The sequence below is a fragment of the Pan paniscus genome, chromosome 13, assembly GCF_029289425.2.
Source record: "Pan paniscus chromosome 13, NHGRI_mPanPan1-v2.0_pri, whole genome shotgun sequence".
NCBI lineage: Eukaryota > Metazoa > Chordata > Mammalia > Primates > Hominidae > Pan > Pan paniscus.
This window is the reverse complement of record NC_073262.2, coordinates 35,524,773-35,596,861: the sequence shown is the minus strand read 5'-3', so window position 1 is coordinate 35,596,861 and position 72,089 is coordinate 35,524,773. Positions and strand designations below refer to the sequence as shown.

The 72,089-nt window shown below is 36.9% G+C and overlaps 1 long non-coding RNA gene across 2 annotated transcripts; it reads left to right on the top strand.

The window, feature by feature from the left end:
* The first annotated feature begins 15,253 nt into the window (after positions 1 to 15,253).
* On the top strand, positions 15,254 to 51,899 carry LOC117979352 (uncharacterized). Of its 2 annotated transcripts, XR_004670110.3 has the most exons (4): positions 15,254 to 15,516; positions 39,705 to 39,794; positions 41,058 to 41,248; positions 51,695 to 51,899. It is a non-coding gene; the product is annotated as an uncharacterized LOC117979352 (long non-coding RNA). The 2 variants fall into 2 exon arrangements; XR_004670109.3 differs by lacking the exon at positions 15,254 to 15,516 and having other exon boundaries at positions 36,826 to 39,794.
* The last annotated feature ends 20,190 nt before the right edge of the window (positions 51,900 to 72,089 follow it).

Sequence of the window (72,089 nt, the reverse complement as noted above, 5' to 3'; positions counted from 1 at the left end):
CAGAAACCCTGAGTTTAATATGTTGACATTTTAACCTTCATTAAGGAGAAATAATTTTTTGCTTGAAATTTTTCTGTCCTTCTATTGACATTAACCACTGTGTTGGCACTTGTAGCCATGTGCTGATCTGTCAGTCAATCCATTCTTAGCATTTTCGTGTCCGAAGGTTGGCTGACCCAAAAAGTTAACAATAGTAATATATTCTGATGATGATGTTGTTTGAGATCTTGGTGATTTTTATTGCTCATTAAGGGACAGGACCTCATGTTTACTTGAATGTCCTGCTGTCATCTCAAATTTAAGAACTTTTTTTTTTTAAGCACCATTATTGACTGGGCATGGTGGCTCATGCCTGGAATCCCAGCACTTTGGGAGGCCGAGGCAGGTGGATCACGAGGTCGGAAGATCGAGACCATCCTGGCTAACACGGTGAAACCCCGTCTCTACTAAAAATACAAAAAATTAGCCAGGCGTGGTGGTGGGTGCCTGTAGTCCCAGCTACTCGGGAGGCTGAGGCAGGAGAATGGCGTGAACCTGGGAAGCAGAGCTTGCAGTGAGCGCCAAGATCACGCCACTGGGCTCCAGTCTGGGCAACAGACTGTATCTCATTTTAACAGTGAGATACAGTCAAAGAAAAAAAAAGCATCATTATTTCCTCTATAATCAATTATTCCTTCAACTAATGTTTCTTTAGTAAATTTGTACCTCTCAAACAAATAAACATTAAGCCATTATTATATGATACAAAATTTTCAATCTTGTTAACAAGCTACACTTGTTTTCAAAAATAAAATTTCTCCAAGGAAGCTAATGATGACAGCTATGTTGCAATGAATAAGAACACCTAGAATGATTTGATGAAAACCATACTCAGGTAGTCATGAGTTTGCTATTGAGTTTCATTTCAATATTATTGCCATGTTTTATTTAATGAATCCATATTTGTAAAACTATATGGAAAAATAGCTGACACATAAAAAGAGCTAGATGAATGTTTATTAAGTTAGTAAAAAATAAAGCCTCAAACATGAAAGGCTGAAAGGGAGGAGAAAGACATCTACAAATATTGATATAAAAGAACATTATGTTAAGACTATCTTTTTATTTCCTTACAGGTGGTCTGTTTAGAAAGATGACACAGCCTTTAAAAAAGTCCAGGCATAGGTATAGAGTGTCTAGACTATAAGAAAGGCAAAAGGACAAAAAGCTACCCTCTGGGAAAATAAAAAAAAATGTTACAAAGTTCATGTTTCACAATTAATGCATACACCAGCGGACATTATATATATGTTTGGATATGGTCTTTTTATCAGCAGTATATAGGCAATGATTAATGACTAAATTGCAGCAGAAATGCATGGCAAGTAAGATGGATGAAAAAATTCATGAATTTTTCTCTTCTTTAATGACAAATAATCTTTACTTAAAGATAAAGATGTTTATACCTTTTGGTTAATTAAGTTGTCTCAATCATAGAGGTAGTTTGATTGAATGTTAGTATACTATTTTAAAAAATAGGAGATCTTAGGCATAAGGACCTACTTTAATGAAAAAATAATTAGGCTTAAGAATGCAAGTGCAAATGGAAGCAGATTCACAATATTATTTTAATATTAAAAATTGTTTAGCTGCCTACCAGGTGCCTGCACTCATTCTACGACTCACGATACATTGCATATATAATACAACTCTGGCCCCATCCTATGAACTTTAAAGTCTTATGTAATCTGGCCTCTGTCTGCCTCTTTGACTTTGGCTGTTGACACTCTCCCACTTACTGACCATGCCTCAGCCTCACTTGGCTTCCTTCAGTTCTTTGAACATTTAGAGCATCTTTTCACCTTAGGCCATTGCATTGCCCATCTTGCTGCCTAGGGTACTCTTGTGTGTACTGTCTTGAAACATCCTTCTCTAACCATCCTAAATATACAGCCACCTTCCCCAACCGTGAAGACCCTTTTTGTCATATAATCCTATTTAGTATTCTTCATAGTATCTATTCCTAGCTGAAAATATTTTTATTACAATAAGCATAGAAATTAACATTCATGAGAGCAAAAACTTGTCTAGTTTGTTATACCACTGTATCTCTGGACCCTAATATTGTATCTGGCTCCAAGAGAGTGTCTAATTAATATTTTTAAGTAAATTGAAAAAGAAATGAGATACATTTCTTGTATTGAAAAAGTATGAAAATTATTTTTGCCCCTCTCCTAAATATTTTCTGTTGATCTTGCACAGATCCTAAAGCTACCAAATAAATAAAAATCCAGATTAATCACAATCAGATAAGATCTATGATCATTTTTGTAAGGGCAAGCAATTTGGAAAATTTTGCAAACTGATTTTCCTGGGAAAGCTGTTTTTTCTTCTCCTTAATCTATAAATCCATTGCATCTATATCCATGTAGGAATCCACGCATGTCTCTCTCCAAAGCACAAGAGAGAAAATACTTCCTCTTGGGATTCTCTATTTTCTGCTGATACCAATCTAACTTGGCGAGATCAGGAAAGTGTATTTCCTTCCCAGGCCATGTTTTTAGAAGGCTTCAGGCTAAAATGATAAAAAAAAAAAAAACAATAAAAATATATTATCTCTATGAAAAGATTTTTTAGGGAGCTTGTACAGTTTGCTTTATACTCCTTGTTCTCTGTTTTTTAAGGATAATGAGACTACGGAGTCCTCACCTCTAGACATATGAATACTTAGGAATATGATATTACTCTTGGGAGCTGGATAATTCTCCATGGTTCATCTTTATTTATCTCGATATCTCTAGAGATATTCTTCATAGTCATTCCTCGTTTTCAAAATTCAGCACACAAACTTGTCCTCCAGGGCTCCTGAAGTTTTTCAGAAACAAAGTATCTTCTTTTGTTGGGTAGATATGAGTGGTTTTTATTTCCTTGAAGGAAATCAAATACATTTAAAACAAAATACATCGCTCCTTTAGCATTATAGAAAACTTTCAATGCTGTAGGTCATATAAGTATTAATAATTACAAAATAATCACTGTCTTGACAATAGGATGGTTTTCAAATGTGTTTTTATATTACATCCTTCTATATGGAAATGTGTGAAGAATTACTACTCTTGTGGATTGCTTCAAAAACACTTTGCCAGGTCATTAATTGTCAGAAATCAGAATATTTAACTGTATATTGAAATTACCCAATATATGTATTCAGTGTATATGTATTTAATATACTTTTTAGTGCACATATGGGCACACATTATTTATATTTGAAAGGAACTGAGAAAGACAGAAATCTGAGTATTTTACAGAATTTATGCAAATAAAAGAGATGACTGCTGGAAGCCAAATTAGCATCTGACTTTTAAGAAGAAACCCTCTTAAAGACAGTTTGGGGACAATCTAGAGAGTCTATATTAATTATTGCTGCTGGCAAAAGCCTAAATATAAATGATAGCCTTTTGATGTGTATATTAAGTATTTGTGGGCACATGATATTCCTAAGACATGATAAGTAACGGGAAAACAGAGCACTGAATCCCATCTATAAGAAGTTTTGATAATATTTTTATCCCTGGTAGTCATAGTAGTAAAAGTTTTATTGAAAAGTGAAGAAGTGGATTTGAGATATTTTGCATAATGATAAACAAAGTATATCTTGAAAATGAGAGTTGAGTATTTGGAAAATGTTGTTAATTCTATCAATTCTTTCTGTCATAGGCTATTACTATAGGGAGCAAAATAAGTTTTGAAAGAATGTGAAATGTAAACATTGATGATAATGTTTTTTAGGTCACTTGTTTTGAAGAAAATCATCAGAAGAACTTTGAACTATAAGATATTGACTATTAAATCATGTTATTTTCTTCATTTGTCAAAATTATTGGCATGTAGCAAATACTTGAGACTTTGAATTGAGTAGATTTTGAGTAGATTTATGAATGAAATCAAAGGACACACAAAAACAGTGTAATTCACCCATCTGGAGACTCTACGTATGAGTTTGAAAACTTTTAGTATGTATGCCAATTAGTCCATCCAGCCAAATAGGCACAACAATTTTCTGATAATAAGAAAAATAAGACCAAGAAGCTAGCTGGAATACTAAGAAAAACAACAGAGGGAGTTAAATTCTTCATTAAAATTGACCACTTCTAGAGGCCTTGCAGGAAATATTAAAATAAGTTCTTTAATGAGAATGAAAATGATACAGGTCAGAAACTTGGATCTGCATGAAGATACACCTTAAAAAAGGAAGAGCATCAGAAAAATGAATAAGTGAAGGTAAAATAAAAATTTTTTTTTAGTTTTAATTGATCTAACAGGTAAACATGTATTTAAAATAACGATAACGTGCTTGACTATATATATAGTGTATGTGTGTGTGTGTGTATGTATATGCTTATGTATGAGATAAATGAATATTTGCATTCAATGCTATAATTTTTTTCTCTAATATTTGCTTTCACTGCCCCCTACAAATTTTGAAAGATTATAGCTCCATTTTCATGTGGTTCAAAATATTTTTTAATTTCTCTGGAAAGTTCTTCATTGATCCATGTGTTACTTCAAAGTGTGTTCTTTAATATCCAAGTATTTTGAGTTTATTCAATTATCTTTCTGTTACTGATTTCTAGTTTAATTTTATTGTGATCTGAGAATATACACTGTATGATTTATATTCTTTCTGAGTAAGGTGTGTTGTATAGCTCAGAATGTGGTCTATCTTGGTGAATATTCATTATGAGCTCATGTTCTGCTGTGGACTGAAGTAGTCAGTAAATATCAATTATGTATCATTGACTGATGGTGTTGAACTCAGCTGTGTTCTTACTGATTTGCTGTGTGCTGGATCTAACCATTTCTGATACGGTGTTGTTACAGCTCAAACCATAATAGTAAATTTACTTGTTTCTCCTTGCAATTCTATCAATTTTTACCCCAGGTACTTTCATGCTTTGCTGTTAAGTGCTATACATTAAAGATTGTTATGTCTTCTTGTGATATTGTCCCTTTTGTTTTTATGTAATACCTCTCTTTATCCCTGAAAAATTTTCTTTCTCTAAAGTCTTCTATGTCTGAAATTAATAAAATCATTTCAACTTTTTTTGCTTAATGTTAGCATGTTATATCTTTCTACACCCCTTTACTTCTAATTTACAAGTGTCTTTATATTTAAGGTGTTTTTTCTTGTTGAAGAAAAACACAGTTGACCTTTGAATAACATGAGGTTAGGGTCACTGAGACCATGCACAGTTGAAAATCCATGCATAACTTTGGTTCTCCCAAAACTTAAGTACTTACAGGATACTATTGACTGGCAGTCAATCAACACATATTTTCTATGCTATATGTGGTATATATTATATATTTACAATACAGTAAGCTATGGAAAAGGAAATATTATGAAGACAATTGTAAAGAAGGGAAAGCATATTACTATTCATTACATTGAAATGGATAATCGATAATCATAACAATTTGTATCCACATTGTTTTCATGTTGAGTAGGCTTAGAAGGAAAAGCAAGAGGATAAGTTGGTCTTTCTGTTGCAGGGGCAGCAGAGGCAGAAGAAAATTCACATGTAAGTAGACCTGTGCAGTTCAAACCCGTGTTGTTCAAAGGTCAACTGTAGTTCAATCATATTTTTTAATCCACTCTGATGATCTCTGTCTTTTAATTGGTATATTTAGAGCATTGATATTTAAGGTGATTATTGATATAGTTGAATTAATATTACTATATTTGCTACTGTTTTCTATTTGTTGTTTTTGATCTTTATTCCTGTTTCTGTCTTCCACACTTTTTCTGATTTGTGATATTAATTGAGCATTTTATATTATGTCATTGTTTCTTCTATCTTAGCATATTAGTTATACTACTTTTTAAATTTTTTATTTTTATGGTTTTCTCAGAGTAAGTAGTATACATTTACAACTAATTCAAGTTAACTTTAAAATAATGCTAAACCTCCTCACAGCTAGTTCAAGTAACTTATAATAACAGAATATTGCTAATTTCTTTCTCTCCTTCCTCGTATCATTGCTGTTATTCATTTCCAATCAAGAATTTCATATCCAGCCAAACTAAGCTTCATAAGCAAAGAAGAAATAAGATCTTTTTCAGACAAGCAAATGCTAAGGAAATTAATTACCAACAGACCAGTCTTACAAGAGTTCTTGAAGGGAGTACTAACTATGGAAAAGAAAGACATTACCAGCCACTAAAAAAAATGCACTTAAATACATAGACCAGTGACACTATAAAACAATGAAACAAACAAGGTTTCATCATAACCAGATAATAACATGATGGCAGAATTAAATCCATACTTATTATTACTAATTTTGGATGTAAGCAGACTAAATGCCCCAAATAAAAGACATAGAGTAACAAGTTGGATAAAGAAGCAAGACCTAAGCCTTACAGTCTTCAAGAGACTGAGCTCATATGTAGTGACACCCATAGGCTCAAAGTAAAGTAATAAAGAAAAATCTACCAAGCAAACAGAAAACAGAAAAAAGGCATGCGTTGCTATTCTAATTTAAGACAAAATAGGCTTTAAGCCAACAAAGATTAAAAAAGAGAAACAAGAGCACTACATAATGGTAAAGAGGTCAATTCAACAAGATCTAACCATTTTAAATGTGTATGCACCCAACACAGGAACACCCAGATTCATAATGCAATTTCTTAGGGATCTATGAAGAGACTTAGATAACCACACAATAATATCAAGAGTCTTCAACACCCAAATGGAATTATTAGACAGATCATGGAGTAAAAAAAATTAACAAATATATTCAGGATCTGAACTCAATAGTTGACCAAATGGACATAATAAACATCTATAGAACTCTCCACCTTGAAACTGACCACAGAATGAGACATAAAATAATACTCAGCAAATTCAAAAGACCAGAAGTCATACCAACCACACTCTCAAAACACAGCACAATCAAATAGAGCTATATACTAAGAAGATTGCTCAAGACCATACAATTACATGGAAAAACAACCTGCTCCTGAATGAGGTTTGGGCAAATAAATAAATCAAGGCAGAAATCAAGAAGTTCTTTGAAACTAATGAGAACAAAGATACAACATACCAGAATATCTAGGACATAGCTAAAGCAGTGCTGAGGAATGTTGATAGCAGTAAATGTCCATATCAAAAAGATAGAAATATCCCAAATTAACAGCCTAACATCACATATACAGCAACCAATAAAACAGAGCAAACTAACCCCAAAGTTAGCAGGAAAAAAGAAATAACCAAAATCAGAGGACAATTGAAAAAAATGGAAAAAATGTACAAAATATTAACAAATCCAAGATTTGATATTTTGAAAAAAATAAGATATACCATTAGCTAGATTAACAAAGAAAAAAGAAAGAGGATCCAAATAAACAGAATCACAAATGACAAAGGAGACATTACTACCAACCTCACAGAAATACAAGAAACCCTCAGAGTACTATGAATACCTTTGATCACACAAAATAAAAAAAAAATAGAAGAAATGGATAAATTCCTGGAAACATATAACCTCCCAAGATTGAGCCAAGAAGAAATTGAATCCCTGAACAGACCAATAACAAGCTCCTGATCTGAATCAATAATAAAAAGCCTACCAACTAGAAAAAGCCCAGCACCTGATGGATTCACAGCCAAACTCTACTAGAAGTATAAACAAGAGCTGGTATGATTCTAGCTCAATTTTGAAACTATTCAAAAAAAAATTGAAGAGGAGGGATTCTTGCCTATCTCATTATATAAGGCCAGCATCATCTGTTACCAAAACCTGGCAGAGGCACAACAAAGAATGAAAACTTCAGGTCAATATCCCTTCCTGAACAAAGACACCAAAACAAACAAACAAACAAAAACACAACAAACAAACAAACAAGCAAACAAAAACCCCTCAACAATCTACTGGCAAACCAAATCCAGCAGCACATCAAAACCTAATCAACCATGACCAAGTAGGTTTCATTTCTGGGATGCAAGGTTGGTTCAACAAATGTAAAACAATAAATGTGATTCATCACATAAACAAAACCAAAAACAAAAACCATATGGCCATCTCTTTCTTTCTTTCCCTTCCTTCCTTCCTTCCTTCCTTCCTTCCTTCCTTCCTTCCTTCCTTTCTCTCTCCCTTTCTTTCTTTCTTTCTTTCTTTCTTTTCTTTCTTTCTTTCTTTCTCTTTCTTTCTTTCTTTTTCTTTCTTTCTTTCTTTCCTTCTTTCTTTCTGTTTTGTTTCCTTGTAGTATATATTTATTCATAGAAAAAGAAAACAACTTAGTAAAATGCTATCAAAATTTTAACAGAAAATATCTTCTCCCAGGTCTAAAATTTCTTAAAGGAGATGTTTTTTCTTTCAAGGTACCACAGGTAACAATTTTACCAAAATTTTTGCCACTACAAAATATAAGTTGCCATTTATTCTATCCTTGCAATAATAGCTTTCTTGCCATGTTTCTTACTTCCCTTAACAGTTTCTTTGTCCCATGCTGTCTAATCTCAAAGCAAGTCCAAAGGGTTCTAGGTTTTGTTACAACAGCATTTCACTTCCAAGTAAAAATTTCTTTCTATAATGGAAATTCATTGCTCCAATAGAGCTGCTCAACAAATCACATCGAATTCAGTGGAATAAAACAATAAACTTTTATTTAGCTCACAAACTCATAGGTTAACTATTTTAGTTGGGCTCAGCTGGGCAATTCTACTGCTCTGAAGTGAGCTGGATTTACACACATGCATACTCTTCATTTGGCTGTTGGCTAAACGCGGAGGTCCCCAGTTGGAACAACTAGTACAACTCAGCTGTAATTCACATGTTTTTTGCTCCAGCAGACCACTCTGAGCATGTCTAGCATTGGCAGAGATTCAAGAATGGCAAAACATAAATGTCCAAGTGCTTTTTCCTACCTCAGCATGTGGCAAGTATCCTTACATTTGTGGCAAGTATGATTTGCCAGAGCAAGTTATATGGCTGAGACTAGAGTCACAGACAAATAGTACTACTGTGTTACAGTATAAAAGGCTTGGATACAGGGAGGGTAATTTGAACGTTTTTTTGCAATATATCATAGCTGCTATTCTAGAAATGACCTAAACAGTTAATAATATATGTCTGTAGAAACAATGATCTTTCAAAACATGAATGCAATGAAATGATAATTAAAATATATATTATGATGTTACTGATTATCCCTATGTAGTATAAATTGAGATACAGAGCCTCAAAAGCCTACAGGTATATGTAATAAACGTGCTAGATACAACAAAATCAATAACTCAAGTGAGATGATTAAGTTATATCTGATCCTTGGTTTTAAGATGAAAAAAATAGGGAGTATAGAAAAGCTAAATATCAACCAGTCATGGTGGCTCACACCTGTAATCCCAGCACTTTGGGAGGCCAAGGTGGGCGGATCACTTGAGGTCAGGAGTTTGATACCAGCCTGACCAACATGGTGAAACCCTGTCTCTACTAAAAATACAAAAATTAGCCGGCCGTGGTGGCAGGCACCTGTAATCGCAGCTAATTGGGAGGATGAGGCAGGAGAATCGCTTGAACCTGGGAAGTGGAAGTTACAGTAAGCTGATATTGCTCTGGTGTACTCCAGTCTGAGTGATGACAGAGTGAGACTCTACCAAAAAAAAAAAAAAAAGAAGAAAAGAGAAATATCTAGGTTTTAATGTGAATTTTCCTGATTTTTAAAGTGTTGGAATTTAAATGAAAGTACATGGGGCACAAAAACAAAAGCACAAATGCAGAGCAGGCAAATTACAACCACATTAAAATAGAATTGATCAGTAAGACTGAAATAATTCCTGAAAATTTCAATGTCTATTCTCGTGCAGCTTTCTCTGTGCTGGTATTGCTGGCCTACCAACTTAAAACCACTCAGCATTCTAAATTTGTCTTAAAACAGAAGATCTTCCCTAAAATGTAGCCTAGTTTGTAAGAGTTCTAACATATCACCTGTTTTTCTAGAAAAATTATCCAGGCTTCCCATATTTTTATCCACTGGCTTGGGTAATTGCCACTGGGTCATTAGGAACCACAGCTACTTGTCTTCAAAAGTTTTGTGCTTTTGTTGCCATATATCAGCCATCAGGTGCCACACTGATCCTTTCTGAATGAATCTCATACTATATTAAGCCCTAATTTGCTACATATCTTTGGACAATTTGTATGAAACTCCTGGCTACTCCTCTCTGAGGGCAGTTGTATGGTGCTGTCATTTTTTTAACAACTTATATTGTTCAATTAAAACTTTTTATTTTATTTTATTTCATTTTATTTTATTTTATTTTTGAGACGGAGTCTCCCTCTGTCACCCAGGCTGGAATGCAGTGGCCGATCTTGGCTCACTGCAGCCTCTGTTTCCTGAGTTCAAGCAATTCTCTTGCCTCACCCTCCTGAGTAGCTGGGATTACAGGAACACACCACCAAGCCTGGCTAATTTTTGTATTTTTAGTAGAGATGGGGTTTCACCATGTTGGTCAGGCTGGTTTTGAACTCCTGACCTCGTGATCTGTCCACCTTGGCCTCCCAAAGTGCTGGGATTACAGGTGTGAGCCACGGCGCCTGGTCCAACTAAAGCTTATTTTTGTATTTCATTGACTTACTCAATATATGAGACCTACATTTCTTATTTACAGAATTAGATAATTAAACTAAATCACATTCAAGATGCCTTCTAGCTATGCAATTTTGTAAGTATTTCAAACACTCAGTATTTTACTGTTATTCCTATTCTGCTCTTCTAATTTACCTGATTTGCTGCTTTGTCTTTGAGTCTGTTTCATAGGTTTGTACTCAATAACATGATACCTATCTCAGGAGAAGGAAGGTGGGGTAATCACCCACATCAGAATCTTCTACCTTTGAGCTGCTGCAGTTTTTGAGTAACTACATGACTGGTGGTGTTGTCAATGAGCAGGCAGGAGCAAGTGAGCCCATGCTGATAATTTGAAGTTGAAGTTTAGACACAATGTGACCTCTTTGAAATGAGGTCGGCCTTCAGAGAAATACTTCAAAATTGTTGAAAATATATAATATTTTATTAACTAACATAACATAAACAAAAACACATTTTTTCTGTGTGTTATCTTGACTGTTAGTGTAGGGCCCTCTTCTCAGAAACCCTGAAGAAAGAAGCATAACACAATAATCTAACATGCTCTATAAAATTTTCTAGCACAACCCAGAATATTTACATGAAAGATGCTCTAATCATGCAAAAGAAAAAAACTTTCTACTTAGTACTGATAGTTCACATTCAAATCCATTTATCAGTACATTCAAGCATACAGATAACATATGAGCCAAATGAGAAATAATACTGTGATTTCAAGCTTCACTGAACTAGGGTATAGAAATTCTGAACTAAACAATTGTTAAATGCCTGCCAGATAAATTACTGTGGATGAATTGTTTTTATTCACTGTCTCTTCTTAGAAGCAACAAATGAAAATATACATTTCTTTATGATGTAGTCACCATATTTAAACTCACATGATACTTGCTTTAGCCACCCTACTGACTTAGAAAAAGAAGAATCAATAAATGCCTTGTCCGAATATGTTCCAATTGGATAGCAAGAGTCTTTTAAATCACCCAGATCCTACCTAGTTCTTATGTGTGTGAGCTCACGATGATGACACAAAAGAAAGAAGGCATCTCTCACTGTTGCATAAAAGAAATCCAACAATGACCATTTCAATCACCTTTCTGTTGTTCTAAATGCTATTTTAATGGAGGTCGAATGTTCACAAATTTATGGGGAATAATGAATAAAAGATTAAGGAATAGTTGTAATGGGAAGCATATTTACAATGATCTGTAGAGACACAAACTGAAAATAACTCAATTATGGTTTTGCTTAACCTATTAGATAGTGTTATAAATAATAAGCTGTACATTTGGAGCCAGCTTCTTGGTGATGACTTGTTTGGCTTGATTTCTCACTTAGGTCAAGTGCTGTGCTGTACTGATTGATAGATTGTCTCCAGCAGGAAGTTTGACAATGGACAACCTAGAAGCAGATGTGCCTGGTACATATCAGGGGTGATGGAGGTTTCAAGATTATGCTGACTAAAATATGGAGGCTTTGTATCTGTATATAGGTATCTGTATATAGTCTCATTTTAACTCACTTGTATATTGAGAGAGAGAAAGATAGTCTTTTGCTGTAGCTCTTAGCCCCCCGAAGTCCTGGCATACCATTGAGGGAAATGCATAACAATACTCAAATTTCCAGTATCTGTGAAAAAATGTTCCTTTAAATCAGAGTACACCCAATTCCACATTTCCTCCAGCATATTGTTATCAAAGCCCAGTCATTTTGGGGGTGGCAGGAGAGAGAGATAGAGTGGGGGAGAGAGAGAGAGAGAGAGAGAGGAGAGTGGGGAGAGAGAGAGAGAAGAAAGAGAGGAGAGAAGGGAGAGGAGAGAGAGAGGAGTGGGGGGAGAGAGGAGAGAAGAGAGAGAGGAGAGAGAGGAGAGAGGGGGAGAGAGAAGAGGAGAAAGATAGCAGAGAGAAGGGGGGAGAGAGAGAGGAGAGAAAGAGGAGAGACAGAGGAGGGAGGAGAGAGAGAGAGGGAAGGGGGGAGAGAGAGAGGAGGTGAGAGAGAGAGAGGGAAGGGGGGAGAGAGAGGAGGTGAGAGAGAGAGAGGAGGGGACAGAGAGAGAGAGGAGAGGAGAGAGAGAGAGGAGGGGGGAGAGGAGAGAGGAGAGAGGAGAGAGAGAGAGAGAGAGAGAGATGATTTCCAGAGGCACTTTTATCAATTTTAAATTAAATCGATCAATTTACCTATATAGGGTCTGGTATATTTATGAGGTAAGTTGTCTTCTACTTCCTCTGTTAACCTGGTACACTGTTGCTTGCACTGATAAATTTGTCAAATAGAAGTGGCTTGATTCAAATGATGTATAAATCGATCTCTTCTTATATATATTTTGTCCTTTGTGCTGAGGTCATTATATTTGAATTGAAAGGCACTATGTAATGTATTAATGATATGTTGGGGTTTTCTTTGGGCCTTTGCAGATTTGTTTTTATGGGGTTTATAGCCCTCATGAATCTTCGTCTTCTTGACTTACAATAACATAACATTTTTTTTCTAAACAAGCTGTTTTTAAAATGGCACAGTATTTGAGAGGTACTTTAGTACTTTAAATTGTGAATAATAAAAATACATTTATGTACTTTGTATATCTGAGTATCCTCCCAGAACTGTTCATTAAACTTTGTCAAGCTACCATTAAAATCCACACATTCAGAGGATAAAACTTAGAGAGCTTTTAAAACTTAAGTATTTAATGCACTTGATTTGGTCTTTTAGGCCCAGGAGGGGGCTAGCTAAGTGCCTGAGATGTTCAAAGTTACCATCATAACAGCTAAGTCCCTTTCTCCCCTCCCTAGGGAGCTGGTAGGAGCTCGATCTTTGAAAAGGGATTTTTAATCTTTTATTCATTATTCTTCACAAAGCACTTGCCTGATAACAGGGTACAACCTGACAGTAGGATGTCCTTTTTCCCAACTTCAATAATCTGTTTTTTTCTCTACCTTCTGTCTTTTTCTCATTTAATGTGACCTCCTCTTTCTCAAACCCTGCACACTTTAATTTGGTCATTTTTTTTTTTTTTGTCTTCTACTGTGGGGATTCAGAGTGTTCAAAACCCTGCTTCCAACATCATTGTTTTTCCATTTGTTAGAGCTAAGGTAAACTGACATTACATCTTGAGGTGACCATGTCTACATCTTTTGCTCATAGAATTTACTGAAATTGATTAAGTTTTTTTCTGGGTTGGCCAGGCTGCCCAGACATGAGAAGGGCTAAGTGCTGAATGGTGTTTGCTGAGTATTTGCATTGTATGATTAGCAGAATCATAGAATCTTAGAATCGAAACAGAACTTATCTGTCTTTGGTCAGTTTCCTATCATGATTCCTTCTCCAATAATTCTATGGAAATGTTTAAATCTTTGCTTTAAGCCTTTCTAAGATTTTAGAGCTCAGTACTATCTACTGAAGCCTTTTACATTGTTGGACAATTATAATTTTATAAAGATCTTTCTCATATTAAGCAGAAATATCATGAGCTACATTTTCCTATTCCCATATTCAGGCAATTCTAATAAATCTAAATGCCTTTCTAAGGCATGACTTAAAAACTGTCCTCACATAACATTTTATTAATTGATGCATTTGTATAGTTTAATAGTATGAGCAATTCACAGTATGGATTAGGTATCTGTATATAGTCTCATTTTAACTCACTTTTATATTGAGAGAGAGAAACAGAAATACTTTATTAGTAATACAAATATAAGAAAATATTGAGGGGATAAATAGCCCCTATCATGTTGTAAGTAAATTAGTGCAAACCAAAATATTAGTGTTCTGTTGTAATTTTTAAATCTAGCTAGTTCCTGGAGTTTTTATAACTTATACAAATGAAAATGAACACAAAGATTGTTACAATCCAGAGTTTTGGTTTAATTTCATCTAAAATAAGTACTGTGATGTTGAATTTTAACAGCTTGCTAAGAGTGAAGAATTCTTTTTGTTGTAATTTAATCACCTCCAAATGTTATTTATTGAGTCCCTGAAAGTATTTTCTTACAGTATGTAGATTTTCCTCAGAGATCTCATTTGTGCACAACCCCTACTTGTCTCAGCTTATGAAAGCTGATACGATCTCATCTGAAATACTGCAGGGAGTCATTTGTTTCATAGAAATAAGCAATATCATCATAGAATACTGTGGGGCACAGGATGTGATTTTAGGGGAAAAAGCATTTTTCTGAGTACAAATAAAAAAATGAAATGCATTATCCATATAAAATATCAAATGTATTTAAAAATTTACATCTTGAAAATTAAACCAAATAAAATCTCAAAGAAGAGGGTAAATTACTAATAGATGAAATGTAGAATTTCATTTTTTTCACGTTTACTCATTTCATTTTCCACTGTTTATCTTTTATTCATTATCTTTCCATTTCTACTGTAACTTCAATTTTCATAGAAAAGCTCAGATGTGAAAAAAAAATAGAAATATTATAGTATTGATATTAGAAACTCTTGAGCTAAGCAGATCAGGGTCCAAATCTCAGAAGCACCACTTTCCAACTATATAATCTTGGCTTAGAGTCACAATTCTGTAACTCCAAATGCATGCAAGTGAAATCATTTTGACAGCTATTAGTGCTCTTTACCAAATATTTACAGTATCTGCTTTCTGGGCGGAGGGTACGATTGCATTGCCTTGCCACCTCATGTTTGGATGGGGGCAAATGATTAGTTCTGGTCAATTGCTTATGAACAGAAGTGACTTGCATCAATTTCAAATCAGAATATTTGTCTGCAAAGACTTCACAGAACACCCATTTTTTTTTCTCTCAAGATAAATGTAAATGGTAGCTTCTTTGTGGCCCTTCCACCAGAAGTGAAGAAGCCTGGTGCAGAGCTTCTACTTGACCTATGATAGATATGCTGCTGGAGAAGAAATCAACCTCCTGGTATGATATGCAATTTAGCTTTGGGGGCTGTTTCTTACTGAAGTATAATCTAGCCTACTAGTTATGAAATAGTCATTAGCATTGTATCTCATCCATAGCAAGAGCCTAGTAAATATAATATTGAAGCAGTGTGTCTAAAAAGCATACTTTTCATGGTTTTTGTTTTTGTTTTAGTTTTTTGAGATGGAGTCTCTCTCTGTAGCCAGGCTGGAGTGCAGTGGTGCAATTTCAGCTCATTGCAATCTCCGCCTCCCGGGTTCAAGCCATTCTCCATCCTCAGCCTCTCGAGTAGCTGGGATTATAGGCATGTGCCACCACACCCAGCTAATTTTTTTGTATTTTTAGTAGTGACAGGGTTTTACCATGTTGGCCAGGATGGTCTCGATCTCCTTACCTTGTTATCCGCCCGCCTTGGCATCCCAAAGTTCTGGGATTACAGGTGTGAGCCACTGTGCCCGACCATGGATTATTTTTTAATGCAACAAAGAGAAAAGACTTGCAGAAACCTCTCTGCCTTGGTTTAGGTCTGTTGAACATATTGAATCTTTAATATTGTCAACACCATGCAACGTCAAAAAAGGTCCTGATACATTTTAATAGGTCTAACTAGAGTTGAGTGTTCATTTTTATGCAATCTCAGGAGATTTTATGGAGTTCTTTAGGAAATCTGAGTCAAATTTAGATTGACAACTAGCCAGTTTTTAAAAGTTTTGTATATATTTTTGGTTTCTCAAAAGGTACCATTTATTCATTTGCAAGTCTGTATTTCAATAACTTCCTGTCTGCCAAAGATCTAGTTTAATGCTGTAAAATAATCCTACACATCACAACCCATCTGTGTTTCCCAGAGATACCATAACAAAGCATCACAAACTGAATGGCTTCAATGGCAGAAATTTATTGTCTCCAACTTCTGGAGATTATAAATTTGAAATGAAGGTGTCAGCAGGGCTGGTTCCTTCTGACAGCTTTGAGAGATGATCTGGCATGTGCCTCTCTTCTAGCTTCTGGTGGTTTGGTGGCAATCTTTGGTGCTCCTTTCTTTGTAGATGTGTCATTCCAATCTGCCTTCTCCTTCATATGATGTCCTCTCTGTGTGTCTTCACATTTTCTTGCCTCCGTGCATGTCTATCTTTAGTCCAAATTTTATCCTTTTTAAGGTATCAGCTATATTGGATTTGGCCCAATCCTAATGAGCTCATTTTTATTGAATTACTTATGTAAAGACTATTTTTAAATAAGATCACATTCAGTGGTACTAGGAGTTAAAACTTCAAAGTATCTTTTTTGGTGGGACAAAATTCAGCCCATAACACCACTATATTAATTGGCAATACTAGTCGAAGTGTTTACTGGATAGCTCTGTATGTGCATGCCAACAAACAGTGAGTGCGTAACACAAATGTAACTGAATTATTACTAAAGATAACTCCACAATATGCACCATGTGGATTATAATCTATGGTGCAAATCCACTTTCTCTTCCTCACTTTACTGAATCATCTGAGAGACAGAAACAGAGAAAGTGAAGTAGGTGGCTGGGATTTTCATAATTCTCAATATTGAGTGTGTGTGTATGTGTGTGTGGGTATGTGTGTGTGTGTGCATGCACACACCCACAGGGTTGTATTTCCTCACCACCTCATGTTTACATGACTTTATCTTGTCTTCATATTTGAATTAGGATGAATAAATACTTGCATTCTTTGAGAGAGTCACAGTATCAAATTACCTTTCGTTTTCTTAACAAAAATAGTTTTCTTAATGATAAAAGTTAAGGTCCATTTTCAAAATTAATTTGCTGAGCCACAGCAATCTTTCCATAAAAGATAACGTTGACCTGCAATTTTATTATCAACCACAAAAGTAATACCTTTTTTCATAGCTCTTCCTCAATGCCCAATAAACTGTGGGTTAAGAAAGTTTCAAGTAGGCCGGGTGAGGTGGCTCATGCCTGTAATCCCAGCACTTTGGGAGGCCAAGGTGGGTGGATCATTTGAGGTCAGGAGCTCAAGACCAGCCTGGCCAACATGGTGAAACCCTGTCTCTACTAAAAATACAAAAATTAGCCAGGTAGTAGTGGCATTACCTGTAATCCCAGCTACTCTGGAGGCTGAGGTGGGAGAATCCCTTGAGCCTGGGAGGCGGATGTTGTGGTGAGCTGAGATCAGGCCACTGTTCTCCAGTCTGGGCAAGAGAGTGAGACTCTGTCTCAAAAAAAAAAGTTTCAAGTAGAGAAAATGGGAGAGTAATAAGAAGTATTCTGCCTGCTGGTACAAGTAGATGATAACAGAGAAGAGATTTACCGTGACTGCAAGGTCAAAATGTCAGCTTTCCAGCTGGCTCCTAGAAAATTCCTGATGAGGTAGCATCCATATGCAACAGTCATGTTTGGCTACTTAGAGGATTTTCTTTTCTTTTTTTTTTTGTTTTTGTTTTTGTTTATTGAGACAGAGTCTTGCTCTGTCGCCCAGGCTGGAGTGCAGTGGTGCAATCTCAGCTCACTGCAACCTCTGCCCCTGGGTGCAAGCAATTCTGTGCCTCAGCCTGGCTGGAATTACAGTTGCCTGCCACCACGCCTGGCTTGGGGTTTCACAGTGTTGGCTAGGCTGGTCTCAAACTCCTGATCTCAAGTGATCCGCCCGTCTCAGCCTCCCATAGTGCTGGGATTACAGGCATGAGCCACCACACCCAGCCTACTTAGAGGATTTTCTAAAAGTTATAATTACATGAATATGGATTGATCGTCTTGAATGAATTTACTTTTTATTAGATAGTCTCCTCTCAGTATGACAAGAAGGTTGAGGTTCATTTTCTAATACAGTATACATAACACACCAATAAGAAGAAGTATTTCGATGCAAGAGTAAAGAGGTGAGTTTGGGCCATCTTTATTCACTTTGAAACATTTCTTATGCATGTAACCTTAAGCACTATGCTGGGAAATGGGGGCTTATAGAGGAAAACAGCATGCTAAACATGTTTAATGACACAAAATGGTACATTTGCAAATTTAATCCTAAATAGTAACACTTGATTGATGAGGTGATTATTTACCTAGAATTGAGTACTTCTCCAGTGAATGTTTAAAATAAGACAGCATACTCACCTTTTAAAGGAAATATTCAAGATTTTCTTGTGTTTAATATTAAAAGAATGTGTTTCAGAAGTACCTGAAAATATTTTTCTGCAGAGGATTTACAAATTATATGCACAAATTTATCCTAAAAGAATCAGAACTGAGAAAGTATGCTAAGAGTTCCATTTTAGGCTTATAAACTGACTAATGAATAAAAAGCATTTATTTCATCCGTGGTCTGAACTCATATTTACCAAGAATATTTATTTTTATCTACAATGCTTGGGAAATACTTTTTCTTAAAGCCAATAGTCTTGTGGAGTGTTCAGCTTAAATTGTTTTGTGTAAATGGAAGCTGAACTTACAACCTTTTCCCACCCCCTCAAGGAAAGGAAGAAATTGAAATCCATTATGTGAATACAGCTATTTAAAACAACACGGAGTTTCAAGCTAACACAGGTGATCCTAAGAATGCAGGGCTGGACCACAACTAAGAGGTCATGCAGTCTATTCCTTTTACTTTTGGAAAGAGTGTGCTTAATCCACACGAGAAAGCTAAAGAAACAATTCTGAAACTTTGAAGCAACGAAGATTCCATAAGTTCTACAATGTCTCATTTCTCAGTTCTTCTTTTTTTATATATACTTCAAGTTCTGGGATACATGTGCAGTACACGCAGGTTTGTTACATAGGTATACATGTGCCAGGGTGGTTTGCTGCACCCATCAACCCACCATCTATATTAGGTTTTTCTCCCAATGCTATCCCTCCCCTTGCCCCCCACCCCCTGACAGGCCCCTGTGTGTGATGTTCCCCTCCCTGTGCCCATATGTTCTCATTGTTCAACTCCAACTTATGAGTGAGAACATGCAGTGTTTGGTTTTCTGATCCTGTGTTAGTTTGCTGAGAATGATGGTTTCCAGCTTCATCCATGTCCCTGAAAAGGACATGAACTCATTCTTTTTTATGGCTGCATAGTATTCCATGGTGTATATGTGCCACATTTTCTTTATCCAGTCTAACAATGATGCACATTTGGGTTGGTTCCAAGTCCTTGCTATTGTGAATAGTGCTGCAATAAACATACGTGTGCATGTGTCTTTACAGTAGAATGATTTATAATCCTTTGGGTATATACCCAGTAATGCGATTACTGGATCAAATGGTATTTCTAGTTCTAGATCCTTGAGAATCACCACACTGTCTTCCAAAATGGTTGAACTAATTTACACTCCCACCAACAGTGTAAAAGCATTCCTATTTATCCACATCCCCTCCAGCAACTGTTGTTTCCTGACTTTTTAATGATCATCATTCTAACTGGCATGAGATGCTATCTCATTGTGGTTTTGATTGCACTTCTTTAATGATCAGTGATGATGAGCTTTTTTTTCATATGTTTGATGGTTGTATAAATGTCTTCTTTTGAAAAGTGTCTGTTCATATCCTTTGCCCACTTTTTGATAGGGTTGTTTGTTTTGTTCTTGTAAATTTGTTTAAGTTCTTTGTAGATTCTGGACAATAGCCCTTTGTCAGATGGATAGATTTCAAGCATTTTCTCCCATTCTGTAGGTTGCCTGTTCACTCTGATTATAGTTTATTTTGCTGTGCAAAAGCTCTTTAGTTTAATTAGATCCCATTTGTCAATTTTGGTTTTCGTTACCACTGCTTTTGGTGTTTTAGTCATTAAGTCTTTGCCCATGCCTATGTCCTGAATGGTATTGCCTAGGTTTTCTTCTAGGGTTTCTATGATTTTAGGGCTTATGTTTAAATCTTTAATCCATCTTGAGCTAATTTTTTATAAGGTGTAAGGAAGGGGTCCAGTTTCAGTTTTCTGCATATGGCTAGCCAGTTTTCCCGACACCGTTTACTAAATAGGGAATCCTTTCCCCATTGCTTGTTTTTGTCAGGTTTGTCAAAGATCAGATGGTTGTAGATGTGTGTGATTATTTCTGAGGCCTCTGTTCTGTTCCAATGGTCTATATATCTGTTTTGGTACCAGTACCATGCTGTTTTGGTTACTGTAGCATTGTAGTATAGTTTGAAGTCAGGTAGTGTCATGCCTCCAGCTTTGTTATTTTTGCTTAGGATTGTCTTGGCTATATGGGCTCTTTTTTGGTTCCATATGAAGTTTAAAGTAGTTTTTTTCTAATTATGTAAAGAAAGTCAATGGTAGCTTGATGGAAATAGCACTGAATCTATAAATTACTTTGGGCATTATATCCATTTTCATGATATTGATTCTTCCCATCTATGAGAATGGAATGTTTTTCCATTTGTTTGTATCCTATCTTATTTCCTCAATCAGGGGTTTGTAGTTCCCCTTGAAGAGGTCCTTCACCTCCCTTGTAAGTTGTATTCCTAGGTATTTTATTCTTTTTGTAGCAATTGTGAATGGGATTCCACTCATGATTTGGTTTTCTGTTTGTCTATTATTGGTGTATAGGAATGTTTGTGATTTTTGCACATAGATTTTGTATCCTAAGACTTTGTTGAAGTTGCTTATCAGCTTAAGGAGTTTTGGGGCTGAGATGATGGGGTTTTCTAGACATAGGATCATGTCATCTGCAAACAGAGATAATTTGACTGTCTCTCATCCAATTTGAATATGCTTTATTTCTTTCTCTTGCCTGAATGCCCTGCCCAGAACTTCCAATAATATGTTGAATAGGAGTGGTTAGAGAGGACATCCTTGTTTTGTGCCAGTTTTCAAAGGGAATACTTCCAGCTTTTTCCCATTCAATATGATATTGGCTGTGGGTTTGTCATAAATGGCTCTTGTTATTTTGAGATACATTCCAGCAATACCTAGTTTATTGAGTGTTTTTAGCATGAAGGGGTGTTGAATTTTATCAAAGGTCTTTTCTGCATCTATTGAGATAATCATGTGGTTTTTGTCATTGTTTCTGTTTATGTGATGGATTATATTTATTGATTTGCACATGTTGAACCAGCCTTGCATCCCAGGGATAAAACCGACTTGATCATGGTGGATAAGCTTTTTATTGTGCTGCTGGATTTGGTTTGCCAGTATTTTATTGAGGATTTTTACACTGATGTTCATCAGGGATATTGGCCTAAAATTTCCTTTTTTTGCTGTGTCTCTGCCAGGTTTTGGTATTAGGGTGATGCTGGAGTCAAAAAATGAGTTAGGAAGGAGTCCCTCTTTTTCTATTGTTGGTAATACTTTCAGAAGGAATGGTTTCAGCTCCAATTTGTAATTCTGGGATAATTCAGCTGTGACTGTGTCTGGCCCTGGACTTTTTTTGATTGCTAGGCAATTAATTACGACCTCAGTTTCAGAACTTGTTATTGGTCTATTCAGGGATTTGACTTCTTCATGGTTTAGTCTTGGGAGGGTGTATGTATCCAGGAATTTATCCATTTCTTCTAGATTTTCTCGTTTATTTGCATAGAGGTGTCCATAGTATTCTCTGAAGATAGTTTGTATTTCTGTGGGATCAGTGGTAATCTCCCCTTTATCATTTTTCATTGTGTTTATTTGATTCTTCTCTCTTTTCTTCTTTATTAGTCTGGCTAGTGGTCTATTTTGTTAATCTTTTCAAAAAACCAGCTCCTGAATTCATTGATTGTTTGAAGGGTTTTTGTGTGTGTGTGTCTCTATCTCCTTCAGTTCTGCGCTGATCTTACTTATTTATTGTCTTCTGCTAGCTTTTGAGTTTGTTTGCTCTTGCTTCTCTAGTTCTTTTAATTGTGATGTTAGGGTGTCAACTTTAGAGCTTTCCTGCTTTCTCCTGTGGACACTTAGTGCTATAAATTTCCCTCTTAATACTTCTTTAGCTGTGTCCCAGAGATTCTCGTATGTTGTGTCTTTGTTCTTATTGGTTTCAGAGAACTTATTTGTTTCTGCCTTAATTTTGTTATTTACCCAGTAGTCATTCAGGAGCAGGTTCTTCAGTTTCCATTTAGTTGTGCAGTTCTGAGTGAGTTTCTTAATCCTGAGTTCTAATTTGATTGCACTATGGTCTGAGAGACTGTTTGTTATGATTTCTGTTCTTTTGCATTTGCTGAGGAGTGTTCTTCTTCCAATTATGTGGTTGATTTTAGAATAAGTGCTATATGGTGCCATCATCACTATGAAGAAACTGCATCAACTAATGGGCCAAATAACCAGCTAGCATCATAAAGACAGGATCAAATTCACACATAACAATATTAACCCTAAATGTATACGGGCTAAATGCCCCAATTAAAAGGCACAGACTGGCAAATTTGATAAAGAGTCAAGACCCATCAGTGTGCTGTATTCAGGAGACCCATCTCACGTGCAAAGACACACATAGGCTCAAAATAAAGGGATGTAGGAATATTTACCAAGCAAATGAAAAGCAAAAAAAAAAAAAGCAAGAGTTGCAATCCTAGTCTCTGATAAAACGGACTTTAAACCACCAAAGATCAAATGACAAAGAGGGCATTACATAATGGCGAAGGGATCAATGCAACAAGAAGAGCTAACTATCCTAAACATATATGCACCCAATACAGGAGCACCCAGATACATAAAGCAAGTTCTTAGAGACCTACAAAGAGATTTACACTCCCACACAATAATAGTGGGAAACTTTAACACCCCTCTGTCAATATCAGACAGATCAACAAGACAGAAAATTAACAAGGATATTCAAGACTTGAACTCAGCTCTCGACCAAGCAGAGCTAATAGACATCTACAGAACTCTCCACCCCAAATCAACAGAATATACATTCTTCTCAATTCTTTATACAAATATGAAAAGATAATTTATTTCTCAGTAGGTTAACTCTAATTTCTTTTTTTCTTTTTTTTTCTTTTTGATGCAGAGTCTCAGTCTGTTGCCCAGGCTGGAGAGCAGTTGCACAATCTTGTCTCACTGCAACTTTTTCCTCCCAGGTTCAAGCGATTCTCATGCCTCAGCCTCCCAAGTAGCTTGTATTACAGGCTCCTGCCACCACGCCCGGCTAATTTGTGTATTTTTAGTGGAGATAGGGTTTTGCCATATTGGCCAGGCTGGTCTCAAACTGCTGACCTCAGGTGATCTGCACAACTTGGGCCTCACAAAATGCTGGTATTACAGTCATGAGCCACCATGCCTGGTCAAATCTAATTTTTATATCACATCTTTTAGTATAAGGCTTCTCAAATTTTAAAGATTCATAAAAATTACCTGAATATCTTGTTAAAATGCACTTTCTGAATCAGGTGGTCTATGGTGGCAGGTTTTTCAGGTTTCTCATTTCTAACAAGTTCCCAGTGATGATGCTGCTGCCTGGTCCAGGGACCACATTTGGGGGTGTGGTAGCAATGCTCTAGAAATGGGAAATGTAGATCTAGAAGTACACTAAGACGACGCTTAGCCTGACACATGTATTTTATTAAAGGATTTCAGCTACTTTGGTAGATAGCTTTCTTTTTCTGTTTCACGTATTCATTAAAACAATTGTAAAATATTCAATGGCAAACAGAATCCTAGTATTTTGTATTTTTGTATGTAGCACAGAGGCTGTACAACCACCAAACAAAATGTTACAGAGCAGTGCAAGGATTTGGCCAACAATGCATATGACAATGTCATATTGAATAATATTAGGCAAAACATATAGACTTGAATTAGCCAATAGCCATATCATTTGTTACATACAGCCATTATACACATTTATACGTTTCTGTCACTTGTTAACTATTGAGACACTGGAGTTTCAAATCCCTGTTGATGGCTGGACATTAAGTTGGTTGTTGGCAAGATAAGTTTAGATTCCTTTTTCAATTTTAACATTCTATCATGTGGCATGACAGTATTAAAGAACTTGCTCACATTCACGTAACTGTCTTGCCTTAAAGATGGGAACATAGCAGCTTTCAGTTTAAGTTAAGTGCATTATGTAGCCTCTAAACCTTCAGTCATTCAAATGGTCCTTTCCTTACCAAGAGACCATAAACATATATATAAAATTGGATCTTACATTTGATTTTTGAAAACATTGGAAGTACTTTTTACAATTTTCTTAGCTTGTGTCAAGTGGACCAAACACTTTGATAAATAATTAACATTTCACTTTGTGAATGTGTCATCATCTAGGCAGAACTATTAAAAATGCATTTTATCTAGGCAGGTTTTGGATAGTCACATTGTGGAAAATGTCCCTTAATACATGAGAATTTTTAAAGAAAAATGTGCTTTGTTGGTGTAAATCTCTTATCTAGTAGCAGGTTCTTGTATTTCCATTTGGATTTTTCTTAATGCCCATTTTCTCTATAGTATGAGACTTCTTACCACTATTTGTTACAAATCATATTATACATGCATGCTATTACAATCCCCACTTTTCAAACAGTTATTGTTTTCATTGGGGAAATTGGGTTTATATTCTCCTGGATTTTTTAATTACTTGAGTATGTCTTCAAGAAGTGGGGCATAGAATGTGGATATGTTCTAACACTGCCTGCTGCCTAATCCTTTCATTCACCTTACATTGGTATGTCCAGGAAATACGGATGCTATTTCCAGATCATGGAACTAAATGACTTAAATTAAATGTCCATTTTTTTCAAACAGATGTCACTACTGATACTCATCTGTATTTTGTTCTATTGAATATTGTCTATTCTCTTCTTTTACATCTTATAGATTAAATATACATAATAATAAAATCTGGTTAACAAAAAGGTACTTGATGATACTAAAATAATTAGAGGCTTTAAAAATCTATCATTTTTAATATGAATTACTTTTCTATTTAAAAGCACCAAGCTGATTATGCTATAGTGAATCTATTAGTCTGAAAGTGTACAGTCAATGGAAATTGAATATAAGAGAATATCAAATATATATCATAAGATTGAGAGGTTACATACTCAGTAATTGATATGGTTTAGCCGTGTCCTCAACCAAATCTCATCTTGAATTCCCATGTGTTGTGGGAGAGACCTGGTGGGAGGTAATTGAATCATGGGGGCAGGTCTTTCTTATGTTGTTCTCATGACAATGAATAAGTTTCATGAGATCTGATGGTTTTAAAAATGGGAGTTTCCCTGCACAATCTCTCTCTTTGCCTGCTATCATCCATGTAAGATGTGACTTGCTCCTCCTTGCCTTCCGCCATGGTTGCAAGGCCTCCCCAGCCATGTGGAACAGTAAGTCCATTAAACCTCTCTTCCTTTTGTATACTACCCAGTCATGGGTATGTATTAATCAGTAGCATGAAAGTGGACTAATAAATTGGTACCAGTAGAGTGGGGTGTTGCTGAAAAGATACCCCAAAATGTGAAAGTGACTTAGGAACTGGGTAAAGGCAGAATTTGGAGGGCTCAGAAGAAGACAGGAAAATGTGCAAAAGTTTGGAGCTCCCTAGAGACTTGTTGAATGGCTTTGACCAAAATGCTAATAATGATACAGACAATGAAATCCAGAGTGAGGTGGTATCAGACAGAAATGAGGAACTTTTTGGGAAATGGAATAAAGATGACTGTTGTTATGTTTTAGCAAAGAGACTGGTGGCATTTTGCCTCTGCCTTAGAGATCTGTGGAACTTTGAAACTGAGAGAGATGATTTAGAGTATCTCACAGAAGAAATTTCTAAGCAGCAAAACATTCAAGATGTGACCTGTTTGCTGTTAGAAGCATTCAGTTATTAGGGAAGGAAAGCATAAGAGTTTAGAAAATTTGCAGCCTGACAATGCGATAGAAAAGAAAATTCCATTTTCTGAGGAGAAATTCAAGTCGACTGCAGAAATTTGCATAAGTAATGAGAAGCCAAAAGTAAATCCCCAAGACAATAGAGGAAATATCTCTAGGGCATGTCAGAAGTCTTCACAGCAGCCCCTCCCATCACAGGCCTGGAGGCCTAGAGGGAAAAAATGGTTTTGTGGGCCAGGTCCAGGGTCCCCGTGCAGTGTGTGTGCAGCCTAAGGGCTCGGTGCCCTGCATCCCAGCAACTCCAGCTATGGCTAAAATTGGCCAAGGTACAGCTCGAGCCATGGCTTCAGAAGGTGCAAGCCCCAAGCCTTGGCAGCTCCCATGTGGTGTTGAGCCTGTGAGTATACAGAAGTCAAGAATTGAGGTTTGGGAACCTCCAACCAGATTTCAGAGGATGTATGGAAATGTCTGGATGCCCAGGCAAAGTTTGCTGCAGGGGTGGGTCCCTCATGAAAAACCTCTGCTAGGGCCATGTGAAAGGAAAATGTGGGGTTGGAGCCCCCACACAAAGTCTGTACTGGGGCACCACCTAGTGGAGTTGTGAGAAGAGGGACACTGTCCTCTAGACCCCAGAGGGTAGATCCACTGACAGATTGCTCTGTGTGTCTGGAAAAGCAGCAGACGCTCAATGTCTGCCTGGAATGCAGCCAGGAGGGAGGCTGTACCCTGCACAGCCACAGGGGCAGAGCTGCCCAAGACCATGGGAACCCATATCTTGCATGAGCGTGACCTGGACGTGAGACCTGGAGTCAAGGGATATCATTTTGGAGCCTTAAGATTTGACAGTCCCACTGGATTTCTGACTTGCATGGAGTCTGTAGCCCCATTGTTTTGGCCATTTTCTCCAATTTAAACCAGCTGTATTTACCCAATGCCTGTACCCCCTTTGTATCTAGGAAGTAACTAACTTGCTTTTGATTTTACAGGCTTATAGGCAGAAGAGACTTGCCTTGTCTTGGATGAGACTTTGGACTGTGGACTTTTGAATTAATACTGTAATGAGTTAAGACTTTGGGGGACCATTGGGAAGGCATGATTGGTTTTGAAATGTGTGGACATGAGATTTGAGAGGGGCCAGGGGCAGAATGATATGGAAGAGGTAAGGAACAGATTTTCCTCCTGAGTCTCTGTAGGGAGTGTGGCACTGCTGACACCTTGATTTTGGCTGGCCTCCAGAACTGTAAGAGGGTAAGTTTCTGTTGCTTTATGCTACAAGGTTTGTGGTTCTTTGTTATGAGAGCCCTAGGAAACTAATACAAATGGTATTCAAAGCAGTAAAGAAGTGCTTATGAGCATTAATAATGATCAGAAGGTGTCTAGGAAAGAGGGCGGGCAGAGAGTGGAGGAAACAGCATTGCCAAGCCCTGGAAGTGAGAAGGGATAATGGCACGTTTAAGGTAGAGCAGTGAGAGAAGTTCAGTACAGCAGATCCTGACGGTTCTGAAATGATTCTTTTTTCCTTCCTGGCCAGTGTTCCAGAAATTATACTTTACTCTTTACGTAATAAACAATATCAACAAACTATGCAACAGAAAGCTTCACAGACAGTTTTCTACACCAAGGAGAAGTATAAAAATTCACTGCTTTTTGATTGTTTTAGAACTTAGTCTCCAGCTCTTTCAGAAAAGAACAACGTAGGAGGCAACAGTGAAATCAGTAAGTATTGTATTTTTTCTGAAATTGAGCAAATTGAAAGCAAACTCAACCCAGTTCCTAGATCACAACTCCCAGAAAATAATTGACTGGGTAACTCGAACTCAGCCAAGGGGTCCTTCTCAGCCAATCAAAGGAGAGAGCTTCAGGGAGACTTATGACAGCCTCCAAATCCAGGTGGAACACAAAAGCCCCTGCAAGATACTCTTAGAAAACAAACTCAGAAATTCCAATCTTTGCTTTGGGAGCAGAATATCCTCAGAAGCAGGGGATGTACACCCACAGCACTTACAGCTGAAGGCCTACATTTTATTTTCACTTGAGGGCTTTCCTGGTTGGAACACTGCTGTCACATTATACCTGCCCCTTATGGATACCACTGTGCTTATAATACTCTCTACTATGAAAAAAATACTTGTTCATTCAGCATATTGAAGAGAGGGAAGGCATAAATATAAACACTTTGCAAAATATTAAGAAGGAAGTGAAGTGAATTTAAGAAGTTAATAACAACCTTGCTGATAAGGCACAACAAATGGGTTATAACTAGAGTTTGCAAGCCTATTAATATTCTATGGATGTTCAGGAAAGGGAGATAGCTGCAATGGGCTAGTTATATTTTTCAGGCATCTCACAGCAATTCCTTCTTTTTTAATATCTGGGATGCAAACCCACATGTACTGTACAAGACTTCATTTCTTGATCAAAAATAAGGTTGATTTCTGTTCCAAGATTATATTTGCTTACTGAATAATTGGTAGGGCTTTATTGATGATCTTTTAGAGACACTCATTCCACTTATTCTCTCTGTCCAGAATGTGGCTTATTTAATTTCTTAATAATATAGCAATAGCTGAACCATGCCAATTCGTATAACAATCACAAAGCAAAAACAACACACACACACACACACACACACACTGTATCCAATTATCAACTTTAAAGCAAAAACTATCCTCCCCACGATATCTTCACTATCTTCTTTCTCTTACAGTTTCAATTCCTAGCAGTAGATGTACTCATAAAGGAATCACTGAGAATAGAGTTTTAAAATGCATTACAATTTTTTCAAATCCTGAGATTTAGTTCTTTTCTAATTGTCACACATTATGAAATGAGAGAAAGAAGCTTTGAGCAAATGAAATAAGGGAAGGGCTAATTTTGATTAAGGAAAATTACATGATTCCTTAAATCTGTAATATGAGGCCTCCAGGGGATGTCACCTTGTAGAATTTTATAGCAAGCACTGGGTAATTTTACAGCAACCTGAACAAAGCTGAAAATAATGTTGAGTTGTTCACTAGGGTGCTGAAAAGATGAATAAGAAGCAAAAAATTAAATTAAACTTACGTAATTTACTAGGATGACATAGTTTTTATATACATCCAATGGATTAGTTTTTTTTACAAAGGTTTATCTACTTTGTGTTTGGAAAATCATGGGAAGAACCTTTTCAGTTTCTGGCTGAAAATCATGACTGAGTCTCTAAAAATATCACAGCTATATTAAGAAGTCACAATAGGAGAGGGAATTTATAGGCTAGTACGTAGAATACATTAAATGTAATTCTATGGCATTCTTATTTTTTACCAAAAATCACAAGTGAATATATTCTGAGTCCATGTAGTATCACAAATAACCTTAAGTTGCCATCATTTAACTTAGTGTCCCACATTTGTATTAGAGGCATCAACATGAACATTACCCTCTCTTTGTATATCATTAGTTCTAATTTGTCAAATTTCCCTTTGCGCTTTGATTTCTTGGTGGAGAAAAAAATATGACAAGATGATATTCTGTCCACTGTATAAAAACCTCCTGAGTAAAGGCTCAAATTAAGAAATTGAAAGGGAACTGGTTGAGGGAGGCATACAAAGGCCCATATCTTTTCTATGTAGTTAGCATACCATATACTTAGTTTGTGGAGAGTTGGTTTGTTGGTTTAATCATAGTGTCAAAGCATGCACAGCTGTTCTGTTTTGTTTTTCAGAAGCCTGGGGTTCTCTTTTATATTACCCTCTCTTATGACCCATGTTAAGTAAATATTTAAGTTATCAAAAGGGTTGTCTAAAATATAACTGGTCTCACCAGGCACGGTGGCTCACGCATGTAATTGCAGCACTTTGGGAGGCTGAGGTGGGAGGATCAGGAGGTCAGGAATTCAAGACCAGCCTGGCCAACACAGTGAAACCCCGTCTCTACTAAAAATACAAAAATTAGCTAGGTACGGTGGTGTGGACCTGTAACTCCAGCTACTCAGGAGGCTGAGGCAAGAGAATTGCTTGAACCCAGAAGGTGGTGGTTGCAGTGAGCCGAGATTGCACCACTGCACTCCAGCCTGAGTGACAGAACAATACTCTCCATCTCGGGGGGAAAAAAAGAAAAAAGAAAATATATATATATATAGTGATCTCTACACATCCATGTCACCAACTTTCCACATAGAGATAGTGATCTTTTTGAAAGTTAAATTTCACATTGCAAATGTTCTGTGTGGGATACTTCAATGTGTTTTCTCCTGCTCTTAGGGTCAAGTCCAAAATTTCTTACATAACTTATAAGCCCAAAAGAATATCAGCCCCAAATTCAACGTTATGTACTCCCTGCACTGTTCACAGTGATACCTGGGTAAACTGTTGTGGTCATTGGTTAGAAGATGGAACTATTACCAGAAGAATATTGGATGTGGAATTAGGTATGCTGGAACAAAAAGAGCATGAATGGTTACAAAGCCCAGGTGGTAGTTATAGGTCACATCAGTTTACATATATGTATTTAAGTGACATGAACCCAGTTCTTCTAACTTTGCCTGGCAAAAAGAGTTGGAAAGAAGGAAGCGTCTACAAAAAGAATTGAAGGTGCTTCCCTGAATTTTACGGTAACAAATGGAAATGAAGCATGATTCAATATAACATGTGGTTGGTAGTTCTTACCCTGGCGAGTTGTTGGTAATAGAGATTGGTTCTGTGCTCTGCCCCTCTCTGTGTGTTCCCTTGGGTAGTCATTCCAGATCAACTTGCTCATTTATAATGCTGTGGATAATAATGCTTGCTTTCACCAAGCCATTGTAGAAGATGAATGTTTACTGTGTGTTTAAGATTAGAAGGTAAAAGGTGGTATGCAATCAGAAATGGTGTGTTGAAAGGTTATTAATGATGCTCAAAGCTAAGAGGAGAGGGACAGGCAATTCTCTTTAGGGCTCAGTAGCGTTTAATGCCAGGCAGGAGCACACTTATTTTTAGATATACATTTCCCTGTTCATTGAAGACAGGATTCATAAAGAAAAACAATATTTTGACATGTAATAGGATTACAATTTTTTAGAAATTAGGTTAAAATCATCAAGAAAAAGAAACATCTGAATAAAGGTCAGATGTGAGGCTAACACCTATAATCCAAGCAATTTGGGAGGCTGAGGCGGGAGGATCTCTTGAGCCCAGGGGTTCAAGACCAGCACGAGAAATATGGCAGAACCCCATCTCTACAAAAATATATAAAAATCAGCCAGGGATGTTGGTGCATGCCTATAGTACCAACTACTGGGGAGGCTGAAATAAGAGAATTGATTGAATCTGGGCTGCAGTGAGCTCTGAGGCACTGTACTCCAGCCTGGATGACACAGTGAGACCCTGTCTCAAAAAAAAAAAAGAAAGAAACATATTCATTGAGCAATAAAAAGTTGTCTGTGTGATCATTTAAAAAGTATTTTAGTTAAAAGATGCATAACACATTTGAGTTATAAATAAATTATGTGTATGTGTTATACACACACATAAATTTACTTATTTCCATAAGAAAGAAGTATGCCAATTAGGTAACATTACCTTTTTTCGCCATCCCATTTTCCTAAATCATTTTTGTACAGATTCTTGGCTGATCAGTGTCCCCAAATCATTCTTATTGAATCTAAGTGGAATTATAACTGTGTAATTCCATGTAGCTTCACCTGTTTCAACCCTAGTTCATATTGCTGCACTGAGAGAACCAAGTCTGGCAAAAATCAGGGCTCACACTCTGGCTGCCATGTAAGAAGGCTCACGATTTTAGACATCTAGGATGCTGCTATTTAAAATGCTCACTTTGGTATCTTCAGGGCTTTGGAGGACTGTACTTGTCCAGCCTTCAGAGAACAGAATAGACTTAATCGCAATCTAAGAGAGAAGCAACAGGTCTGCCTTATTCCAAAGCTCTCAAACATAGATGATCAATTTTACACATTCCTATGAAACCCTGGACCCCATTCTCGTTGCTTCTCTTTTTGACTGTCCAGGTTCCCACCCATATCTTGCTCTGGTTAGTCACAATCAGAATCTTCACAACCACAATCAGAATCTTCCCACAGCCCTACCTGCAACACCTGCTTGTCTCTGCCATTACAATATAAGGTATGGTTTGATTCTCTTATGTACTGTGTTTGGTGCCCATGCAGTCCCTCATGAGTACCAGCTGATTTTCTTCCGTGTGTGTATAAATGATATCATGTTCCTTTAATTCAAATAATAAAAAGATATATAATCAGCACTGTATCTTTGAGTCACAAGGTTTAACATAGACTTATCTGAATTATTCTACATCCTTGTGACTTGGGAGGGGGACATGTTTATTACTTTTTCTTTTACAGCTTGAAAGTATTCTTTTCAAGTGTTCATTTTGTCCTGTGCAGCAATCTCTAATTCACTCCATACCCAAAGTTGACTAGAATACTTTAATCTATCATGATTAATATCAAGGATTCTATAATTAAAACACCTCATTTTGATGGGTGGTTTCCTCACTTCCTATCTGTGACATTGGGCAAGTTACTTAACCTCTCTAAGCTTATCTGAGCCTATTTTATAGCATGCACCAAAAAGCTATTACATTATGGCCATTGTTTTTACTCTAGCTCAGCATAGCTCTGAAGACTGTTAAACATTTCACTTTTTATAATACTGTTTCTTAGACTTTATTTGAATATAAATAGTTTATACCTTCATTAGAAACATTATTAGATCACTTTATCAGTCTGCTTGGGCTGCCATTAAAAACATACCATAGACTAGGTGGATTAAACAACAGAACTTTATTTCCTTACAGTTCTGGAGGCCGAAAGTCCAAGATTAGGATGTCAGCAGGATTGATTTATTCTCATGCCTCCCTCCTTAGCATGTAAAGACTGTCTTTTTGTGGTGTCTTCATGTGGTCTTTCCTGTGTCTGTGCCTTAATCTGCTCTTGTTATATGAAGACAAGCCATATTAGAAAAAGGCCGGTCCTAATTACCGCATTTAAGTGTAATTACCTCTTTTAGGGCCCTGTCTCCAAATACAGTCATATTCTGAGGTATTGGGGGTTAGGACTTCAACATATGAATTTTAGGGGGACACAATTTAGCCCAAAACAATCAGTATCTCTGAAATGTCTAAATTCAGGAATTTAAGATTTTTTTTTCATTGAATAGAAACAAAATAAAACTAAACATCAATGACAAAGAGAGGCAGAGAGAATAACTACTAATGTAAATGTAATTTTTTTTTCTGCATTGGCTTCCCTTGTCTCTTCTTTTCAGTGAAGTCAATGAAGCCGTTGCCCTACATTTACTTTTATTATACCACAGAAAACCTTCCCTTTGAAGCCCAGAGCTTATATCAAGGCTGGTTTAACTTGAATATGACTAATTTACCATGTCTGTTAACAGTAGCTTTTACAATCTGGCACCTGACCCAGAACCTATTTCTGGAAGATTTTAACCTATGTGTAAACAGCACATAACAGACACTTTCTCTAAGGCCTATGAAGGAATATATAAATTGTTCCATATTAATAATGATGATGATAATAGCAAATCCTTCTATAGTGCTTTCTCCATGCCAGTCACTATTCTAAGCACTTCACAGGTATCTGCTCTTTATTCCTTTTGTGGGCTTTAAAGTTCCTATTGTTGAGAAATGCAACATTAATTTTTGTACTGTCAAGAGATTCCAGGAAGAGAAATTTTAAAATGCTGTGGCTTTTGTTGACTGTATGACCAACCTCCTATCAACTTAAGAATATCTTGCGGAAAAATGTGAGGTTTTATAATTTATTCATGAGTTTTTAGTCATTTTTAATTGGAGACAATGAAGTGGTTATACCAAATAAAAGGCCTACAAATTAAATTTACATTTTTCTAGACATTATACTAATATATGCTTATCAAGTGCTAAACTTTTTATATCATCTGCAGTAAAATGCTTAGAGAGAGGAGGGTGATAGTGCTAAAACTGGTTGAAAATCTGACACATATTAGACATTGAGGTAACAGACCTGTCCAAGGTCACAGAACTAAAACATGGTGGAGCTCCCTAATTCCATGCTACAATTTTAAGCTATTGATAATATCCTGCAAGTTGTTTTATTACATATAAATCCAAGCGGAGACACTTAGAGAAATTGATTAAAAGAAAAACGGTTGAGCTTAATCAAACAGTACTGTTGAAAGGCTGTTTTATTTTATTTGCAGAGCATTTTATGTTAGCCACTATCCTGTTATAAGGACTTGTTCATTGTGAGTATGCGGCACTATAGTAATTGGTTATAAAGAAGAATGTAGAACAGCAGGTGTACAATAGAAATTGCTCTTTGTAGTTTAAATAAATTTCTAAGAGCTACCATATATTTAATTCTTATTCCATGATAGGTACAAGGATAGAACTTTACTTACTTAAATTTCTTAAATCTCATGCAAATAAGTACTTTTAAAACCAATTTTCAGGCTGGACACAGTGGCTCACACCTGTAATCCCAGCACTTTGGGAGACCTAAGTGGGAGGATCATCTGAGGTCAGGTGTTCAAGACCAGCCTGGCCAACATGGTGAAACCTTATCTCTACTAAAAATACAAAAATTAGCTGGGTGTGTTGGCATGCACCTGTAATCCCAGCTACTTGGGAGGCTGAGGCAGAAGAATTGCTTGAACCTGGGAGGCATAGATTGCAGTGAGCCAAGATTGTGCCACTGCACTCCAGCCTGGGCAACTGAGTAAGACTCTCATTCAAAAACAGAAACAAAAACCAAAGCAAACAAGAAAAAACAATTTTCTATGTCTATGTTGGATAAATTTAAATTTATTTACTTTCATATCAAAACAAACACCTTAATTTGGGACTAATGTAATAGTTTGTAATTGATTTTAACCTCCTCCAAAAGACACTATAAGAATAACTCATATATTAATCATCCTAAAATATAAAATGTGGTGTCATTTTCCAGTTTTTAAGATTTCATAGTCCTAGGAATTCAAGTCCAGGCAGCACTGAATGTCTCTTAACCTTAGTCCACTTATCTTTCATGCCTTGGGGCCCACTGTTTCACTTGGTTTCAAAAAAATACCCTGGCTCAGCGTATTATTGTAGATTCCCTAGTGAAATCCATCTGCTTTTTCCTCTCTTTTTTCTCACATGATTGTCTTGCCTCACAGACCCTTCCATCATCTTCCAAGTGAGGAAACCTATTGAGGTATCAAGGGCCAACTTCAATGAAAACTTCCCCGACTTCCTCTGAATGGATTTGAGCTCCTCTTCTAAATTCCTCTAGCTCTTAGTTGTTATATGCTAATAATATTGATCACATACTACATTTCAGTGCAGAAATAATCCTGCTTATTATCATATAGATCCTATCATAGAGATCTATAGATCATTAAGCACTGTGTCTGTCACACAAAGGAAATTTTTGATAAATATTTCTGGGGAAAAGGCAATCAGAAAATGGGAAGTAATAAAAGAATGACATTTGGTGCTGTGTCCTTCCTCTTATTTCTAAAATAAAATACATAAAAATTTGGTTTTTGCTAACATAATCATCTGAAGTGATATGACAGGCCTTTGGCTAACTATCTAATGATATACTAGCAATTCACAAAAATTTGGGGAAAATGAACATATATTCACTAATTCACAAGTAGTCACCCATGCTAGATTAGAAGATGAAGAATTGAGTAAAAAAGGGACCCTATTTTAATTATGTTACAGCCTACTGATAAATAAATAATCCCAGTATGGAGTGGTAAGTCCCATAATAAATATCTACAGAGAGGTCTCTGGAAGCACAGGGAAGGACCGTCTGGGTTTGACAGGGGATATTAGAAAAAGTTTCAAAGAACACATGACATTTGTTCAAAATCTTGAAGGATGGAGATGAGTTTGCCAAGTAGAAAAGAATAAAACATTATTTTATCACTTGAGAAAGGGCCTGCCCATAGTTGGTAAATTCAGGATGTGATATTTGGAGAGAGAGGATATTATGGGGTGAGAAAGGAAGGGAGTAGCCATGTTGGGGAGGAATCAGAGAGCCATGCTAACAAGTTTAACTTTTATTGCATGCAAGACGGACAGCCATTAAAAGGTTTTAGGCAGGAAAGTGATGTGATCAGATTTACAGTATGCTGAAGAATAAATTAATGTGATGAGCCAAAATCAGAGGCAGGGAGGTTAGGGGACTGCAGCAAAGCTTAAGGGAAAGGCAGTAGTAATAGGATGTGCAGGAAAAAGTAATGTAGATTGCAGAAACTTAAAATGGGTGAAAGAAAGAGAGAGAGGCAAAAGATTGACTGTGGCTTATAGTGTTTGATACATAATAATGCCAAAAATCAAGATTTGGATTAAGAGGGAGATCTAGTGTGAGGAAGAAAGAAAATCAGTTAGCATTGCTGGTTTTTATCTGATTCTGTAAAATCAACAACTGTCCAGTAAGCAGTTATAAATATTTTTCTGGCATGAGTTGAGACTCAGCTAAAGATATATATTCCAAAACCAATAGTTTAAGCATGGAGGTAAAAACCTCCATGCATAGAGGTATATGAAATTGGCTATGGACATTTCTGAGAGAGAAAAGGGCTAAGTATAGAGTCCACAAAGAAGACTAAAAGGAAGGTTTTGAACTCAGCTGAAAATTAAGGAAAAAATATTGTCATGAGAAAAAGAGTGAAGACAGTTTTAAAGAGAATGTGCTATGGTTTGGATGTGGATTGCCCTCATCAAAATTCATGTTGAAATTTGATCCCCAAAATGTCAGTGTTAGGAGGCAGGACCTAATGGGAGGTATTTGATTCATGTAGGTGGATCCCTCATGAATAGATTAATGCTTTCTCCCAGGAGTGAGTTCTTTCTTTCAAGGGAATGGATTAGTTTCCACAAGAGCAGGTTGTTAAAAAGAGTTTGCTTCATCTGTTTCTCTCTCTTGCTTTCTCTCTTGTCTTGTAATCTCTGCACATGCCTGCCCCTCTTCCATTATCTTCCATGAGTGGAATCAGCCTGAGGACCTCAACAAATGCACCTGCCCAATCTTAAACTTTCCAGCAATCTGAATTGTGAGCCAAATAATTTTTTTTATAAATTATCCAGCTTCAAGTATTATAGCAACAAAAAAAGGTAAGCAACAAAAAATCAAGTGAGACAAAAAGTCTCCATAGTTCTTGATACCATGAAACATACAAAGGAAGAATTAGGAAGATACAAAGGGAAGACAAGGGCTTCAAGGACACTTTTACAGGTGAAATATACATCTAGACTCTCGACTGTGATTATGATTTTACAGGTATATGCATATGCTCAAACTAATCTAATTGTATACATACATTTAGTTTTATATGTTTGATATGTGAAGTTCTGAATATCAATCACACATCGATAAAGCTGCTTAAAAAATAAAAATAAAAAATAGAAGCATACAACAAGTCAATTGGCACTTAAATTAGATAGTGGAATTCTGTGTGTCCCTTAATCTTTATCACTTATTTTAAATTTAAAGTCATATTATTGTCTGTATCTAGACCAAGAACTTTTCATAAGACAAGATGTTACTATTACATCTTGTATATATAAACGTATATATAAAAATTCAGCAGAGAACATTTATCATGTATCTATTTCCTATAGACTTCTGGACATTTGGAGATATTTTAGAAAAAATATAATAGTCACAAACTCGATTCAAAAGAAGTTATTATTCATTAAAAAACTCTCCTATTTTTTCCATGTGGCATGGTAATTTAGTTTGTATCAAGAAGCTCTGATATAGGGTCCATTTACTTCATCAAGCATCTAACTAGCATATAAAAATGGATGCTTTCTGTCCTTCACACAATTGAACTTATCTGTGGCAACCGTCAATCTTCCTAAGGTGGCTCCCAGGAGACTACCAATCGTCACACAAAGCAGAGCCCCAGAAGTCTTTGTGTGCTACTAACTGATCAGATTATGTTATTTATTCCTGTCATTCTCCATTCTTTCACTGCTACTGACCGTATAATAGGCTGGCAGACAGCTCTGCATTTATCACTCCTCCATCTATAAGAAAAAGGATCATAATTTAGAGTAACTCATGTAACTGGTACGATGAATGTCACAGGGGTTTGCTTGACTCCGTTTTACTGATTCTAACATTCATATTGGTCTGAACCACCCCTTTATTCCTAGGAACTTTTCAGTGTATGTGGAGGATCTTCATATTTTCTTATGCAACACAAGCCAAGTCTCCACAATGTACATGAAAAATTATAATATATCTCTATTTTTTTTGTGTGTGTTTACCTCAGTGAGCTATATAAATTTTTTCATTTGAAGATAATTTTCTATTTTTTTAAGCTGAAGAAACTTCAAACTACAACTTGTGAAATGTTATTACTTCAGTGAAACTCATTTATTCTTATTATTCCACTTTTTTTTTTTTTTTGAGACGGAGTCTAGCTCTGGCGCCAGGCTGGAGTGCAGTGGCATGATCTCGGCTCACTGCAACCTCCACCTCCTGGGTTCAAGTGATTCTCCTGCCTCAGCCTCACAAGTAGCTGGGATTTACAGGTGTGCACCACCACACCCAGCTAATTTTTGTATTATTAGTAGAGATGGGGTTTCACCATGTTGGCCAGGATGGTCTCAATCTCTTGACGTCGTGACCCACCTGCCTCATCCTCCAAAAGTGCTGAGATTATAGGCATGAGCCACGAGCCCAGCCGACATTGTTTTTTATATCGTAATTGCTCTCCAGAGCTTTATACAAGGTGTGCATAATTACCCACTATGTATACTTCTCCTGTTATAATTTTTATGGCCAACGTGATCAACATGTGCAAATTGCATGTACCAGTCTGATTCCTTAACTGTGATAATTGGATTCTCCATGTAATTAATTACAGGTAGCAATGACGTTTTGAGCAGCTTATACGGGTGCTGGAGAGTTTTGTTTTGTTTTAGTTTTGTTTTCTAAATATGAAATAGCATTAAGAAAGTCTAAGTTCTTGGAGCCACACCAGATTATAGGGGTGCCTTTCAACAGTAAATAGCAATTTTCATTGTCACACCAATCACCTCAGGACAAGGAAATCCCCAGAGGAGATTCAATGTTTTTAACTTTATAAGCCAAGAAATTAAACATCTCTTTATTACTAAGTAATGTTCATTGGTGTTGGATTAGAATGTAATACAGTTTGAGTAGTATATACACTCTGGGGTATCATGAACAGTGACTGCCCAACTGCAAAAAAAAAAAAAAAAAAAAAAAGGAAAAAGAAAAAAAAAAGGAGTTTAATCCATTCTACATGATCAGGTAATCAGGAATCAGACTCTGCATGCTTAAAGCCAAAACATGCCTTCCAAATATGTGCATGTGTGTGTGTGTGTGTGTGTTTGTGGGTGAGTGAGTGTGTGAGCCACTTCTGAGCAAAGTGGCGGACTGGATGGTTGATCTACTTATCCACTTATGGCCACATTAATTATACTTCAACCCCTTGTTTTGTTCATGTGTGCCAGGAAATGCAATGAGTCAATGTACTTACTGAGATTGCAGAAGAGACTGAACACTGCGCTAGACTCTGAAGAGAAAGATGAAAAAGAAGAAAGGTGTGATTTACCTTGATAAAGAATGGTGACAATTGTATAGGGTTTTTGTTAAAAATTAAATGGCAGAATACACGTACAGCACTAACATCATGTCTACCAAATACCAGGCAGTTGATAATGACAGGAGCTGGTGTTATTAAGGAAAATGACATCATAGAGGAGATAGACACAGATGTTGGTGTTTGCATACCAACCAAAAATAATGTGCAGCTTGATACTGTGAAAACAGGTATGTAATATAGTTAGGAAATGGCATAGAAAAAGACCAGCCACATGTATACATTGAGAATTTTTGATTTTTGTTGAGGGTGCTGTGACAAATGTGAAGGATACTCATTTAATTCATTTTTAACTTGGAATTCAGAGTGCAATTTTGGCTAGGCTCATTTCTTAAAGTAATGGGAAAATACACACCCAGCTTGTAATGCCCTTTCGCCTCATTACTCATGTATCTTTATCCCTCTGGTAAATGTCAGACAGTAAAATCAAAAATACAGTTCGTTTGGTGTGTAAGATACAGCCAGGCATGATTCTGTGTGTCTGAGGGAGGCACTGCTGTTCTTCAGTTCACTGTCCGCTTTTCACGCATTTTCAACGGGTCCAATTCCCAATGCAGGTAATATCGGCTGTCCTTGTCTGAGGGTGGTCATACAATCCCTTGACAGAAGTGAGATTAAGGAATATTTGACCTGCATGCCGGGGAACTGATGGTATTTCTGTCGACATACTCATCTTTTATGGGAGAACTTCAATTCCCCAATCAATGACTGTTCTTGTCTTATGCTTTTCATAACAAGAAAGGTTAGCAGAAAACGAGAGACCTGTGAGAGTTAGTCATTTTCACAGAGTTCCTATGATACAGTGGGTATAATAAAAGCAGATACAGAAGCAATACTAATTGTTGTTTTCTGCATTTCAACAAAGATTGAATTACAGCATCGAGACAATGATAAATTACTTGGTTTCATCTTTAAATGTTTCTGTCTTTTGAAAGACTGAGATTTCTGTTTCTGTTTTTCAGAGCATACTTGAAAGGTGATTATTAAAGCTGCAGGCATTGCTAGATATTAGTAGTCTACTCATCTACTAGTCTGCAGATGTCCTTAGTATTATCCTACACAAAAATGAGATCAGTGAGCAATAATAATTCTCTGGCTTAGAATTTGCAACATAAAGGTGACTTCTATACTTATTATTTTTGCCCAAATGAAACAAGTGGCCAAATAATTCATTGCAGTGTCTCTGGTCTTTTTCTTTCTACAGTGCTCCTGAGTATATGACTACTTGTACTTACTAGCACTGAGGCAAGTACAAACTCTAGGCATCAGGCTTTTGGTCTCACTCTTAGCGAATTTGAACACTGGCTTTTTTGTTGGGCTTCCATTCTTCTCTCAGTGCAAGAATACCAACGTTTATGACCCAGGAAGCACCAACTTGTACTTCACAGAGCTAAGGTAAGGATACGTTTAGTCAATATATTTCTCATATCTGCCAAATCAGTTAAAGTGTGTTCTGCAGGTGAAACTACCAATCCATTGTCTTTTGTACTTGTCTACTATGAAAACTTTTGTCATGTCAGTTAATTATCTTGTACAGCATGCTGTGGCCCTGATGACATACTGGACCCAGACACTACTCAATATGTGAAGCAGTGACATATAATGCAATTGATTAAGAAGTATCTATATTGTGCTTAGCTTCTTGCCAGACACTAGGAGGGTATGAGAAATATAAGACATGAATCTTGCCCCCCAAAAGTTTTTAATTTCATTAAGAACTCTGACCCTAATGAAGTAACTACAGATAATCCAGACTGCATTTTAAAAAGGTGGTTCATACACTAGAGTTACACGGGGTTAAAGTACTTTCAGAGTTCAAGGAATGAACAATTAATAGTCCATTGGGATAAAGTAATGATGTGAACAGATGAGCGCAGAAAATGAAGATTTGGAAGAATAAATAAGTACATCTTGATAGCAAAGATAGGGACCAATTATAGTGGTCTCTGAATGCTCTCCTGTGTCTTAGATTTAATACAGCACATAATCTGAGCTTGTGAAGACTTCTGAGCCAGAAAGTATAATGTTCAGATTGGTGTGCAGTGACTTTGAATATAGAGTATATTGTTGAAATGAGAAAAACTTCACTCCAATTTATGTTTGAAATCAGATAAATCAGGCTTGACCTCTACCTACAAAAGATAGCAATAAGTACTATCTCAGTCACAGTGATACTGGGGGAAAGGGTGCTTCGGACTCCCCTTGATTCACATAAAAATTTCTGAGTGGAGAGAGCGGTTCTAGTCTTTAGTCCATGATGGTGATTCCCTACTCACTCTTATTCAAGTTTGTGTGGTCCTTTTAAAGTAGCCTGCTACATTCCTGTTCTTCCAATATGATGACATGCTCTTTCTCCTTGGCTCCAAAACCATGGCCTTTTTGTGTTCTCTCACCTTGGTGAAGATCTGTATTCTATTACGGATCCTTTTGCCATTTGGGGCACTGTGTGGGAGGGGAGAACAGTTCAATTCACTCTAGAAAACTGTCAACTCTGATCCCTCCATCACCTTGCTAAATGATGTCTCCACTATAGAGCCAGCTCTGCTTTCTTCACCCTAAGTATTATCATTACCCCATTAGCTTATTTCTTACAAAAGCTTGGATAGGGAGCAGTATTTCCTGGATTTCTCCACATTTCTGCCTATGGCCTTGCTTCACAGCAATCATTGCTAACCTAACAGCCCAGGATTGGAACAAAAGACTTTTAGGGCTGAACATAAAAACTACCTTCAATTAATTCCCATCTTTAGTATCAAGCAGAATAGTGTAAAATTAACACCTCAATAATTACCCAGTCACAGGTGTTTAAGCGAGTTAATTCTTGTCAGCAGGATGCCCTGGATGAGGGGCTAGCAGGAAAGGAGAAAGGGAGTTTAAAGGCTGTGTCGTATCCATATCCACAGGTGTCTGCTGAGACACCCATCTAGGATGATGAGAAAGTGACTCTCTGAAACATAAATTGATGAGCTACAGTAATAGAAAGAGAGGGCCATATTGCAAGGCTGTAAAAGGTGTGGGTCAAACTTTTAACCTTCTACATTAGATAATAAATATCCTTATTAGGAGATCTCATATAAAAAAGAGTTTGACATCCAATCTCCTTGTTATTTCACTTTCCTACTCTCCCCACAGCGATTCCTGCTGTGAGATTGTCAAGCAAACATGTAAGACCTAGTGACGCACTTGTAGCCTGGAGCAGTAGAGAGCAGTTTCTAACAATCTTTGCAGTTTCCATATGGGAGTTGCAATGATTAGTTTTTTTTTCCTCCGACAAGCTGTATTTAGCATAGAAAAAAAAGTGGCACTATGTTGAAATAGCTGAGAGGAGACAACTTGGGTAACAGGGAGAATGGCATTAGGTTCGGGAGATGCAAGGAATGTAGATAATGTAAAAAATTGTAAGTATAACCAGCATCAGTTGAGTTTAGATGTGGGGGTGGGAGGAATCAGGAAGTTACTAACCACATGATTGCAGAAAATAATCAAAAGAAGTTCGGAGTAGATACCTCCAGGTGTGTAAAGCAAACGAGAAAATATGGTTTTTCTGCTTACCAAAATGTCTTGAATAGAATTATAAAATATACTTTTTGTTTTTGAGATGGGGTCTTGCCCTGTTGCCCAGGCTGGAGTGCAGTGGTGTGATCACAGCTTGCTGCAGCATTGAACTCCTGGGATCAAGTGATCCTCCCACCTCAGCCTCTCCAGTAGCTGGGACTACAGTCTCATGCCACCACACCTGGATAATTTTGTATTTTTAAAATTTTTGTAGATACAGGGTCTAGCTATGTTTCCCAGGCTGGTCTCGAACTTCTGTGCCCAAGCCATCCTCCTACCTTAGCCTCTCAAAGTGCTGGGATTACAGGTGTGAGCCATCACGACTAGCCTAAATATGCTTTATTTTTACCCCAGACCTATAAATGATAACTAATGAAAAATTAAACCATGATATAGAAACATAATATTTACTCTTTGATTAAGCTAATATACTTTAAATTCACACTGTGTTTGTAAATGAGTCTTAATATATACCTGTGATAATTATTATTTTCCTCTCTGTGGATAGCACTCAGCAGAAAGAGAAACCTGGAAAGTGCTACCATGGGTATTCTGAAGCATCGCTCTACTGAGAGCCAGATTGGGGAAGTGGAGTATTCCAAGGGGTGATAGCCATTAGCACTCTTCACAAACATTCTAATTCTCCTTTTTCTGAGCTCATGCAGTGTTGTACCTCCCCACCCACTTTGAAGTTAGCTGTGGCCTTACTTTGACCAACAAAATATGAGCAGAAGTGCTAGAAATTGCCTGCATCTCCCTCCAAGAAGCAGTATTTAATTGGCCCTGGGAGGCAATGTAGTGCTCTGTTCTCCCTACCCAGGTGATAGAAGTCTGTGTTAAGATGAAGCATTGTGCACATGTACCCTAAAACTTAAAGTATAATAATAATAAAATAAAACAAATAAATAAATAAATAAATAATAAAAAATTTAAAAAAAGATGAAGCCTATGTCAACCTGGGTCTACAATGAGCAGAGACCCATTGGCCCATATTGGATATACAATTAGAGTGAGAAGTAAATATTTTGTTTTTAGACATGGTAAGATTTGGGGGTTATACTGCAGCATGAAATACTCCATCTTGATTTTTATAGGTGGTCTGTAAAATTTGCCTTCACATTTGGAAGACTCAAAATCTAATTTTTGAAGGGGTAGAAATTTGAAATTGGAGCGAAACCAAAATGATATCAAAGCAAGGCAGGTCCAGAGTGTGTGGAGCAGTTCCAAGACAGCATCCTTGAAAGACCCAAACATCCCAATATGAACTCTCAGAGAAACAGAAGAGTTTTACCAAATATTTTGGCTCACTTTTAATGTTAAAAGCATCAGAATTTGTGTTAGGCTTCAAATATATACATCATTTATGCTTCATGTATGATCTGCAAGTTAGAAGCATTTCAGAGAAAAAAATAAGAACTTACCTTAACATTCTATTGGCCACACAACTTTTCTGAGAAGATTACATTGATTTGGGTATGACATCAAGATGGTGAGACATGAAAATTGGCTAGCCATATGTAGAGACCTGAAACTGGATCCCTTCCTTACACCTTACACAAAAATCAATTCAAGATGGATTAAAGACTTAAACGTTAGACCTAAAGCCATAAAAACGCTAGAAGAAAACCTAGGCATTACCATTCAGGACATAGGCATGGGCAAGGACTTCATGTCTAAAACACCAAAAGCAATGGCAACAAAAGCCAAAATTGACAAATGGGATTTAATTAAACTAAAGAGCTTCTGCACAGCAAAAGAAACTACCATCAGAGTGAACAGGGAACCTACAAAATGGGAGAAAATTTTCACAACCTACTCATCTGACAAAGGGCTAATATCCAGAATCTACAATGAACTCAAACAAATTTACAAGAAAAAAACAAACAACCCCATCAAAAAGTGGGCGAGGGACATGAACAGACACTTCTCAAAAGAAGACATTTATGGAGCCAAAAAACACATGAAAAAATGCTCACCATCACTGGCCATCAGAGAAATGCAAATCAAAACCACAATGAGATACCATCTCACACCAGTTAGAATGGCAATCATTAAAAAGTCAGGAAACAACAGGTGCTGGAGAGGATGTGGAGAAATAGGAACACTTTTACACTGTTGGTGGGACTGGAAACTAGTTCAACCCTTGTGGAAGTCAGTGTGGCGATTCCTCAGGGATCTAGAACTAGAAATACCATTTGACCCAGCCATCCCATTACTGGGTATATACCCAAAGGTCTATAAATCATGCTGCTATAAAGACACATGCACATGTATGTTTATTGCGGCACTATTCACAATAGCAAAGACTTGGAACCAACCCAAATGTCCAACAACGATAGACTGGATTAAGAAAATGTGGCACATATACACCATGGAATACTATGCAGCCATAAAAAATGATGAGTTCATGTCCTTTGTAGGGACATGGATGAAATTGGAAATCATCATTCTCAGTAAACTATCGCAAGAACAAAAAAACAAACACCGCATATTCTCACTCATAGGTGGGAATTGAACAATGAGAACACATGGACACAGGAAGGGGAACATCACACTCTGGGGACTGTTGTGGGGTGGGGGGAGAGGGGAGGGATAGCACTGGGAGATATACCTAATGCTAGATGACAAGTTAGTGGGTACAGCGCGCCAGCATGGCACATGTATACATATGTAACTAACCTGCACATTGTGCACATGTACCCTAAAACTTAAAGTATAATAATAAATAAATAAATAAATAAAAAGTTGGTGAGAGATAATGAGAAACTATCTAGATGTTACTGAGTTTATTATCCCTCATAGAATCAAACAGAAAACTGAATTCTAATGTAACTTTTTTCAATGTTTTAATGAACTTTACTATATGCTGTGAGAATTGTAATAAGAAAATTAGAAATATATTTCTCCCAGAATTGTGAGTGTCTGACTCTTTTGTAAAACCCAAAATATATCAAGAGTAAGGTGACACTTTCTTGATCTTGGAACTTCAGAATGGGAAATTGAGATGCCTACAATTTAGGTTGAATTGAATTTCAGAACGAAGTGAACTTCCTTTGGATGAACAATTCTCATTTAAAATGTTAAGCAGCCAATAAGCATTCAAAAGGCAAGGAAGTTCTCACAGATTCAGTATTGCAATAGCTCTGCTATTTGAAGTGGAAACAAATCTCCACGAATAATGTTTGAAAGACTGAGAGGACAATCTCTAAACATGAAGCCACACAGCTATTGTTTTAGATTTGAGATTCCTTAGAAATACTGAACAAATAGATGTCAGTCTCTGTGCCTAGTGAGTTGGGTCCAGCAAGACATGATATTTGACTTATGTTTATAACACCTAAAGCACTGGTGAACTAAAAAAAGTTCCATAAAACATAGAATATATCCAGTGTTCCTGGAAAAAAAAATACCAACACCAAATCAAAAACTAATACCAAATAAAAGCAAAACCATCCCAAGACAATCTTACTCGTTCTTTGAATAAGTTTAGGACTTGTCTATTCAATTAAAATATCTGATCCAGGTTTCTTATGGCTCACTGCTACATTGCTTAGTTCCAAGCATATCTTACAGGAAGAGGCAGATGGATTATCTTTTGTTTTTAAATATGTGTAATGAACATGTAAAGGATGATGATAAGACTAAAGAATGTTATGTATGTGTGGAGTGAGTGTACACTGGTGATTTTGGTCTTGGCTCATGGATTACATTTTTTATAGCTTAATAGGTAAGCACATTTGGACTAACAAAAGAAGATGCTTTAGTTTTATAGTAATTGATGTACCATCTTTGGCTTTCTTTCCTGAGGGCCAGGGCCTGCATAGGACGACTGCACAGTGCAACTTGCGCATATAAATCACAGCCTGCCACCTGTTATTTAATAGCTAGCACTGCTGACTCAATAACAGTAAGATTCTGTAAAATTGTTCCCTCCAGCCCTGGGTGTTCCCCATAGAGGTAATTGTCTAGAAAATAAATTTCCTGGACAAAGAACAAGAAGTTACAGACCTAGGAACATCTTTTAATGTCTCAGAAGTTAACTTTCAACTACGCTGATGTGTCTGGTTCCTCATTCTTTAGAGTTACTGTAAATTTTCAACACACATAAGTGGATTTACATAATTTGTTTTCAAGTAAAGGACTCTGAAATACCCACCGAGCATCTATAATGATTGCAGAGGCTACTGATTACTTAGACTTTCATTTTTGTTTTCCTTTCCAGCAGGTTTGTCAGCATCCAAGTAATATATCAGATACAAGAAAAAAACACCATTGCAAAACCAATTTGCTAAGGGGCTTGTAAAATTCAGCTTTAAAAAGTTACTGAGGCATCAAAGTAAAGGACCAAAGAGCCAGATATTTTGATCAGTTTCTCAAGGTCAAACACATTACTAATTCATCAAATATTTCTTTCTGCTAAAGTTATTTGAAAAGCAAACAACCTGTTCTGTGCAGATGTTGCGCTTAATAACCCTAATACTTTAAGAAAAAAAGGCAGTGAGAGAACAAACGGAATTTTCTACTGCTGTAAGAAATACCTTCCTTGGTTTGCAAAACACTTGCATCATTAATAAATATGTTGAATACTTTTAATAATAGGACCTGAGAAATTTTGATTGTCGTAGTTTTAGCTGATTATCTCTAATGTCAGTTATATGTGCTAACTTAGAGGACAAACAATTACAAATTAATTATAATTATAGACTCAATTGAACCCTCCTTCTGTCTAAGATATCCTGATTGCCTTTGTCTTGGAAATAGAAGTTGCTCAATGTATGCCTTTGTATAGATGAGTCCTGACTGATCTGGCCTCTAAAGTGGAAAAATAACTCAGCAATGAAGTCTGGACACCTATTACTACTTTTTCAGTAACAAGTTTCTCGGATCCTGGCCACGGGACTTCTCCTCTTTGGCCTTACAAAACGTGGCCTTAGGAATTGGGGATGCAAACATTTCATTTGGTTCTAAAGTTTATCTTTTTCTCTTTAAATTTATTCAGAAATATTGTAAAACAGCTTTACACTCTACATGTAATAGAAAAACTTTTGTAGGTATTCTGCTCAAGAAATGACTTCCAAAGGGAAGTTAGCATAAATTATTGGGTAGATGCATGCCATTTTGCATGCCAAAATTGAAGGAGGCCTTAACTTGAGAAACAAACATCATGATCTGAGACAACAGTGGGCCACAAGTATTTATATTCTGCAGCTTAATCTACTCACATATTGATGTGGGGTTGCTCTACCACCAACCTACATAAACGAATTCTGATTGTCTAATCAACAGGTTGAAAATATGCATGAGAATGAAGGGTAAGTACAGAAACTTAAGGAAAGAAGAAGGAGAAAAAGGAGGAGAAGGAAGAAGAACTAGTAGAAATAGCAGTAAAAGTAGTAGCAGTGGTGGTGGTGGTGGTGGTGGTCGTGTGAATGATCCCTCCTGATGTCTAGAAAGTATGAAAGTTACAAGCTATAGTAGAGCTCTTGTATCCCTAGTAGGAATAAGAGGAGCATTATTGCCTTTCTTATTCTAAGTGTTGTCGCAATCATATGAAGGTGGCACTGGGCTATGCCTGTAAGAACACTTGGCAAGGGAAAGTCACAAGGTCACCCATAAGTCATGACATGAAGTGTAGTTTTAGTGCAAAGTCCAACCCTATAAGAAAATTGAGAGAAACTAATCACTTAATAGGGCTGACTTCATTGAATTTTTTGAACCACAGTATAAGGCAAATGGGTAAACTATTCCTCATGTTAGACTACACTAGAGAGTGGACCTTTTACAGTGATGCCCGTGACTAAATGGCAGATGCTTAGCAGGTCCTCTCAATACCTTGGCTCTAGCCTAATGAGTTAAAATCCACTTCTAAATCAGTTTTAGTGAGGTGAGTCTATCTGGTAGTGTAGTCCCCCTGGAGCAGGTGTCAGGCGAGGATGCCAGCAGGTGGCTAGATGGGCACTGAGACAACAGGACTGGATTTGAAGTCAAGCAGATATTGATATTCAGTCTTCTCAGATTCAAACACCATGGAGCTCCAGTGTAACTGATTCCCTTCTTGTCAGGCTTTCCTTCAGGTAAAATCAAAGGAGGTGCCAAAAACAATTTTCTCGCCCAATTAGTTTTTGATCATGTATTAGTCCGGACTCTTGCTGCTAATAAAGATACACCCAAGACTGGGTAATTTATAAAGAAAAAGAAGTTTAATGGACTCACAGTTCCACATGGCTGGGGAGGACTCAAAATCATGGCAGAAGGTGAAGGGGGAGCAAAGGTATGTCTTACACAGGCTAGAGTGCATGTGCGGGGGAACTGCCCTTTATAAAATCATCAGATCTCATAAGACTTATTCATTATCATGAGAACAGGAGAAACCCACCCCCATGATTCATTTACCTCCCACTGGTTCCCTCCCATGACATGTGGGGATTATGGGAGCTATCATTCAAGATGAGATTTGGGTGGGGAGACAGCTAAACCATATCAGATCACATGTAAAATAATATCATCAATGGTAGAACTGGAAAAAAGTGTGCATATACTAAAAATATTGCTGATAATTTCCTTGCATTATTCACCACTTCCTGCCCAGAACAAGAAACTTGGACATGCTGATTGGAAGAGCCAGTGGGAGGGTAGGCAGTGCCCAGGGATTAGACACTAAACAAATATCTACCAACTCTGCTATATTAGTTAGGGTTCTCCAGAGGGACAGAACTAATAGGATACATGTGTATATAATAGGGAGTTTATTAAGCAGAATTGGCTCACGTGATTACAAGGTAAACTCCCATGATAGGCTGTCTGCAAGCTGAGGAAGAAAGAAGCCAGTAGTGGCTCAGTCTAAGTCCAAAACCCTCAAAAGTAGGGAAACCAACAGTGCAGACTTTAGTCTGTGGCTGAAGGCCTGAGAGCCCCCGGCAAACCACTGGTGTAAGTCCAAGAGTCCAAAGGCTGAAGAACGTGGAACCTGATGTCCAAGGGCAGAAGGGACAGATGGAAGCATCCAACACAGGAGAAAGACAAAAGCCAGAAGACTCAGCAAGCCAGCTTATCTCACCTTCTTCCTCCTACTTTGTTCTAGCTGCACTGGCAGCCGATTGAATGGTGCCCACCCATATTGAGGGTGGGTTTTCCTCTCCCAGTCCACTGACTCAAATGTTAATTTCCTCTGGCAACACCCTCACAGACACACCCAGAGACAATACTTTACCACCCACCTATGCATCCTTCAATCCAATCAAGTTGACACCTAATATTAACCATCACATCTGCCCACTGGAGAAATTGATCCCACCAAACCATTGCTTCACAGAAACAGATATTTTTCACTTAAATTCTGTGCAAAAAAACCCCACAAAAAATAAAAACGAAAACAAAATCTTACTTTAAGCTGCTTTATGAGGCTATTGTCTGGAAATCAGTGCTCGCCTTTGTCTTTGTATGAAAGATCCTCAAGGGCATGGATTATGGATGCATCTTGTTTTGTATATCACCTGTCACCTTGCCACAAGAAAACAGGACATGCATTTTCAATGATGATAATAACAAAGCCACCTACACCTGGTGTGCAGAAATTTTGACTACATGCTTTAAGCAGAATTCAGGGGAGCAGTTTCCAGATTGCTATGCCTGAAGTTTTACTGTGCAAAGGGTAAATATTCACAGGTGCCATGGAATTCAATACAAGGTAAATGATCATAATCCATTCGGCTTCAAATCTCTCTGGGTTTACTGTCTCTGATGAACCTGACAGAATCAAGAATTTGTGTGTATTGCAGACTTAATCTACATTCAGGGTTATCTTTCTTTGTGTCTGGCTAAGGCAGATATCTATTTTCAACAGACTCTGGCCAGCATTCCCCATTATTTCTTATAGCAGATTCTATTTACTGTCAGTGACATTTGAATGTAACATCTAGATAGGGGCTGCGGAAGTGTAATCCACATTATCCTAATGGCAGTCCTGAAATTGCAGAAGAGGAGTGTGATAAGTGTTACATTACAGAGAGGAGAGACAACAAGTACTGTGAGTGACACCGACAGGCATTCAGGCATTCTTCTTCTTAGTGTTCCTTCCCAAAAGGGGCGGTCTTGAGTCTTTTTGGTTTTTTGTTTTGAGATAGGGCCTTGCTCTGTAGCCCAGGCTGGAGTGCAGTGGCACGACCAGAGCTCACTGCAGCCTCAATCTCCTGAGCTCAATAGATCCTGCCTCTGCAGCCTCCCAAGTAGCTGAAACTACAGACACATGCACCACCATATCCAGCTAATTTTTGTATTTTTTTGCAGAAACAGCATTTCGCCATGTCACGCAGGCTGGTCTTCAACTCCTGGACTCAAGCTATCCACGGGCCTCGGCCTCCCAAAGTGCTAGAATTACAGGCATGAGCCACTATGTCCGGCTTGGAGTTTTTAGTCTCATCAAACCAACTCACCCAAATGTCCCTTGGTGACAAAAAGTTTTCTGAACGATTAAGTAATCTTTGTTTCTTAAGCCTGACAAAATAAAAAGTTTTCTGTCTCTCTCTTTCTCTTTTGCACTGTTTCTCTTTAAGTCTTGTTAGAATACAGAACTGTAGACATTTAGACAGAGCCAGGGTCATTGTCTTGACTGGCCCACTGACCAGATTAGTAATTCTTAAACTAGGGTCCCTAGACCAGCACCACAGGCATCTGTGGGCTTGTTAGAAATGCACATCCTTGGACCACTGAATCAGATATTTTGAGGGTGGGCTCAATAATCTCTGTTTTGAGAAGACCCCCAAGTAAACCTGATGCACAGTAATTGTTGAGAAACACTGAATAAATTGTATACCATTAGCCTGTTTTTAAAAATCATCTGAGCCATTCCTTTATTATATGAGATGACCATTAAAATCTCACTCAGTTTTATCATATAATGAAACATTTGGTGATAGCATAAAACTCTATTTTGATGGCTCAGTTTTTATGATTTCCTTTGATATAATTGTTTCCTTAAGAAGGTGCCAGTTTTGAAAAGGAAACTGTTTTGTTCCCTTTTGTACAGCACAAGCTAAGGATCTATGATGGAATGATAATTAATCTGTAAACTATAATTATGCTGTCGATTCTGGCTGTATATGGGGCATACCTGATTCATCTGCTACTTGATGTCCTGCATGACCATCACCAGACACCAAGCAGCAGAACAAGACCATGGACCACAGAGTCCTGGAAATGTCCACCTTCTGAGCTGAGCCACCACCAGGAATGGTGTCAGTAAATGCATGAGCACCAGAGTATTTTGAATGAAAGGAAAAAAGTGCAATTCAGGATATGACTCCCTACCCCACCCTACTAGCAGATCCCAAATGTTGTCATAATCCAGTAAAATATAACACCTCTACCAAGTTGTGAGGCACTGAGAAACCATTGCAGGTGACAGCCAACTGTGTGTTCCCAACTCTGAGCAGTTCTGCCTGTCAGAATCTTCCCATCTCAGTCCCCACCCACCTCTTCAGCCTCATGTTTCCTCAAGCCTTTCTTCAGATTGACCACACTTCACTTCTGTGTCTACGAGGATTTGCCTTGTCACTAAAATTGTTATGTTACAATAGGGCCCCATATCCATTAGGTAATTGGCTTTGTCATCACCTTCACTTCTAGTTACTTTCTTGGAATGTTAAATGAAACATTCTTGCCTTAATAGTAACATCAGTTCCTACATATCTTCCTTGTGTGTGTTTGGTTGGCTGATTGTCACTTTCTACTCTGAATGTTGAATCAGACTGTCACTTTCTACTCTGAATGTTGAATCACCTTCTTGCTCTGCCCTCTACTTGCATTTTCTTGTCTACTTACCTGTCCACTTATCTTTTGATCTTTTTGCCTCCCCTTCTTTGGGCATCCCTGTCCTTCAGCTTGCCTGGATATGACTTCTAGCCTTGTGTGATCTTGGATATGTGTGCGTAGCCCAAAGTTATACCATTCAACAGACTCCAATGTCATTAAAGGGATCTTGTTCCACCATGTATTTTTCTGCCTTTTCCCCTAAATTACCAAAATTTTTGGCCTGTTAACATTTCTGTCTCTGTATACAGATCATAGTCCTTTAATGTACTTTACTACATGCAGAAATTCTATTGATTTGGATTCAAGTCTTTCATATTTGGCATTGCTTTGCAATTCACTTGCTCTTTTATAGACCCATTTTGACAGTTCTCAAGAAGGCTGGTGAAACAAGCCTGGCTGTGATTTGGGCTGAAATTCTTTCTTTCTCTCCTTGAGAAATCTTTGTAGCACTGTAGTCAAAGCTGCATACAGAATTGTCTGACCAGCTGCTGTCCATGGATAGAGCCAAGGCACCAGGCTGACCTCATACCTAAGAAGCAGTTATTCAGAAGTTGTAGATGATTATCAAAGATGGAATTTATCTCTACCTAGGGCTAAAAGTTTAGGCAGTTCTGTACTGATTACTTTTTTCAGTCACATCAAACTCATCCTCATACAGAATAAAATAAAATAAGTTTTTCGTGTGCCTGTCTTGCTTTGGGAAATGAAGAAATGAGAGTAAGTATCATCTTGTTTATGAAGAGCAAATACTATGATTAAAAATCAAGATTAAAAACCTCACACTGTTCAGGACAACTGGATCACAAGAATATTTTGGTTTCAAGTATCACTGAATTTTATTAATCTCTCTAAGAAAACTTTATACAAATAATAATTAAGCCTTGGATTTGCTGAATGGATGTTGGAAAATAGTAAGGTAAAGAGAGGCCAGCAATCTCTTTTGAACTACTAGCCTTCTGGACCAGTGTGACTCTGCCTTTGATGAGGAGTAGAGGAGGAGGAGAAAGACTTTTAAGAAGATTGAGCACTTGTCATAAAACAAGACTGCTAGGGACATACATAGCATGGTTGAAAAAATGACTTTTGGAGTCTCACTATGGTCCGTACTAGCGCTAACAACAAATGAAAATACAATGTGGGCCAATTTGTAATGTTTAATGTTCTAAAAGCCACATTAATATATGTGAATAATCTGATAAAATTAATTTCAACAATATATTTTATTTACCCAAATATGGATGAAATTATTATCCAACATATAACCAATGTAAAATGTTTTTAATGAAATACTTTCATTTTTAAAAAATTGAACTAAGTTTTTGAAATCCAGTATGCATTTTAAACTTGCAGCACATCTCAGTTCAGACTAACTATAACTCAAGTACTCAATAGCACCTGTAGCCAGGGGCTCCCCTATTGAACAGTGTAATTTTGGTCCCATAGCATCCTCCATTGACCAAGCAATGAAGAAAAAAGTCCAACTATGGTCCAGGAAAAATATCCAGTGCTGGCTGTGTCTATATTCTAATAGTGAATGCACAGGTCATCATACATAGTACATGATAAGCACTAGGAATTGGGAAGACAATAGTTAACGTCATATCTCTATTTTGCAATAGAACTCTATAAACAGACATCTTGATGTTACAAGTTTTCTATGTGGTTGATGATGTAGTTAAGTTAGGAAAAGTAGAGCCAAGCCGTGCCTCCAGAGATAAGTCTTTTAGTTAACTTGATCCTCTGGAAAAACATTCTCTATGATGAAAGCTCAAATGGTTCTTGCCCATGTCTAATACATTGTGAGGTTTGGCTCTATGTCCCCACCCAATCTCATGTTGAATTGTAATCCCCATGTATTGGAGGAAGGGCCTGGTGGGAGGTGATTGGATCATGGGAGCGGATTTCCCCCTTGCTGTTCTTGTGATGGTCAGTGAGTTCTCATGAGATCTGATGGTTTAAAAATGTGTAGCACTTCCCTGTTTGCTCCCTCACTCTCCTGCAACCATGTGAAGAATGTGCCTTGCTTTCCCTTTGCCTTCTGCTATGATTGTAAGTTTCCTCAGGCTTCCCAGCCATGCTTCCTATTAAGCCTATGGAACTATGACTCAATTAAACCTCTTTTATTCATAAATTACCCAGTCTCGGGTAGTTCTTTATAGCAGTGTGAAAACAGACTAATACAAACATCAAATGTAGAACTCACTAGCGAATTAAATTAATCCAATTCAGCTGTAAAGATGGTTTAGCTTTAAACCATCTTTCAAGTTCCTGAAATTAAAATTTTCAGTCCATTGGTTATTTCATCATCTACTCATGGAATTCAACAATATTTTTATCTGATAGCCATTCCAGTTATTGTTTATATCTACAATATTCCTGTATGAGAGCTTTAGATCTACCCACTTCAAAATATTTGGCTTGGCAGATTAGCTCTCCTCTAGTTTCAATGATTTCTTTGAAAAATAATAGTACTTCATTCATTCAGGGACAGAACTGAAAAATTCTGGGGTACTTAAGGTAGAATGATTCCTAAAGATGTCATCATCCAGTTGTTTTCAAATGGGGCAGGGATATGTGAGTAGGGAATGCTCAAATACTCGATGATAGGCAAAGATTTCCAGGGCATTGTTTTAAGAAATTTAATGTCACAATCCTGAAAAATAGGTGTATCCAGCTCAAAATTAATTATTCTGGTAAACTGATTGTTTCATAACCTTTTTTTTTTCAGAAGAAAGATTCTTAATGTTACTATAGTATGTTGCTTTCATGCATTAAATTACCAGGGCACCAAAGAGAGGGAATTTCTCCTTTCATGGTTAACCCGAGTCTCTTAAACTCACAGGACTTCCATATTCCTGTTCTAGAGTATAAATTTATTTTAAGAATAAAACAAGGTCCTAGAATTTGGCTGGCAGAATGACCTGGGTGTATGTAGTCAAAAGAGCTTTAGCCCTCATGATCTTTGCTCTTACTTTTACTCCCATGTATGTTCTATTACATAACAAAAGGAACTTTGTGAAAGGAATTATGATTAAGAGTCTTAAGATAGAAAGATTATCCTGGATTATCTGGATGAGTGCAGTGTAATCACAAGAGCCCTTAAAAATAGAAGAGGAAGGCAGATGAGTCTGTCAGGGAGATGCAATGGCTGAAGAACAGGTAGGAGAGATTTTAAGAGTGAGAGGGACTCCATCTACCATTACTGGCTCTAAGATGCAGGGGCCACAAGCCAGTGAACATAGGTGGCTTCTAGAAGCTGAGAATGACTCCCAGCTCACAGCCAATAAAGAAATGGACTTTGGCCCTTCAATTGCATAGAAATAAATTCTGTCAACCATCTGAATGAACAATGAGATGGATTCTCCTCTGCCTCCAGAAAGGAACATAGTCTTGTTGATTCCTTTATTTCAGCCTTGTAATACTTAAGCACAGACTACAGTGCCTACTGGAATTCTAACCTACAGAAACTGGGCAATAATAGATGGCAGTTGTTTTAAGCCACGAAGTTTGTGTTATTTTTTTACAGCAGCAATAGAAAACTAATACAGGATGGAAATAAAAATTTCTTTAAATACTTGGCCTATTTTATTTCCTGACCTTTGTTAAGGAATAAAATTCCCTTGAGGGACAGTCCTGTGAAAGAAGAAGAAAACAAAAAAATATATATATTGATAGGAAATAATGACCACTAAAATGCTTTCTTTTTTTCCACATAAAAACCTAAGCAGTTATTTTCAACTATCATTAGGCGAGTAATTTACTCTTTCATTAGAGTCAGTAACTGGAAAGAAAACCACCCATGAAAAGCTGAATGAGTCAGTGATTCTGAATCTTTTATGTGATACTTGAATGTTTCAAACTAGGACTGCCAACATTTTCAAGATAAAATTTTTCAGTCATGCTGGAATACGTTTAGTATATTGTTTGAGCAGTATCCCAACACTGAGGGCTTTTGTCTTTGAAATAGTGCCATAGCTGATCCTTTAACACGCCATTCCACATTTTGAATTAGGAAGCTTTTATGAATGATGATGTGTGGGGGGCATGATGAGGTAAGAGCCACTTAGCAAGACCAACGGATCCTATGAGACCTTCCCTCACACCTCTGTGGCTATAAAATGGTTCTGTTGGCCTAAGGCAATATTATATATGATACCATGTCAATAAGTTAGGAAATCCTATAAGTCCTCTGAAGATTTTTCCTGTTCTGGCAATTATAGGATGGAAAAAAACACACCATAATTATAGTAGATATCAGTTTTGGTATGAAAAGTCACTGTCATATTTCTGGGGGGTTGGGTGGTGCTACATTAGAGGGGTCCAATACATTGAACTTACTACCTAGTGGCTGGTCTCCTTGAAGAATGGTGATGCTTACAAAGTTTATTATTGGTCTCAGCTGCTGGAAAGTTGGACACTCAGCAATGGTAGTGGCTCCATTAGTCTTGGTGAGAGGAAGATCATATTATTGGGCATGTGTACAACCTTAAACCACATCACCACGCTCACTCTTCTCATGGGCTTATTGCATTACCACTAAGATAACCAAGAAGAAAGCCTTTCTGGCTTTCATGAAATGAATCATCTTATCATCTCATTGTAAGAAGACTCCTACACAGTAGATATTTTTTTTTTTAGACGGAGTCTTGCTGTGTTGCCCAGGCTGGAGTGCAGTGGCACGATCTCGGCTCACTGCAAGCTTCACCCCCCAGGTTCACGCCATTCTCCTGCCTCAGCCTCCTGAGTAGCTGGGACTACAGGTGCCTGCCAACATGCCCGGCTAATTTTTTGTATTTTTAGTAGAGACGGGGTTTCGCTGTGTTAGCCAGGATGGTCTTGATCTCCTGACCTCATGATCCGCCCACCTTGGCCTCCCACAGTGCTGGGATTACAGGCATGAGCCACCGCGCCCTGCCCACAGTAGACATTTTTTAAAGGATATTAACTTACGATACAAAAATAGACATACTTTCTGTTCACTAAATAGGTCAATTCATATACTTATTTTCTTTTTCTTTGTCTCTGTTCTCTGAATCTCATTGCATCCAGGTCCCTGGGTAACCCACCAAACTATGCTACTTCCCAAGAGCTCATGTATATATGCAATTCACACCACTTTTTTCTGTGTATAAAGAAGATGGCTAAAGGATTCTTTACAGCTCTGTCCACTGGGAGGATCTCCCTTCAACACACTCCTTTATGGCTTTTCCATGAGTGTGGTTAAGATTTCCTAGTAGTCCATTTGGGTCAACATCAATGAACTAGGCTGACTTTTTCCTCCTCCAATATCTGGTTAATGTTAATAACCAATAAAATTATAACAATAAATTGAAGAGAGACAATGATGCAATGTCGGCTTCTGAACTGGTTTTTTGTATAATTTAATGCTGGTTTTGGAACCGCATAGACTCATTCCCAAATTTTCTCTATGTTTATAGACCATGACTGTGTCTGCCTTACCTATGACACAATGGAATCTACAATACTCAGTCAAAGATGGGCAGACCCACTTCCACTATCACTGGATGTTCCAAGGTCAGGTGATCAGCTCTCCTCCCACAACCGAGAACCCAGTTGCATACCAGGACCAGTTTTCAAACACAGAGATGTTCCCTGCCCCAGAATGTATAGCCTTGCTGAAGAAGCTTAGGAGCCTTCACTCTAACTCTCATACTATGGCTTGACAGAAACTACCTCTAACAATATTAGCTTAGCTGAAATGTCCTGAGTGGCAGAACCACTTGTAATGCAGACTGGATTTACTGCAGAATTTTAACTGTCTGAGTGCCTCAAATATGGAAGCCTCCCATATCACCCCAAAATGGATCGGAGCTGTATTACCAAAAGCAGTCTATGCTACCATCAAAATCTAAAGAGGCCATTTTCTTAGCGGTAGGTGGTGTGAGGGGCAACAATTTATCATTTCTTCTATAGAGGATAAGTAAGAGGATTACCTTTGATAGCTCTATCCTAAAAAAATACTCACAATAGTGCAAGCTTCTGAATCTTCATAGAGTTTAGATCCCTTTTCTGACATGTGTGTCTTGCTGGGACATCTAGAGTACCACCACTTACTGCTCACTGAGACCTAATAGTATGATTCATCATTTAGTGGGCCAGCACCATATTGTGAAATTCCAAGATGACCAAGTTCTCTGCAGACACTACAATGACAGAAAGCAAGAGTGTTAACAATGCCCTGGAGCAAATGAGCGCTCATGTGCTGCATCACTGTCATGTGAAGGTGTATGGCTCCTACCTTCCTTACTAATGCAATCAAGAACATATTTGCCAGATCCCTAGCTATAAACCAAGAGCCAGAAGCTGTGTTGATCTGCTTCTGTGAAATTACTGTATCCAGTACAACAGGCTTTATTTCCTGCCATAATTCATCTTTTCCTTGTTTTTGTTTTGTTTTGATTTTGTTTTTGAGACATGATGAAATCTCTTTATGATTTTGTTGGAAGTGATAACCTTTGCAGTCCTTTCTAGGATATGACATTTTTTTGTTTTCTCTCTTAACTGGGGAAAGCCTCATGAGCTTCCATTTAGGATTTTCTGGCATGAGTCTTAGCTCAGAGGTCAAAAAACCAGCAAAATATTTATGATAGCCGATAAGTATATCTATCCTGGTCACACATATGGGCAATGGGAACCACTTGGGCTCTGTTGAGATGAACATAGAACAAAAATTCATTCATCACCTGGTTTCCATAAGTTTCTCTCTGCCTAGTGAAGCACGATGGCATTTTCAGCTTTCTGGAACCAGTATGAGCGCAAACCTTGCATCTATCAAGCCTCAAAAAATCTAAATACTCCCCCTTTCCCAATGCACAATTATTTTAACAAATGGCTTCAGATTTCTTTCAGGAAGGATTGAAGGAATATTTACCATATTTCCTTGCAGTGGTGTTACAAAGTGATTTCTCAAAGACTTTTGACTTCAGTTTCAATCTGCATCTGACAACCTTAGATCTAGAATCTGAATAGATCTAGAACATGGATGAAATGCTCCAGTTCTCAGCATTTGATTTTTCAAAATTCTGCTTATCAGCATTTGATTTTTCAAAATTAATATTAGTACACAACTCTAGCAACACCCAGATTGACTGCCCGTTTGTCTCACTATTGGGACTATCATGGTCTGCTATTCATTGCCACAGACCTCTATGGATCAAATATCCCTTTTTGCTACTCTGCTTTGCTGCCCATTATGGAAATTGCATTTACTTTACCTCTGACGGTTATACACAGCCTCCAGATCACCACCATTCCAGAATCTGCTACTCCCTTTATTACTAGGGAGACAGTACCAAGGAAGCATCTCCCATTATTGTGCTACAAAAGACAGACACTTTCAAGCTTTTCAATGATCACCTATTTTCTTAGTAATAAGAGTATCACTGGACCTACTAAGGAACATAGCTAGGTGGTGGATTCTCAAGTCTAACATAGTGATTTCATTGTAACATTCCCACTTCTCTTGACCTCACTGACTACTTTCTTAGTATATTTCAGGAAGTATTTTATCTATTGGCAATCTTCAGAGCATGTTTCAAGAAGTTATTGCCAAAAAAAATATGCCCTTGTTAGAACATCGAAGCTCCAGTCATGGGTGAGTGGCCCATGTAAATAACTTACTCTATAGCCCACATGTAGTCTAGCCCTATTTTCTAACCCACAAGATTTACTCTTACATTTGCTTCCAGTCACCAGCAGTGCACACAGGCAGAGTCTAATTCCTTCAGCATGTGAGTCACTTCTTTCATTAACTGGAGTTGTACTTACCCACTGGGCTTGTCTGGGATGTGATGTCGAATGCCAGCCTGAAGGCAATAGGAGTGGCATGTGAGGATTCTAAGAAGAACAAGTGCATTTTGTGAGTTGCTGTCACAGGCTTTCTGTCTTTCAGAGTTTGCCTTTAGTTGGAAGCTGACTTTCAGAGCCTATTTTTGTAAAATTGGTGCTTTCGAAGTAGTTAAAAACAAAAGTCAAAAAATATACTTTACAATACTTCAATTTCCTATTGCTGTCATGTAGTTCATATGCCACATCCCCATACTAGATGTTGATATGTTCCTTATAGCAATTAGTCTCAGGGGCAAGCTTTAGTCATTATAATATCACCAGCAATGGGGAGTTTTTGCTATGCTATTGGTGACTAGTCTTTCTGCAAAATCCCATCCTGAGGTTTTTTTTATTGCTGTTCCTACCAACTGTTTTTGCCTGGGTGCCCCAGAAGGAAGAGACTGTGCTAAGGGCTCAGGAATTACAATCCCGGGAAGTGAGAGGAAAGGAAAGGTATTATTCAGGGTTCTCCAGAGAAACAAAACCAACAGGATATATACACGTAGATATATGAGATTTACTTTGGGAACTGGCTCCTGCAATTAGGGAGCCCAAGAAGTCCACATATGACATCCGCAAACTGGAAAACCAGGAAAGCTAGTGGTAGATGTCAGAGTCAAGAGGCCTGAGAACTGGGGAGTCAATGGCATCCTTCTCAGTCCTGGGCTGAAGGCCTGAGAATCTGAGGTGCTGCTGTGTCCTGGAATCCAAAGGCCTGGAAATATGACGTTCTGAAGTGTCAAGGCAAGAAAAGATGAATGTTCCAGCTCCAGAAGAGAGAAATAATTCACCTTTGATCTGCCTTTTTGTTCTTTACAGCCCCTCAATGGACTCAGTAATATCCTCCCATCTTGGCGAGAGTGGATCATCCTTACTCAGTCTACTGACTCGGCTGCTAATCTCTTCCTGAAACACCCTGGCACATACACCCAGAAATAATATTTTACTGGGATCCCTCAATCCAGTCAAGTTGACAGACAAAGTTAACCATCACAGAAAATGAATTAGGAACATATGAAGAGACAATATGAGATGCATTATCAAGCTGGACACTGCCAAGTACAGTTGATTTCTCAATCCATTGTGAGAGTTTTTCAATAAATGATATAAACTGTATCTCAGGTCTGCACATGCAGAGAAAGAAGAAAGAATTTATCCATCATATTCCATTTCACATTGGTCAAAAATTTTCCAGGAGTTAATAACTGCCTGCTTTTTCCATCTGCACATGTGCAATCTCTGATCAGGACCAGCATCTATTGGAAGCACCATGACACAAGTGAGAAGTACACAGCATGGGTATGAGGCACTGTCCAGCACTCCTGCCTGAAATTAGGTGGAGCCCACACAGACAGGTAGCTGGAAAAAGGGACAGGTGGGAAAATGAACTGTAAAATGAATGAAATATGTCCGGCATATTCACCAACATCTATTTGTACATTTTGGGAAACTGAGGCCCATAGAAGAAAAATTAATTGCTCAAGTCCTCACATATAGAAAAAATAGAGAAAACTGATCCATTGTACTGGCTCAACAGAAACTAAGTTTTGGGCTATTCCCTCTGATGTTAGGGCTTTAGAGTACTTGTGTTTTTTAATAGCCTGCATTTGTGTGTACAGATATATCTTGTTTTTTTCTTAATGGACTTGTGTCTATATTTGTATTTGTGGTTTTTAATAGTCTGTCAAAGATTAGCCAGATCTGATAATGGTAAAAGAAAACTGCTAGACTCCATAACCTATAGAAGAATGATAGTAAAATTCTACTTTAAAAATGGAAAGGGGAAAAACGCTATGGACTTATTTGTAACAATGTGATCAATTATGTTGATTCCTGGCTCAAGATTCTTTGGAGGGCAATGAGAAGGTGTGAGTCCAAAATGAGAGAGTTGGTTTCACCTTAATCTGAGATTTCTAAGTGGAACATTATCAGTTTATTTAGGGAATAAATCAGATATAATTCATCATCACATGCAGGCGAGAGTATGTGCTCTTTTTTGAGAACTTTCTGAAGATATTTTATTCATTAATGGGAAGGAAACTAGTAACTATTGAGTGTTTAATATAGGCTAAGCAGAGATTTTCACCCTTTAAAATACCTCACCAAAAGGAGTTGTTACACTTAAATTTCAATTACTTCTAAGGTGGAAAAAAATCACTAATTTGTCTTGAATTAGAGTTTTTTTCTTCAGCAAATTCTAAGTGGGTTAGAATCCTTGATGTAAGACTGAAACTGCTGTAGACCTGTGACCCTCTGGACTGGAAGGGAGCCTAAAGAAGCACTGTGTGTACAGTGAACTAGCCCAGGAAATGCTGGTCTGATTTTAGAGCCTTGGGACATGGGGTTGCAATTGACTGCCTGTATTGATGTCTGCACAGTGAGTCCACTAGTCTAATAGCTGCCTAATGAGCTGAGGCATCTCTCTTTCACCAAAAATGAAAAAAAAAATTCAGACTTTTTCAGCACCTGGACAAACCATCTAAAATTGAAAGATCAAAAAAATCATTTTAGTTGAAAAATAGTTATATTTACCACTTACATTTACTATGGTTTTTGGAAAACCTGAAAAGATACCATTTTATCTTAAACATTTAAAATAAATATATTTAATTAAATGTTTCATTTTTAGATCATTGCTGCCTCACATGCAGTGATAAAATGATACAGAGTGATTATAGATACATTTTCTAAGTTTTCTCCAAAGGCAACATCTTGGAAAATTACACTGCATTGTAACAAACAGGATATTGGCCCTGAGACAGTCAAGATACAGAACATTGCCATTGCCACAAAATTCTCTCATGCTGCTCTCTATAGTCACCCACACTTCACTCTCTGCCAATCCCAGGCCCTGGCAATCCCTTATCTGTTCTCTATTCCTATAATTTTGTCATTTCAAAAATGTTAAGAAAATGAAATCACATAGTATGTGACCTTTGGTGATTGGCTTTTTTTCACTCAGCCTAATTCTCCAGAGATTCGTCCAGTTTCTTACATGTATCAATAGTTATTTTCTTTTTATTGCTGAGAAGTAGTTGGCAGTGTGAATGTACCACAGTTTGTTCCTTGTTCACCTGTTGAAGGCCATCTGGAGTTATTTCCAGTTTTTGTCTATTATAAATAAAGCTGCTATAAATAATTTTGTACAGATTTTTCTGTGAGCATTTACTCCTCTGGGATAACTGTGCAAGAATACAGTTGCTGAGTAGTGTTTAGTTTTCTCAAGAAGCCTCCAAACTGTTTCCCAAAGTGACTGTACCATTTTATATTCCCAACAGCAAAATGTAAGTGATCCAATTTCTCTGCATCCTTGCCAGCATTTGAAATTGCCACTAATATATAAAATATATATTATATATATTCGTATATATGATCTATATATACACAAATATATATACACACACACTAGTGGCAATATATATACCAGTGGTGTGTGTGTATATATATATATGTGTGTGTGTGTATATATATACACTAGTGACAATGTATATACTAGTGGTATATATATATTAGCTATTTGATATGTGTGTACAAATATATATGTGGTTTTTAACTTGCATTTTCCCAGTGATAATGATGTTGAATATCTTTTTATGTACATTTTTGCCATTCGTGTATGCTTTCAGTAAAATATCTCTTTATGTCTTTTCCCATTTTATTATCGAATTTTTTTAACTTTAGTTTTGAGAGTGTGTATATATTCTAGATACTAGTCCTTTGTCATACATGTGGTTAACAAATATTTTTTCCTACTCTATAGCTTATCTTTTCATCCTCTTAACGGGATTTGTGTATTTATTTTTTTACAGACAGAGCAAAATATTTTAATTTTGATAAAGTACAATTGATTTAGTTTCACTTATATAGATTGTGCTTTTGGTGTGCCTTTTTTCTAGCCTTAGATTCTGAAAATTTTTCCTATTTTGATTTGGCTTACAGTTTTACATCTTGAATATAAGTCTGTTCTCCATTTTCAGTTAATTTTTGCTTGAAATGTGAGACTTAGACCAAGCTTCTTTTTTTCTTCTTCTTTGTCTATGGATATCCACTTGCTCTAGCACTATTTGTTGAAATCTATCTTTCCTCAATTGAATTGTACTTTTGTCAAATTTGTTTTGGGCATGTTTGTATTGGTCTATTTCTGGTTCCTGTGTGCTGTTCAATTTATCTGTGTGTTTGTCTCTGCACAAATATCCTGCAGTCTTGACTGCTGTTGCTATATTATACCTCTTGAAATTAGGTAGACAGAGTCTTCCTATTTTATTCCTCTTTTTCACATTTGTTGGCTTTTCTATTTTGTATATTTCCATATAAATTTTAAAACAATCTTGTTCATATCCAAAGGAATTTGATAGGAGTTATGTTAAAACTGTATATCATTTTGGGTAGAATGCATGTCTTTATTAATTTTTGGTCTTCCAATTCATGAATACCATGTCTCTCCATTTATTTAGATATTAGGTGATTTCTGTCATAAACATTGTGTAGTTTTCAGCATACAAGTCCTCTACATTTTTGGTAAATTTACAGTTAAATTTTTTTGAGTGATGTAAATATTATTGTATTTTTAATTTTAATGTCTATGTATTCATTGTTAGTATATAGAAATGCAACTAATGTTTTCAATGTTTACACATATGTGTTTAAAGCATCAATAATTATGATAGTAATCCTATGTATTATGTATTTCTATTGTTCTCATTTTGGAAACTATTTTACTCAGATGTAGAAACTGGGCCTAAGAATGATTGAGTTACATGCTGTATCAGTTACAACTACTGCATAGCAAACAACTTCAAAAGTTCAATGGCTTAAAACATTTATTTTCTCTCATGCATTTGTCAGTTAGCTGGGGATTACCTGAGAGGCAACTGCCCTAGGCTGGGCTTGGTTAAGCTGCAGACTGAATCCAGCTCTATTCTGTAGCATCTTTCTTTGGACAGTGGGCTAGGAGAGGAATATTCTTCTCTTGGTGGTAACAGAAGTCTGAAAAGGCAAGCCAAACCATTTCAACCATGTTAAGCACATGTCAAACTTCTGCTTGTATCACAAATGTTAATATCTATCGGCCAATGACAGACACATGCTATAGTCCAACATCAGTGGAAAACAGTGATATATTTCATCTCTACCAGGACAAAAGGCAGCTTGGCACAGGGTATAGATACAGATAGATAAATTATTGGTGCAAATAATTCAACCCTCCACATGTACCCAAGATCCAGCTATTATTAGTATAAGGCAGAACTAGAGCAGAAGTCCAGGTCTGTCTGAATTCAAAGTACATATATTTTAAGTGATTGATATTATTCCCAATCAATAAAATAAAATGATCACAGGGTAGGGAATATTTGTTGAATAATGGATTGAATGAAATATTCAATTCTGCTACTTGCTAAAACTTACTTTGGATATGTAGATATGAACTTCATTTTTGTGGCAGTGGTGTAAAATTTTTCATCAGGTAAGCAGACTCAGTAATGACTCTGCTTTATTTCCTGTTCCTTCAATATCCAAATATCCTCTGATCACACTGGGTTATGGAACCTAAAAATGAAACTTTCTCAGTGTTGCAATGAAGTTGTTTTCAGATTTCAGTAAATAATGTTCTCTCTGACATTGTCCTGACTTCTATTTCATACCGTTCTCTAGCAAACAACATTATCATCAAAGATCTCCTGCATTTTCATTACCTCCTCATCCCTTAATGTTTTCAGAAGACCTTTTCAAATGTCTTTTAGGAAGTTAAGTTATCTTTAATGTGTACATTGCTTTTACAAGTCACTTGTGTGTTTATAACAAGTTTCGTAATTGCTCTCATGAGGAGGAAGTCTCTATTTACTATTCAGGGAGTGAAATTAATACGAAAGAACATCAGAAAGAAGAAATTGAACATTTCTTCAACAGACTTTCAATTATAAATTTTTCCAAAATGGATGAGAATTCCAGAGGATTTTTGTTTTTGTTTATTTTTTAAGAGGAAGTTGGCAGCTTCTGAGGACAAAACTTGTGATAGAATCTTTAATGTTCTGGAAGAAACTGTCATAGCAGACAGTAGAAATCATGCACGCATGGTCTCATGATGCTGGGCCCTCCTATTTTGTCTTTAGAATCCTAGAATAGATAATTAACAGCTTATTTTATGCAGGAAAATCATGAAACCCATATATGATTTATGATGTATTTTTCTATCTTAATCATCTTAGTCAAGGACGTCGTCACTAAATGTAATAGCCAATGAGGTGGGAATGCAATCCTCTAGCCTGTGAAGGTCTTTAGGACTATTGATGATTGATATAGCAAGATAGCCACTGAGCTTATTCAAATTGATGTAGAAGGACATACTCTCAGCCTCATACCTGTCTTGCTGGCATCAGATTCCAATACATTATCAGCACCTGAAAATAACAAAATTTTACGAGCTAAATTTCTGTAGAAATACCTTGATGGGAAACAAAAATCCTTATCTAATGTTTCAATGGCAAAAACAGATGCTTGGCTACTTTTGCTAAGTATCTGGAACATTACTGTCAGCACTCCTGTCACTTATTAATAGTTTTCAAATGATGTGAGTATCTGACAGGAAGAGAAACAAGCACAGTCTGTTTTGAATTCCTTTTAAAATAAACTGTTTCCTTTGAGGGTTTCTCTTAGGTAGGTGGTGTTTAAAGCTGTCCCTGTGGCTCCGATTTACCCACTGCTTCTTTGTCAAGGAAATTGGTACTTTCATATTAACTGTTAAATCTGTCTTACCACTCATTTTCCATCTGTTTGAAAATAGCTTTCATTTTCAAACTTTGCCAATTTACTAGAGTCACGCTCAAAGTTATTAACCAAGCACCCACTTGGGCCATGAACTGAGCTTGCTTGAAACAAAGGGTCCCTGCCGTCTGGTAGTTTATCCTGTAAAATTGGAAAGAGTATTGCATAAAAATATATTAAATGTAGGGAAAAGCAAACAGCAAAGCAAATGCATTTATGAGATCAACAATGCAGACTGACAGAAAGAAAATTAAATCTATTCAGTCATTATATCAAAAAAGAAATTTTTATTTGTGAAACAAACTGACACTCACAGGTGCTCATGTTTGGTTTGTTCTGTGATCGAACACATAGCTAAAATGTAAAAACCTTAATTAAACCTCAAATGGACATTATTTTCTTGTTTGTCATTTTTAGTTTGCATTTGGGTAGACAGAAATAGACAGAGTAATGATGAATTGATAAAGTATAATAATTTCTCAATTTTTCTTCTGTGGATGATTGTTATATTGCCAGTGCTTGTTTTTTCTGTTTGTTTTTTGTTTTTGTTTGTTTGTTTTTGTTTTTTTTGTTTGTTTTTTGTTTTGCTTTGTTTTTGAGACGGAGTCTCACTCTGTTGCCGAGGCTGGGGTGCAGTGGCACCATGTCGGCTCACTGCAACCTCCGTCTCCTGAGTTCAAGCAATTCTCCTGCCTCAGCCTCCCAAGTAGCTGGGATTACAGGCACTCACCGCCACGCCCGGCTAGTTTTTATATTTTTAGTAGAGACAGGGTTTCACCATATTGGCCATGCTGGTCTCAAACTCCTGACCTCAGGTGATTCACCTGCCTCAGCCTCCCAAAGAGCTGGAATTACAGCACTTTAGGAGGCCAGTGCTTGTTTTATACCTGGAAAATAGTAGACCATCTATATACAATTTTTGGATAAATTAAAATATTTCATGTGAGGCAGTTTAAGGCTGCATGAATATGATTGTAAACTCTGGTGTTACACTGCCTGATTTTGAATTCCAGCTTCAATACTTTCTAGTTTTGTGATCTCAATAGATCTACTTTACCACTTTGGGCCTATTTTTTTTTTTTTTGGTCTGAAAAAGAAAATAACAATAGTTTTTATCTCATAAATGAAATAATATACAAAAACAATCAAGAGTGATGAATGAGGCATAATAAGCACTCAAAAATTGTCAGTTATTGTTATTTAAGAATTAATTGACCAGGTGTGGTGGCTCACATCTGTAATCTCAGCACTTTGGGAGGCCGAGGCGGGTGGATCACCTGAGGTCAGGAGTTTGAGACCAGCCTGACCAATATGATGAAACCCCATCTCTATTAAAAATACAAAAATTAGCCAGGCGTGGTGGCATGTGCTTGTAATCCCAGCTACTCGGGAGGCTGAGACAAGAGAGTCACTTGAACCTGGGAGGTGGAAGTTGCAGTGAGCCAAGATCACACTATTGCACTCCAGCCTCGGCAACAAGTGTGAAACTCCGTCTCAAAAAAAAAAAAAAAAAAAAAAAGGATTAATCACAGAAAATGTTTCCTTTGCTTGTCTTGGGGACATTTTTCTCACATTTTTTTCTGAACTCTGAGAATTATAAGCTAATTTCATTAGCCACAAGGTACAATGCAATAATAAATATTTAATAAAAGAAAAGCCACACACTGAATTAAATTTAACATAAATTATTTGTGCATAAGTTTGTGTTTAAGATTACCTACACTTCCATTATCACAACTTATGGAATGAAAAATTGCTTCATGCTTATTTATTTCAAGTTTTTGCCCTCGTTTTATATTAAATATATCAGGTAAATTTTAAAAAACACATATTAATATTTACTGAAAACAAAACATATTAATATTTACTAAAATACATATATAAGAAAAATTTCAAGATTGAGGGAAACAAAAGCAAAAATATGATAGCAGTAAAGAAGCATATAGTTCTTATGATTGTTCTCATTTTTGTCTGAACCCCAAATGAGATCTCTTCAAAGTGCTGTAATCAGTTATACAGGTTTTTATTCATTTGCTTAACATATTCTTACATAAAACCTACTGTGTGCACTATTGAAAAGTAGAAAGCATAATAATTCTGCTGAAGAAAGACTTTTTCTAACATTGAATTCTTAAAGTAATTCATCATGGAGTTATTACAAAAAGGACATGGAAGAAACAGAATCAGCAGTATCTTTAACAAAATCTTTACTACAAATGTAATGATCAATTTATATGGCAGTTCTTCGTATGACCTTTGAGAAAAGCTAGAAGCAATAATCAAACTTTGATTATATTTATAATGCATTATGTTAATATTATATATAATATAATAACTTGAAAGTAAAAAGCAAAAATAATTGATCCTTTGTCAAAGCAGCTGAGGGAGGATTATAATCAAAATTAAAATCACTTCAATAAACACTTATTGACTGTCTGTTGTGTACCTGAACCTGAGATAGGTGCTGATGTTTTAAAATTAATGAATTAGAGCAGCTTCACCTCTTTTGCTTGGTGAGACTTCATATTGGCAATTACTTTACAGAAGTGGTCATTTTAATTTTACTGAAAAGCAAAAATTTTTTTACACTGCCAGTGATAATTTTCAAAACTTTACATTGAAGAATTAAGTATAGGTTACTTGCCCCAAACCACACAACTACATAGAAATTGAACAACCTGCTTCTAAATGATTCCTGGGTAAAAAATGAAATTAAGACAGAAATCAAGAAGGCCTTTGAAACAAACAAGAACAAAGAGGAAATGTACCAGAATCTCTGGGACATAGCTAAAACAATGTTAAGAAGGAAATTTATAACACTAAATACCTACATCAAAAAGCTAGAAAGATCTCAAATCGACACCCTAACATCACAAGTAAAAGAACTAGAGAACCAAGAGCAAACAAACCCCAAAGCTAACAACAGAAGACAAACAAACAAAAAAAAAAAAAAAAAAAAAAAAAAAAAAAAAAAAACAAGATCAGAGTGGAACTAAAGGAGATAGAGACACAAAAAAACCCTTCAAAAAAATCAATGAATTCAGGAGCTGGTTTTTATAAAAAATTAATAAAATAGATAGACCAGTAACTATACTAATTAAGAAGAAAAGACAGAAGAATCACAATAAAAAAGATACAATAAAAAATGACAAAGGGGAGATCACCACTGATTCCACAGAAATACAAACTACTATCAGAAAATATTATAAACACCTCTATGCAAATAAAACAGAAAATCTAGAAGAAATGAAAAACTTCCTGGACACAGGCACCCCCTAAGACTGAACCAGGAAGAAGCTGAATCCCTGAATAGACCAATAACAAGTTCTGAAATTGAGGCAGTAATAAAAACCAAAAAAAAGCCCAGGATCCGACAAATTTATAGCTGAATTCTACCAGAGGCACAAAGAGGAGCCGGTACCATTTCTTCTGAAACTATTCCAAACAATTGAAAATAAGGGACTTCTCCCTAACTCATTATGAGGCCAGAATCATCCTGATATCAAAACCTGGTAGAGATACAACAAGAGAAAACTTCAGGCAAATATTCCTGATGAATGTCAATGCAAAAATCCTCAATAAAATTCTAGCAAATCAAATCCAGCAGCATATCAAAAAGCTTATCCATCATGATCAAGTTGGCTTTAACCCTGGGATGCAAGGCTGGTTCAACATATGCAAATCAATAAATGTAACCCACCGCATAAAAATAACTAAAAACAAAAACCACATGATTATCTCGATAGATGCAGAAAAGGCCTTTGATACAATTTAAATCCCTTCATGTTAAAAAAAAAACTCTCAATAAACTAGGTATTGATGGAACATATCTCAAAATAATAAGAGCCATTTGTGACAAACCTACAGCCAATATCATATTGAATACTGAATAGGAAAAGGCAAAAGCCAGAAGCATTCCCCTTGAAAACCACCAGAAGACAAAGATGTCCTGTCTTACCACTCCTATTCAACACAGTGTTGGAAGTTCTGGTCAGTGCAATCAGGCAAGAGAAAGAAATAAATCATATTCAAATAGGAAGAGAGAAAGTCAAACTGTCTCTGTTTGCAGATGACATGATCCTATATCTAGAAAACCCCATCATCTCAGCCCCAAAGCTTCTTAAGCTGATAAGCAACTTCAGGAAAGTCTTAGGATACAAACTCAATGTGCAAAAATTCCAAGCATTCCTATACACCAACAATAAACAAGCAGAGAGCCAAATCATGAATGAATTCCCATTCATAATTGCTACAAAGAGAA